General features: G+C 43.7%; 2 protein-coding genes and 1 pseudogene across 4 annotated transcripts in view; 1 reads left to right on the forward strand and 2 right to left on the reverse strand.

Annotated features, from left to right (window-relative positions):
- Positions 1-8,346: 8,346 nt before the first annotated feature.
- On the reverse strand, positions 8,347-58,342 carry LOC121434952 (sphingomyelin synthase-related protein 1). Of its 2 annotated transcripts, none has more exons than XM_041633945.1 (6): positions 58,166-58,342; positions 29,715-30,307; positions 26,431-26,526; positions 23,692-23,809; positions 13,457-13,607; positions 8,347-13,082 (listed from the first exon to the last, which is right to left on the reverse strand). In XM_041633945.1, the coding sequence occupies exons 1-6, from the start codon at positions 58,319-58,321 to the stop codon at positions 12,778-12,780; spliced, it is 1,419 nt and encodes a 472-aa protein (XP_041489879.1). In that variant the 5' UTR covers positions 58,322-58,342; the 3' UTR covers positions 8,347-12,777. The 2 variants fall into 2 exon arrangements, with proteins under 2 accessions (XP_041489879.1, XP_041489880.1); XM_041633946.1 differs by having other exon boundaries at positions 58,110-58,308.
- On the reverse strand, positions 14,362-17,515 carry LOC121434869 (annotated as a pseudogene).
- A 1,908-nt stretch (positions 58,343-60,250) lies between the features above and the next one.
- LOC121435101 (dual specificity protein phosphatase 13) overlaps positions 60,251-71,941 on the forward strand; it is a 15,238-nt gene continuing 3,547 nt past the window's right edge. The window contains exons 1-3 of one of the 2 annotated variants that reach the window (XM_041634180.1): positions 60,251-60,399; positions 61,158-61,375; positions 62,916-63,115. In XM_041634180.1, the coding sequence (XP_041490114.1) occupies positions 60,251-60,399; positions 61,158-61,375; positions 62,916-63,115 (567 nt within the window). Of the gene's footprint in view, positions 60,400-61,157; positions 61,376-62,915; positions 63,116-65,767; positions 65,863-69,077; positions 69,252-71,941 lie in introns of those variants that run through there. The other variant, XM_041634179.1, reaches the window with a different exon arrangement.

Genomic DNA, 71,941 nt, shown 5'->3' on the forward strand with positions numbered 1-71,941 from the left:
GTCAAGGGTGCTCTTCTCTTGCCACAGTTTGTTCTTCAGCCCCAGCTAACCAGAACCGTGCATTCTTCACAGAAACATTCCAGTAGTCTTACTTCCCCTTGAAACTTCCCCAGCCAGGTCTCCATCTTCTGCACTGCTCTCAGAAGTCTTCTTAATTTCTATTTTATATACATTGGTATTTTGCTTGCAAGTATGTCTGTGAGAATCAGACCACCTGGAACAGGAGTTACAGACAGCTGTGATCTGTCATGTGGCTACTGGGAATTGAACCTGGGTCCTCTGGCAGAGCTGCCAGTGCTCATAACTGCGGAGTCATCTCTCCAGCCCCTCTCTCAGCAGTCTTACCTTCCAGGCTCCCACAGAGCGGCCCACTGAACTTTAAACACACAATGGCTTTTCTAGCCCAAATTTCTGAAGCTCTTGCGTAACCCTCCTAAAAACATGGTCTGGTCTGTCACAGAAACACCCCACTACACTCACAGCAACTTGTCTTAGTCAGGGTTACTATTGCTGTGATGAAACATGATCAAAAAGCAAATTGGAGAGGAAAGGGTTTATTCAGCTTACTTTCCACATCTGCCACAGTTCATCATCAAAGAAAGGCAGGACAGGAAGTCAAGCAGGGCAGGAAGCTGGCTGGAGCCAGGAGGCAGAGGCCATGAAAGACGCTGCTTACTGACTTGCTCAATATGATGTGGCTTGTTCAGCCTGCTTCCTAATAGAGCCAGGACCACTAGCCCAGGGATGGCCCCTCCCACAAAGGGCTGGACCATCCCCCATCAATCACCAATTAAGAAAATTCCCTGAAGGCTTTCATACAGCCCATGGGAGGCTGAAGCCTTTGGAGGCATTTTCTCAACTGTGGTCTCCTCCTCTCAAAGGACTGTTTGCGTCCAGGTGACATGAAACCAACTCACACAGCAGGTTCTAGTCACAACAGAGCAGTGTAGCTGCTGCTCTCCAGGGCTGCTTACATGTCACTTCCTTTTGGCTACACCAGTAACAGGAGCATCTTCCAACCATCAACCCCTTTGCCTGTTTTCTATTTAAAATTGTGTATGGTGTATATTCATGTGAATGTACTCGTGTCCATGCTGGTACAAATGTGTGCAAATGTGTTTAAGAGGCCACTGGGTATCTTCAACTGGTTCTTGACTTTTTTGTTTTGCTTTTCAGGACAGGGTTTCTCTAAGAGCCTAGTGAGTTGTCTAAAAGTCACTCTGTAGACCAAGCTGGCCTCAAATTCAGAGATCTGTCTGACTCTGTCTCCCAAGTGCTGGGACTTAAAAGAGTGCACAACTACCACCTTTTTTTTTTTTAAGATTATATATATGGTACTCTGTCTGCATGTATGCCTGCAGGCCAGAAAAGGACACCAGATCTCATTTTAGATGGTTGTGAGCCACTGTGCGGTTGCTAGGAATTGAACCTCTGGAAGAGCAGCCAGAGCTCTTATCCTCAGAGCCATTTCCCCAGCCCGCAAGTTCTGCTGTTTTTAAAGATGGGGGGGGGGGGTCTCAGCCGGGCAGTGATGGCGCACACCTTTAATCCCAGCACTTGGGAGGCAGAGGCAGGCGGATCTCTGTGAGTTCAAGGTTAGTCTAGTCTACAAGAGCTAGTTCCAAAACAGGCCCCAAAGCTACAGAAAACAAAACAAGCAAAATAAAGCAAAAATCAGAAGAGGAAGAAGAGGAAGAAGAAGAGAAGAGGAAGAAGAAGAAGAAGAAGAAGAAGAAGAAGAAGAAGAAGAAGAAGAAGAAGAAGATGATGATGATGATGATGATGATGATAGGGTCTCTCGTTGACTGTGGAGGCCATCGAGTCAGCTAGGCTGGCTGCTTGCCTGTCTCTGCCTCCCCAGGGCTGGGGTTATGGAGTGCTGCTGTGGAGACATCTTTCCAGTCTCCGTGTTTTTTTGACTCTGCTTTCCGGAATTTTTGAAACAGGGCTTATTACATAGCCCAAGCTGATCTTAACCTCGTGATCCCTGCCTCCGGAGTGTAGGGATGACAGGTGTGCACCACCACGCCTGGCTTCTCTGGCCACCTAAAATGTCAATACTTCCAAAGCGAGATTACTAGGGCACACCTCTGTTGTAATAAGGGTGGCGGGGCTGCGTCCCCAGCACCCCAGCCGCCTGCTAGCTTATGCCCTGAAATAATTACACGGACACTGTATTCTTTTAAACACTGCTTGGCCCATTTCTATCTAGCCTCTTCTAGGCTCTCACATATTAATTTAGCCCATTTCTAATCATCTGTGTAGCACCGCTAGGTGCACTTACCAGGAAGATTCTAGCCTACGTCCATCCTGGGTTGGAGCTTCATCGCGTGTGCCCCAGAGAGCAGAGCTGTCGAGTCTGAGCTCACTTCCTCTTCCTCCCAGCATTCTGTTCTGTTTACTCCTCCCACCTATGTTTTAACCTATGAGGGCCAAGCAGTTTCTTTATTGCTTAACCAATGAAATCAACAGATTGATATATGACACTCCCACATCACACCTCAGCCAAGCAGGTTAGGTTCTTATAAACTTCCTGCAGTGAGAGACCAATGAGAAATAAAGAGGGCCCATTGTACAGGACTTACGTATGTGTGATCTTAAAGAGGGTTCTGGAAAGCAAGGAAGTATACTGTTCTAGATTGGATGTCATAAAGGTGGGGGCAATTGATTGATTTTTGTAGTGGCAAAGTAAGGAATATACAGTCATGTTTGCCATGATGCCTTACTGCCTCTGAGGCATGGCAGCCAAGTGAGGATGAGACGGCGGCCCCACCAGTCCTGGCCGCTGCTGCTATCTGTTGACTGTGTTCAGGAGAGACTTGCAGGACCAAGGACACTTATTAGTTGGTGGCATCAGCAATGCTTTTGTCTTTCATACACAGTTATGACTAGAAGGAAGATTTCTGAGGACAAGAACGTAGATTTTATCATTCAATCACCAGCTTTAAGGTACATTCAAGTATCTTCCATTCCTGAACCTACAGCTATGATGGAGTCAATCCTCCATCCAGGACAGATACGTTTGAATCCTTGGGATGTCCAACAGAAGATGGCAGGGTCAGTAACAGTGTTGGCAAATACAGGACTTTCAACATTATCGTTTGAAAACAGACCAAGCCAAGTCTATCTTTTCAGCTTTGCCTAGGACTAAACAAGGCTTGGCCTTTCCCAGATGGTTAGGGATAACAACTGGAAAAAACATTTTCTTTCTTTTTTCTTTCAAAAAGATTTATTTTATGTATATGACAGCTCTATTGACTTTATGCCAGAAAAGGACATCAGATCTCATTACAGATGGTTGTGAGCCACCATGTGGGTTGCTGGGAATTGAACTCAGGACCTCTGGAAGAGCTCTTAATGACATTAAGTGCTCTTAGTGACTGAGCCATCTCTTCAGCCCAGAAAAAAAACCATTTTTTAAAAAATATTTATTTATTGTATTTTCAGTGTTATGCCTGCATATATGCCTGCAGGCCAGAAGAGGGCACCAGATCTCATTACAGATGGTTGTGATCCACCATGTGGTTCCTGGGAATTGAACTCAGGACCTCTGGAAGAACAGTCAGTGCTCTTAACCACTGAGCCATCTCTCCAGCCCCTGGAAATAACATTTTCAATGACAACAGGTGGCTAAGTTAAAGATTATGCTAAAAATTACTGGTCGATGTTGGCACACTTCTTTAATCCCAGCACTGTGAGCTTGAGACAAACCAGGTCTACAACCTGAGTTCCAGAGTGGTTACACAGAGAAATCGAGTCTCAGAAATCCCTCCACCCCACAAAAAAGATTATGCTCTAAGTGGGAGAAACATTCCATGTTCGATTAAATAGTCTTTCTTTTCCTCATTTACATCTTAATGCTATTCTACCGAGGAAGAAATCTGAGGTGGTTCTTCGAAGAAATTATAGGCCTTTCCAGACAGAGGAATAGTTCTGGGCTGTCCTGAATTAGAGAGCCAGCCCATGCAGGCAGTTAGAGGCTTTCTCTTCTTCTTCTTTCAATGTTTATGGGTGTTTTCCCTGTATGCAGGTCTGTGCGTCATGCATATGCCTGGTGCCCACAGGAACCAGAGGCATCAGATCCCCTGGAACTGGGGTTACAGGGAGTTGTGAACTGGTGCTGGGTATTGAATCCATTCTTTCTTGGGCTAGGAGTATGATTTACTGCTTAAGTGTATGTATCCCAGGACACATAATATCTCTTTAGTTCTTCAAAACAAAGGAAAACAAACTTCAAAGTGGAAAAACACCCTGTGCGGTTTGCTGACATTACATCAGCAATAGTGTGGATTAACAGACAAGCTCATGCATTGTTAGTAAAAAAAAAAAAAAAAAATAGGCTGGGTTCTTTGTTTTGCTTGGTTTTGGGTTGGTTGTTTGCTCAAGACAAGGTTTGTGTCACAGCTCTGGTTGTCCTGGAACTCACAGAGATGTGAGTTCTCTGTCTGCATCGAGTGCTGGGATTATAGGCACGCACCACCACTGCCCAGTGAAAGAATAGATTGTTATAACCTATCTTGCTTTATTCTAAGTTACATAATTTTTTAAAAGATTTATTTATTATGTATATAATGTTCTGCCTGCATGCCAGAAGAGGGCATGCATCAGGCCTCATTACAGATGGCTGTGAGCCACCATGTGGTTGCTGGGAATTGAACTCAGGACCTCTGGAAGAACAGTCAGCGCTCTTAACCTGAGTCATCTATCCAGCTCCTATACTTCAATTTTTTTTTTTTTGAGACAGGATTTATGTAGTCCAGGCTGGCACGGAACTCCATATGTAGCCAAGGACTTCTGGACGAGATCCTGATCACTGTCTCCACTTCCTAAAAACTGGGATTACAGGTTTGATCCAGTAAGCTAGAAAGTACCTCTTTTAAAGATGGCTTGAAATATAAAATTTGCAAAACAAAGTTGGGCCTGGTAGCCATACTTCTTAATCCCAGCACTTTGTAAATAAAAAACAAATTTTCGTGAGTTCAAGGCCAGTCTGGTCTTCGCTGTTCCAGGACGGCCAACATTTCGCTGTGACACTGACACACACAAAAAAAAAACAAAACCAAAACACTGAAAGCCACTGACTCAACAACTTCCCTTTAGCAGCTGAGGATAGAGATAAACTGTACATATGCAAAGGAATACACCACTCTCTACCTGAGTTCCTGCTGGTTTTAAAATTTGTTGGGTTTTTTTTTTTTTTTTTTTTGAGACAGGGTTTCTCTGTAGCTCTGGAGCCTGTCCTGGAACTAGCTATTGCAGACTAGGCTGAACTCACAGAGATCTGCCTGTCTCTGCCCCCCGAGTGCTGGGATTAAAGGCATGTGCCACCACCGCCCGGTTAAAATTTGTTTTTAATACTAACACTAATTGAATATTAATTACAGTTTTGATCTCAACTCATTCCTCTAAGATTTCTAAGATAGAGCCTTGGGAGACAAGGTAAGCAGACCTCCAAGTTCAAAGTAAGCCTGGCCTACAGAGTGAGTTTCAGGACAGGCAGGGCTGTTACACAGAGAAATACCATCTCAAAAAAATTGAAAAATTATAATCAGAAACATCTGCACATCCTGAAGGCATCTAATTTGGAATAAATCCATGTATACTTAAAGCCCTTCCTAAAAGCATCTGTGTTAACTGCTGGTCTTGTTACAACAAAATGCCCATCCAAGTTCCTGCAGGAAGGGCTCAGTTACGGTTACAGGTCCAGTGGACACTGCCCATCATGAGAGGGAGGGCCAGGCAGTAATGTAAGGCCACTGGGCACATTGTGCCCAGTCAAGCAGCTGCAATAAGCACTGGGCACAGCTGACTTTCATGTTGTGATTTATTTAAAATGAACAACCTCCAAACAAGATAGTAAGAATCGCAGGCACCACTGTGGAAGTGGCAGTAAAGAACTCTTGCCTGGACAGCTGTGCTTATCAGATTTCTAAACCAGACATTTGTGTTAAAATGCTTCCCAATGCATCACTGCTATGGAAACACTCTCTAGTTGGGTCTCTGCCAGTCAAGCTCCATCAAGAACAGGTTCAAAGTTCATGCACTTTGCCCTCTCCTTAATGAAACCTGCTCAATCTGCATCTCCCAACCATTAGTTTAGATATTGTTTGCACAGTGTGGTCCAGGGCTCCTAAGGCTAGAATACAAGCAGATCAAAGCGTTCTTTATTCTGGATTAGACAAGGAGCACCCCGAGCTGGAAACACAGCGTGTAAATATGCTACTGTAGCTGAGGTCTCAGCACTGTCACTGGGTCCTGTCCAAAGTTACAGCTGGGGGACCTAACTGGGTTTCTTCCTAGTCACTTACTTTTTTCCTAGTATCTCCTCAAGGGCCAGCTACCATTCCCCTTCATGCTTGGGAGTCTGGCACTCCCGCGAATGACTTGGATCCAGGAAATCATAGGTTGTAGCAATTGGTAGCTACTTGTTTAGTGCCTTGACCCTCCTTACCAGGTCAAAGACTTCCTATAAGCTGTGCAGTCCCAGTTCCTTGAACTACCAAATAGTGGGGCGTCTAGAGCCTTCCTCTCCTATTGGATCTCCTGTGTACTTCTACCATCTTATTTCTCTTTTGTGGGTGCTAGGGGTTAAACTTGGGGCTTTTACCTCTCTCCTCTTGACTTACACCCCTGTCCTTATCCAAGGCTGTTTACAGAACTCCTTAGAGCTGTGCCTACAGTTTTGCTATCAGCAGTGGGTCCTCCTGGTGCCTCCATTGTAATCAGACACAAACTCTAACAGTTCCCTGACATAGACAAGTAAACCTGACTTTGAGCAACTCTTTAAAGATTACATTGTGTGTGTCAGGGAAGGAGCATTAATGCCAAGGTACTCTTGTGGAGGGCAGAGGACAACCTGCAGTTCTTGACTCTCTCCTCTTACCTTGTGGATCCTCCAGGCAGAACTCAGGTCACCAGGCTTGGTGGCAAGTGCCTTTACTCACCCACTCACCTTGTTTGCCTTGATTCTTTTGTCTTTCACCCCCAATAACAGTAGTTCTCAACCTTCCTAATGCTGTAACCCTTTAACACAGTTTCTCATGTTGTGGTGACCCCCCACCATAAAATTACTTTCGTTGCTACTTCATAACTGTAATTTTGCTACTGTTATAAATTGTAAAACAAATGTCTGATATGCAGGGTATCTGATATGTGACCCCTGTGAAAGGGTTGTTCGACTCCCAAAGGTGTCTTGGTACACAGGTTTAGAACCCTTGCTCTAAACCTTTGCTGAAGTCTTTGACTCGTCCTTCAAGGATTTAAGTTCTGCATACTCACTGAACCTGAACTTCCTAAGTGAGCGCATACTCACTTCCAAACTACCAGTAGATAGGGACAGCTTGCTGCTGCCTCAGTGATTCCCAAACATTTTCTTCCCCTCTGTCAAGTCCTTTTTACTGAGAAGTCTCAGTATGGCTCAGTGGGTAAAAGCACTAGTCACAAAAGCCTGAGGGAGGGCCTGAGTTTTATCCCTGTAACCCTTGTCAGAGGAAAAGTAGGAGAGAACCAATCCCACGAGTCATCCACCAGACTCCACACAGCATAAGGCAACAGGAAATGAACACACACACTAATAAACAGGTACTCTTCCCTTGGGAGTCCTTTCTTCTCTGCAGAGTTCCTTTTCGCTTTTAAAAACAAGATGCAGCCAGGCGGTGGTGGTGCATGCCTTTAATCCCAGTGCTTGGGAGGCAGAGACAGGCGGATCTCTGGGAGTTCGAGGCCAGCCAGGTCTAGTTCCAGGACAGGCTCCAAAGCTACAGAGAAACCCTGTCTCAAAAACAAAACAAAACAAAACAAAACAAACAAGATGCGTGCTGCTTTTCTGCCGTCTTCCAGCTGGAACAAAGACCCTATTTTGCCCACCTAACTTCTACCAGTAAGCGATGTCCCCAACTCTCGACTCCTTATTTTATAACAGGCAAATGATTCCCTGAGATAACTAAATGCCACACACGACATCCTACAGTTTTAAAGTTGCTATTCGGCCAGTGAGAAGACTCAGTAGGTAAACGCACAGGCCACCAAACCTGACAACCCGAGGCCCAACAGTGATCAGCTCCTCCAAGTTGTCTTCTGACCTCCACGTGTGTACTGCGTAGTGTACGTAAAATTTTTTTTCTTTTCAAGCTGCAGCACTGAAACACAGGGGTGGGGGAGGATGACAACTAAGATTCCATGGCACCTGACAGTGCTAGCACTTAGGGGGCTGATGCAGGCGAACGGCAAGGAAAGCCAGGAAGTGCACAGAAGCTGCAGACCAGAGCACACTACATAGCAAGATTCTGTCTGAAACAACAAAGACACACTATATTAACAGTGCAGGATATCTAAATAAGCTGCAAGTCAACTTTCAAACGTTTTATTTTTAGTGTTTTAAAACATTTTAATACAACAAAGATATAAAATAATATATTAGTTAAATCTGGATTTAATTTAGAATCAGATATTTACTTATATACAACACTGTGCTTCAAGGTATGGCTACCACAGGAACTTTCATATCTTCAAGTAACACTAGTTTTTCTGTGGAAAGGGAGACACGCCCAGCTTAGTCCACACAAACTGCTTCTTTACTGAGTTAGGTTCACCTCCTTTGTTCCATATCAGAAACTTTCATTATCCTAACAATTCACGAATTCTTCAATGAAAAATTATTAAAATTAAACATTTTAAAGATGTTAATAACAACAGGCTTTTTAGTTTTTCAGATAATCCAGTAGCTCAGATTAAAAGAGATGTGAAATAACAATGAAGAAAACAAGCAACTTCATAATATTCCTTCTCCTGTCGAAGCACAAAGCTTCCTTCTGCCGAGACAGGAGACACACACTAGAGGCCTTTGATTAACACAGTAGAACAACGTATCCTCAGAACAACCTAGTGTAGCTGGGGAATAGCTTAGAGTTCACAGGCATTTGTACTGACTGGACTGGATAACAACATTAGTTATGTGAACTGACAGGTGACCCAACAAGCCCTTCTACAACACTTCCAGCCGTTTACAGTTCTGTGAGGAGAGACAAACAGAATCTTCCCACCGGTCGGTTGGCTGAAGCTCTCTGAGCACTAATGGGATTCACCAATCCCCAGCCGCAGAGGTACAGGGTGGGGACGACCGAGGCCAAGCTCGGCTCCGAATAAACAGCAGCTGTCTAAACCGTGTAAAGTTGTCATTAAACTGACATGCTTTGGCGGCTTTCACACTGGATGAAGAAAAGCAAATAAACTATTCTTTTTTTTTTTTTTAAAGCAATGCTCAGGGGTCTTAGGGATGCCTGAATCTAATGGGACAACCCTGGAGCACCGAGGGCCCTGGATCTAGTGGGACAGCCCTGGAGCGCTGCTTTGCAGAGTGTAGGACTTGAACAGGTTGCATCTTCTCATGAAATCAGGGTTTGTTTTTGTTTTTTTTAATATTTATTTATTATTTATTATGTATACAATATTCTGTCTGTGTGTATGCCTGCAGGCCAGGAGAGGGCACCAGACCCCGTTACCGATGGTTGTGAGCCACCATGTGGTTGCTGGGAATTGAACTCAGGACCTTTGGAAGAGCAGGCAATGCTCTTAACCTCTGAGCCATCTCTCCAGCCCCGCAAATAAACTATTCTAAGGAGTGCTCTTGTCTCCAAGGGCTGAGAACCTTAGCGGGCTGACAGGTGCTTTCACTGCTTTGACTATGGGATCTCTTTCTACAAAAGACTATCAAATAATTAAGTGTATTAAATCAGGGAATTTAAGTCAAGAACACCATAAACATTCTTAAGGATTTTAGCTCTAGAATCTTTAAGTGATAAAACTGCTTTTTGCTAAATATGATCAATGCAGGTTTTTGTCATGAATTTGAACTTAATCCGAGCACGGGAGGTAAAGACAGGTGGATCCCTGAGTTTGAGGCTACCCTAATCTACAGACTGAATTCCAGGACAGCCCAGGCAATACAGAGAAGCCCTGCCTCAAAAACAAAAAATAACTTAAAAAATTAAAAAAAAAAGGGGGGTGGGGAAGACAAGTTTTGCACACGTTCCTAAAACAGGCTGCTTCCTCTCTGCTGTAAGAGGATCTGCTCCTCTCATCTCTGCCAGCTCTCGGCCCTAACGGGCAGGCAGGAGGGCCGTCACTCACAGTGCCGATGGTAAGCTCTTGGCAGTGGTTTTTCTAGTTTGTTAAATTGACTGATTCTAAGACGTAGCCTATTGCTTTCGATTTGGAAGATCATTAACATTTAGAACCAGCATGATTAAAAGTATTTTTGTCATAGCAAGTCTGGTCAGACAGGACTGGAGGACAGCCTATTGGGAAGTACAACCCAGACAAAAAAGGTTTCTGCCTCATTCCTTTCCTACCAGCTCCCTTTCAATAAGATGCCCTGCCTTGCCCCGTAAAACAGAGCTGAGGATGTAGATCAATAGCTAGCTGAGCCCTTGCCGGGCACACACAGCCCTAGGTTTAGCACCACAGGGAGGGCAACAACACTGTTTCTAGAACATAGGCAATCCATCAAGGTCTTCTTACAGTACACCTAGTTGGAATCCCCAAACTCAAAACCTTTCCTTCCTTCTGTACTAAGTTGTTAACGATGAAATGCTCGTACAACTGCAGAATCAACTACAAGATTCAAAGGCATGGAGCCTCTCCATCCAGCCACATCCTGCCCAGAATGTAAACATAAACTCTATTTTCTCTACAGTTAAGATTTCAACAAGAGAAAACGTGCAAAGACAAAAACTGAAAACTAACTGAGACCCGAAGATGATTACCTCATGTAAATGCTCTTATAATAGTTAACAGCTTACTATCTAGCCTACCTTTCCTCAAACATTGGGAGTGACCGTGAGGCCACTCACAAGGACACTGCGGGCTGCAATAGCGCAGCAAAGCTATCTGCATTTACTTTTGTATTTTGTTCTACAATAATCCATATGAGGAGAGAAGCCTGATGTTAAGACATTTACCATGAATATAGTTAACATTTTAAAATTCATGTTGACACGTGTTTCTGGAATAGTCTCCGAAAGCCAACCCTAGCTCCCCTAGCTAAGTTGGGTTTGACATGCTATGTCAGGGGATGGGGGTGAGAGGGTGGCAGTAATGGCCTCTGACCACAAGTCAAACCACTTAAACATGCACGGAAAACCTTTACCCCGTGATTATGTAATCTCTTTACATGAGATATTGGCATTTTTGACCCTGGCTTGTAACAGAATCAGCAATTTAAAACACTGTAAGATTCTGCAGTATAAGATTTAAAAACATAATCAAACTTGAGTCGCCTCACATCTTTTCTCAAGTCATAAACGAGTGCTCTCTCCAGCAGACCCGGAGCGTGGTTGTGCAGCGCGGGCTGAAACCTGCCTGCCTAATATCCCTTTCCTGCCTGATTCACCCAGGTAGCTTCAGAGAGGGTGGGACTATGACTCCAATTGCAATAATGAATATTTCATCCACACAGAGAAGAAACAGATGTCTGCTGTGATCTAACTGTGACCTCAGCATGCCAGCACCTCCTCAAAGTCCGTGTATTGAAATGGAATGTAAAAACCACACAATTAGTATCCCACTTGTTTACGTTGAAAGTCAATTTCCAATTCTACAACCAGGTTAAGGTCAAAGCTAAAGTGACAGATGGTATCAGAGGTAAAATTAATCACCGAAGGTAATTTTCTAATGCAAACAGAGCTAATTCGTTTTAGTTCTTGACTGCCAAATTAAAACTATAGAAAGAATGTATGTACACAATTATTTTTAAGATAAAAAGCAACAAGCTTTTAGTGTCCAAATATGTCTCAGACTGTTTACTTTCAACAGTCAAAACTGAGATATTTCAGGAAAATAAAACAAAAATCCCCACAGCGCTAACACTATGCCTACAACCTGCAGAATTTTTTCACTAGAAGAAAGACTTCTTTGCATGCACATTTACTTATTTACTGACATAAGAACTTCAACATCTGGTAAAACCCTCTTACTTGTCTCACTAAGTCACATCATTAAGAAAAGCATATACTGGGCTGTCATCTGCCCTGTAACACAAATTTACTCCAGACACTTACAGCACTAAAATGACCCCACTTTACTATTACGAAGGCGGCTGTTTCCCTCATGAGTCCTTCCTATTGTTCACACTGAAGCTTTAAAACAAAACAGGAACTGCACCTATGGTGAAAATGCTGACCCCACATTTGCATCGGTGGGAAGGCCAATGACACCTGACCAGCATGTCACCACCACACACGTGGCCCCTTGCATTCTCTTCTTGTTTCACACCAATTGCTGTGTTCAATACGCTTTTCTTAAAAATGGTTCAAAGGGCAAAACATGTTTACCAGTAAGACAATCACTTTCCAGACAGACACAGATTAGCTCAAGGAAGAAGTGAGACTGGTTCACCCACTAGGGGGAAAGAGCTTCAAAAAATATTTGACTTGAGTCCTACTGAAAATCAATAAAAATCCATCAACCAGCCCAAGCTGATGTGTTTGAGCTCAGTAAGCAAACACTCAGCATACACATCACCCACACACAGGGTCTTCCTGCAAAGAAGGAGGGGCAGGAAATCCCTCCTGGAGCTCTTTGTTTAAACAGCTAGGTGAGGAGTCTTGGTTGCTCTTTCTTGAGTTTTATAGTCACAGACTTGCTCAGAACGGGAAATCTGTCAACATATAAGCCAAAAATGCAACATATCCAGGAACAACCTGGGACAAAGCAAAGTTACTCATTTTCATTCCGTAACTACTGTATATTTAACAACAAACTCATTACAGAGATACGTCTTCATCCAATTAGTCTTTTCATTATTGCCGGTTTAGAAAAAGGCCAACAATATTCATTAGGTACTGTGCCATTAACATTGCATTCAAAGAAAGAAAACATAGGAAACCAAATTCTTGCTCTCCTACTCTGATGATACGCTCTGGTATTGGCCAGAGTATGGTAGTACAAAAAGAGTCTCGTTGTGATATAAAAGGCAATAAACACATCAATGGAATAATGTTCGTGGGCAGCCAAGATGAAGAAGATTCCAAAGAGGTTGAGAACCCAGGACAGAGTATGCAAGAAATTCCAGCTTCTTGGTGTATCTAGGAGAAGGACAGAAGGATCATTTAAAAACACATTTCTTCCAAAGCTTCTTGGTCACATGCTTCTCAGGGTAGGCTACAAGCTGTTGCTCCCCAATCTGCTATGTGCCCCCAGCCCTGTCTCATGTGGTTCAGGCTGCCCTGAACTGCTTGTGTAGCTGAGGATGAACTGGAACTTCTGGGACGACAGGCATGTGCCATCACATGTTTTTATGCGGTGCTGAGGATCATGCATGACAGACCAGCACTCCACCAAGTAACTGCCAACCCCAGCCCAACTGCCTATTTATTCTTCCTAGGACTTTACATCCTCCCCATTTCCTCCTTTGCAACCAGCTGTCTGATATGTACAGAAGCATTGAAGACATACTTACATTCCGTGACAAAAAAATTCAGCATGGTTAGAACAACTGTGTGGCCACTGAACATGTAATCTCCACAAGTGTGGACACCAGTCAGGGTCATACCAAAGCCGCTCCAAATGGCAAATGCCCGGTGTAGTTTCTCCCACACACTTCCATATATCTATAAAGAAATCTTTGAATTAGTTCTTCAAATGCTTAGAGAGGTTCCAAGATTCCCCAGATCCATTATGGGAAGGGAATTCGTGAGGAATGATTCATTCAGGCAAAGGCAAACCCAATTAATTCAAAGTGGGTCCAGAGTGACCAAAAGCTTTCCTAGCCTCAGAAAATGCTGCTAATTAAGTGAGATCACAGTAATTCGAGCTCCTTTCTAGTAGAGTCCTCGAGAGTGAAAACATCCAGCTGGGCATGCAACATATGCTGAAGGGGCTTGAGCACAGGCTGGTCTACATACTGAGTTTCAGGACAGCCAGGGGCATAGAGAGAGCACATCTCAAGACAACAAAAGCAAAAAGTGGAAAGTGAAAAGGTCAAAGTCAAGAATGATGTGACATGTCCATAACCCAACACTTCATAGTCAGAGGCAGGAGGATCAAGAGTCCAAGGCTATATTCTCAAAGACATAGGCCAGCCAAGGTTACAAGAATACCCCTAAATTTTATTTTAATTTATTTGCTTATTTTTATCCCACAATGCCTATGCTTAAATCTATATTAAAATCTTTATTTTATTTTTGGTTTTTCGAGACAGGGTTTCTTTGTGCTATTCCCAACAGTGAAAGAAAGGCTAACCCTCCAGCACTGTAGGAAAGGGATGTCTTAGATCACACCAAGTTTTGTGTTTAAGCACGAATAGAGTACAAGAAATTTTCTTCTGGCTGCCCAGCGCAGCCTGGCAGAAAAATGATCCAGTATTTACTTCTGCTTAGAGAAATAGTATTTGTTCTTTTGGACACCAGGCTCAAGGGTATCACTGCCAGGTTTCCAGCCAGCTGGGCACACTTCGCCATGTTTGTCAGTGAACTGGAAGGCCTGGACTAGTCTCAGAATCTCATCTACAGAGCAGCCAACAGGAAGATCATTTACAGTGATCTGTCGAAGGGTACCTTTATCATCAATAATAAAGAGGCCCCTGAAAGAGATACCTTCATCAGCCTTTAAGACTCCATAATCCTGAGCAATGGTGTGCTTGGGATCTGTTCATAGGTCCCAATCCTCCTTGTTTTTGGGTGTATTAATCCATGCCAGATGACAGAAGTGAGAATCCACAGAAGCTCCAATCACTTGGCAGTTCAGTTTCTTAAATTCTTCTGCCCTATCACTGAAAACAATGATCTCGGTAGGGTACATAAAAGTAAAATCAAGAGGGTGACAGAAGAATGTGTTCTATTTTCCTCATTTAGGCTGATATCTTGAATTGTCTGTCGATCTGGTATAACAGCTGCGGCTTTGAAGTTAGGGCTGAGTCACAGGTCTCAAGAGGAAGAAACAGTTACAGGAAGGAAAGAAGATGACCCTGTATATACATTTCTAATATTGTTTAAGGTATTGTACCTATGCAACTCATTTAACAATGTAATGCAAAGTTTTAGCCCTTGAAAGTTATTATTACTATTTAGGACAATAACAAATATTGGTCAGTAGTAGTCAATCACTTATTACAACTGAACTTGTAGTCATATTAGGTATGTTTTCAAGGTCAAACATATACTTTAGATAGACAGGTCATCTTCAAACACTTCAGAGATCTGCAGAATATGGCATTTAAGAAGTTTTAATAACACAGGTTCTTTTTTTATGATCACGAGTCATGTCTGCTCCTGGCAGCACAAATGTACCTCAGAAAAGATGATGGTCATCAAAAACTCCATAGGGCATTTGCTTTCTTTGTAGCAAAAGTAAGCCACTGGGCAAGAAAGTGTCCTTGCCTTGACTACTAGCAGTATGCTGTCTAAATTGGAAAAGCAGGACACAAAAAAAGGACTGCTGAATTTTGCCAAGACAAGGTAGGACAATCCTTCAAAAAATCATGCTTCATAGAAAAGTCTGTCAAATATTCTAGGCCTATAGGCCAAAGATGGATGCCCCAACATTACAGAGGAACCTTGGGTAACTGTCCAGGCAGCCAGCTGTTTCTGTCATTTCTCACATTTTTTTGGAAGTTGCTTGCTCGCACTTCCTGCTTTACTTGGCTAATGTTTTCTTCTTGGGTCTCTGAGGGACTAAACACACGACAGCTACAGTCTCCTTGTTTACTAGACTCAGAAAAGAAAATCACTAAGGAAATGTAAAGTGTGTAAGGTTGAGAGACATAAAAAGATAACTTTGGGTTGGTAATGCAAGTTAGAATGGAAAATTAGGTATAAAATTTGACTCAGTAGGATAGACAACAGAGTATTTTCTTTGAATTTGTCAGATGCAAATGGACTAGACATTGTTGATGTACTTAGTGCCTGTATATATATCGTTGGGTACTTATTATATATCGTTTTCTTACATTAGTTATAGCCTTATTTTATTTTTTATAATTTTTTATTTACAAAAAAGAGAAATGTGGTAATATTTTGTTTGTGCTTTAACAAATAAAGCTTGCCTGAAGATAAGAGTGTGGAGCTAGTCACACTAGTTAGCCATAGAGGCCAGGCAGTAGTGGCACACACCTTAATTCCAGCACTCAGGAGACAGAGTGGATCTCTTGAGTTCAAAGCCACCCTGGGCTACATGAGATTGAATCAGTCTAAAAGAGAAACAGAGCCTTTGACCCCAGCACTTGGGAGCACACGTCTTTAATCCCAGTACTAAGGAGGTGGAGACAGGAATGATACGGTTGGGTGGAGAGAGCAATATAAGGTGGGAGGAGACAGGAGTTCAAAGCATTCAGCCTGAGGACTTGTTGAGACAGGATACCCCATTTGGTCTGAGGATTTGTAGAGGTAAGGACTAGTGGCTGGCTGATCTGCTTCTCTGATCTTTCAGCTTTTACTCACTAATATCTGACTATTAAGACCCATTAGAAATCATGCCACAGAAAAACTGTCTGGATGACAAGATATGCAAATTAGCTTTGTGCTGCTAAATTTCAAAACCAATCTTGGTTTTATGATTTTAAACCATTAATTTATCAAAAATGAAATGCCCGTGGATCTCACTGTAACGGATTTGGCTCTGGTTATTATCCCCATAACACTCTACTCTGAGACTGCTATAAATAATGTAGGTCAATAATAATAATATAGGCCTATGGATCTCACTGTAAGGGATTTGACTCTGGTTATTATCCCCATAACACTCTACTTTTGAGACTGCTATAAGTAATGTAGGTCAATAGGCAGGCTGCATTATGCTTCAAAGCAATTAGCAGCATTTAGGGCAGATTTGGATGGAAATAGCCATACATAACTATAATAAAGAAAAGTCACCAGAAACAGAAAGAGGACTGTCCACAGTGGAGAGTGACGTCTAATTTCTTCTTGTAGCACAAGCTGCAGCTACGTGCACAAAGATCCAGCCTTCTCTTCAGTGGCTGTCCCCTGATAGTTCCCTTCAAGCACAGGAAATTCTTTTATCTGCATAACAAGCTTATGTTATGTTCCACCTTAAATATATTCCTTTGATATCTTTGGATCTGGCTGTTCAGAAAACTGCACTCAGTAAGGGCTTTAAAAATCCCTCCGTGTGGGCTGGAGAGATGGCTCAGCAGTTAAGAGCATTGCCTGCTCTTCCAAAGGTCCTAAGTTCAATTCCCAGCAACCACATGGTGGCTCACAACCATCTGTAATGAGGTCTGGAACCCTCTTCTGGCCCACAGGCATACACACAGACAGAATATTGTATACATAATAAATAAATATTAAAAAAAATCCCTCCGTGTATAAAAAGAAGCATCTATCTACATTAGCTAATTAAGCAAAAGATGCAAACACAAAAGCATTCTTTGAGATCTCCAGATCTGCCTTTAGCAGGAGGCAGAGACTGAGGGTCTGAATCCTCCAGCCTAGACAGAGATGACACATGTGTCCATGTGTTGTTACCTGAAAAATCTTGTCTGGATAATAAGGCTGCCATTCATGGCCAAGGAGGTCCTCTCCTGAACTTGCCACACCTCCAGAAGCCTCCTGTCTCTTATTCCTTTATATAATGAAAAACAAATTTCAACACTCTGGCAGATTCCCCTACTTTGTACATGGCTCTGGAGGTATTATCAAATTTGTATGCCTTTTCTTCTAGTAATCTATTGAGACTAAAACTGTCAAACTTTCAGAGGGAAAGCACACAACTTCATTACAGTTTGTTCCTAATCAATTAGTATACTTTCGGGGGAAAATGTTTTTGCCTTCACGTCAAACCACATATGGTATAATTTCAGGAGATTAGGTTCTTATATAAACGAAAAGTGAACAAAGTGGCATGCTGTAGGAATGAAAACCCAGCCTCCACCTCCAGTCAAATGCGGTATTGTCATCACTTCCAGAGACTGCTCACAACTGCTGTGACAGTTACATCACGCAACTCGGAACCATGCAGCTGTTCTAAAACAGCTAGAGGATCTTCTCGTTGAAGGTCAAGGACTCCTCAGCAGCACAAGGAGGCTCAAAGCAGGACAAAAGCTCGAATTGAGCATCTACCTCACTTCCTGTGGATGAGTCGCAAGCTTAACTCTGCTCAAAGGCATGTTAGACATGGCTCTACTCAGTTTATTTTCTCTCCCTTCAAAGCTAAAATGATGGTACAAAGAAAGCTAAGGATGAGAACTGAGATGCCATCTCAGTATCCCTTCCAGACCCACGGCCCGAAATTTGCAGTCCATTGGAGCCTCACTGACAGGTCACCCCATCATGAGATAACCCTCAAGCAAGACTAGTCACCTCATGGGAACTGGCTTTTTCCCTCAGGCAATAACAAGAACTGAGGTACCAACCAGACCACACTTAGACCAAGGAGGCCTTATTACGTGTACTTCTTGCTCTCACTCCAACTTCTCCTCTACTTAAACCTAAAGTTGTTATCAGTACTGATTTTGGAGGTCACTGGACTCCTCTGTCTGCTCCTCTTTCCCAAGTGGCCACAATGACTGAATCTCTCTGTCTTCTATCACTTAACTGGTACACTGGGATAGGTGACTCAGTTTAGTCTGCTGGGACTTAGGGAGAGGGCTCTGTGATTAAGAATATGTACTGTTCTTTCAAAGGACCCTAATCACTTCCCAGCACCCATGAATGATGGCTCCCAACTGCAGCTCCAAGAAATCCAACACCTCTGGTCTTTGTGGGATTCACTATGGCAGTGGTTCTCAACCTTCCTAATGATGCGACCTTTTAACAGTTCCTCATGTTGAGGTGACTCCAACCATAAAATTATTTTCATTGCCACCTCATAACCGTAATTTTGCTAGTTATAAACTGTAATGTAAATAATTGATATGCAGGATATCTGTTATGTGAGCACTATAAAAGGGTTGTTCAACCTGCAAAAGGGTCAAACAGATTATGCGCTACAGGTTGAAAATCAGTGCACTACGTGGTTCAGCTGTTCTCGAATTTGCCACACACAGCCTTCTGAGTGCTGGGATTATAGGTACGAACTGCCACGTCCAGTTACTGATGACTGTTTCAGTGCAGTTTTGCTCTGATAAGTAAAGGCCTGAGTGGGTCTAGCTAGAAGGTTCAGTGTGTAGAGGCACTCCTGGGCAGGCCCAATGACTGGAGTTCAATTTCTGGGTCTCACCAAGCAGCAGGAGAGAAGTGGCTCTCGAGAGCTGTCCTCTGAACCACACACTCATGCTGAGGCAGGTGTACGCCTGCACTTGCATATGTGCACACACACACTCTCTTTAATATTTTTTTCCTTTTGTTTTTTTGAGACAAAGTTTCTCTGTAGCTTTGGAGCCTGTCCTGGAACTCCCTCTGTAGATCAGGCTGGCCTCTAACCCAGATATCCACCTGCCTCTGCCTCCTGAGTGCTAGGATTAAAGGCATGCACCAACATCACCAGGCAACACCCCCTAAATTTAAAATATTTTTGATGAATATTTTTGAGTGATATCTGGAAACCAAAAGCAAACATGGATAATGTTCATTGCACTGCTTCAGAAAGAAAGGATACTTAAAAAGTACAAAGTTACCAAAGGCAATCTACAGATTCAATGCAACGCCCAGCAAAATTCTTCAAAGACCTCGAAAGAATGGTACCCAACTTCATATGGAAAAGCAAAAAACCCAGGATAGCCAAAATAATCATATACAATAAAAGAACTACTGGAGGCATCACAATCACTGACTTCAAACTCTACTACAGTACTGAAAACAGCCTGGTATTGGCATAAGAACAGACAGGAGGACCAATGGAACTGAATAGAAGACCCAGATCAGACAGAGGTCTGAGCTCCAAAATATTCAAAGAACTCAAGAAATTGGACACAAAAAGATCACATAATCCAATAAAAAAAATGGAGTAAGACCTAAACAGAGAACTCTCAACAGAGGAATCTAAAATGGCTGAAAGATAATGTTCGATATCCTTAGTCATCAGAGAAATGCAAATCAAAACAACTCTGAGGCCGGGCGGTGGTGGCGCACGCCTTTAATCCCAGCACTTGGGAGGCAGAGGCAGGCGGATCTCTGTGAGTTCGAGACCAGCCTGATCTACAAGAGCTAGTTCCAGGACAGGCTCCAAAACCACAGAGAAACCCTGTCTCGAAAAACCAAAATAAATAAATAAATAAATATATATTTATTTATATATATATATTTATTTATATATATAACTCTGAGATTCCATCTTACACCTGTAACGATGGCCAAGATAAAAAACACTGATGACAACTTATGCTGGAGAGGTTGTGGGGAAAAGGGAACACTTCTGCATTGCTGGTGGGAATGCAAGCTGGTACAGCCCCTTTGGATGTCAGTGTGGTGATTTCTCAGAAAATTAGGAAACAACCTTCCTCAAGACCCAGTAACACCACTTTTGGGTATATATCCAAAGGATGCTCAATCATGCCACAAGGACATGTGCTCAGCTATGTTCATAGCAGCTTTGTTTGTCATAGCCAGAACCTGGAAACAACCTAAATGCCCCTCGACCGAAGAACGGATAAGGAAAATGTGGTACATTTACACAATGGAATACTACACAGCAGAAAAAAAGGACATCTTGAATTTTGCAGGAAAATGGATGGAGCTAGAAAACATTATTTTGAGTGAGGTAACCCAGACACAGAAAGACAATTACCACATGGATTCACTCATAGGTGCTTTTTAAACATAAAGCAAAGAAAACCAGTCTACAAATCACAATCCAAGAGAACTTAGACAGCAATGAGGACACTAAGAGAGACTTACATAGATCTAATCCAGATGCAAAGTAGAAGAAAGTAGAAAAAGACAAGATCTTCTGAGTAAATTGGGAGCATGGATACCTTGGGGGAGGGTTGAAGTGGGGAGGGGGAGAGTCAGGGAGGGGAGCAGAGAAAAATGTAGAGCTCAATAAATATCAGTTTTTAAAAAAAAAGGTTACAAAGTTACTATGTGCTCTTTACAAAAAAAGTAACTAAGGAGACTGGGGAGATGGGTAAAGTGCTTCTATGCAAATGTGCCTTGAGTTCAGATCCCTAGAACCCATGCCAAGACAAAACCTAAAAGGCTAGTTGGATACAATGACCCATTGGTAATCCCAGTATGAAGAGGAGGAGACAAGAATTCCCCAGAGTCGCTGGATGTTAGCTGAACTGGTGCATGCTGAAATGCCTCAGTATATAAGGTGGAGATTGATCAAGAAAAGAACCTGACACTAACCTCAGGCCTTACCCAGACATACAAGATAAAGAATAATACAGCAGTAACTTAACCCTAAATTACAGATCCACCTTTGAAATTCATCCTTCAGTTGAAGGATGTCCATCAATGTCAACTTATTGGAGTAAATACAAACTCTACATAAAAATGATTTGTGCTGCTGGAGGTAGCCAACACTTCTAATCCTAGCAGTTGTGAGGCAGAGACAGAAGAATCTCTGTGAGTTCCAGGCCAGCCTGTGTTCTAGGCTATCCAGAGTTGCATAGAGAGATTCTGCCTCCAAGGGAGGGAGAAAAGAAAGAAGAAACTCCAAGCCAGATCTGTGCAAGTAGGCACAAATATTAACAGTTTTACTTATAGGTCGGGACAAAAAGGGTTCTATGTAAGCTTTTGCTTTTTTAACATACATTTATATATAATTTGATTTCTTACAAGAAACACGGTCAACTTTGTAATAAAAAGATGTTTTTCTGCCAGGTGGTGATGGCACATGCCTTTAATCCCTGTACTCCAGAGGAGAGGCCGGCAGATCTGTGAATTCGAGGCTAGCCTGGTCTACAGAGCAAGTTCCAGGACAGTCAGGGCTACACAGAGAACCCTGTTTCCAAAAAGAAAAAGGAAAAGGAAAAAAAACAGAGAAAAGAAATGTTTTTTCTATATTGAAAAACACAAAACTCCCCAACAGTTTGTAACCTTAATATTTGCTTTCAATCCTTCTCAGTGCTCAGCCTCACATGCCTAATGCCTGGAGAACTCAGCTGCCCTTCACGTAAGGGCAGCATTTTTAGCTCTTATCTCCTTTGGGTGCTTAATCTTCCTTCCCTAATTGGCCTGCCAGCTATTTCTACTACTGCAGTATAGGCAATGGCACCTAATTTTGTTTTACAAACATTGAAATAACAAAGGTGTTAATGCCCATTAAGTCCCCTGTCTGAAAAGTAGACTATTAATTTTTTTGCCTAAATCTAACTATTCACAATTTTGTGTACCAAGGACATATGATACCATCAAGTTTTGGTCTTGTTTCTTTTAAACGGATCTTTCTACATAGCCCTGAGTCCCACAGTCCTGGAGCTCAGCTTGAACACAGATCTGCCAGCCTCTGCCTCCCAAGTGCTGAGATTAAAGGTATGTGTAACTACGCCTAACTGAGATCCTCAACACTTAAAATTATTTTATTGATTTTTAAAAATTAACTAAGAGTGTATGTGGGGGTGGGTGGGTGGGTGATGATGGGAAAAGGGACTGAACCTCAGGACCCTGTGGACATTATACACTAACATTAACTAAGAGTGTATGTGGGGGTGGGTGGGTGATGATGGGAAAAGGGACTGAACCTCAGGACCCTGTGGACATTATATACTCACCCTGTGTATGTGGGGGTGATGATGGGAAAGGGACTGAACCTCAGGACCCTGTGGACATTATACACTCACCCTGTCACTGAGCTTAAATTCATTTTTCTATTTTTATTCTTCTTTTATTTTATTTCTGGTTCTTCAAGACAGGGTTTCACTGTCTAACAGCCCTAGCTGTCCTCAAATTCACTTTGTAGATCAGGCTGGTCAAAAGATCAGCCTGCCTCTGCCTCCCAAGTTCTGGGATTAAAGACGTGTGCCACCACTGCCCAGCTATAAACCTTTTTTGTTCCCTATCAGCATAATTTGTCTTCTATTTAACCAGAAATGGATACATCAACAATGTAATAAAACAGGAAATTATAAAGCACACACCAAAACCAAAGAGAAAAAAATATCAATATTTCATATATTCTAGACAGTTTACAGAGTACCAGGTTAGTTTCAACTGGAAAATGCTTAAAATGTTTAAAGAAAAGGAGTGATGGGGGCTGGAGGGATGGCTCAGTGCCTGCTCTTCCAGAGGTCCTGAGTTCAATTCCCAGCATCCACATGGTGGCTCACAACCTTCTGTAATGAGATCTGGTGCCCTCTAGTGGCATGCAGGTATACATGCAGGCAGAACACTATACATAATAAATAAATCTTAAAAATGAGAAAAGGAGCAATGGAAGCAATAAAGGACCAGAACACACCATATGAATATCTAAAGTGTATCAAGGGTGAATGTGATCCAAATGCATTGTGAATATGTATGACAGTCTGATAATGAAACCCATTATGGTACATAATTAATGCATACTAAAAAAATTATAAATAAGATGCTAAGTAAAGTGAGGAAGGGAAAATGTAGCAGAAAAATAGAGACAAAATATTGTTTTCCCATAACATGGAACTACTCTCCCTGATGGAATCACAGGGAGACAAGTCTAGCTGAAGGTCACTTAACCCAGCCATTTCTGTCAAGTTTACTACTGATACTGCAAATACATCAAAGCACATTCTAACATGAAAAGCACAGTCTTTGTCCTCCTGCACAATTGTGTCATTAATCCAAAACAACAATAAAGAAGATATAGAAGGTAGCAGGCTACCTTTCCAGTGCACTGCAGGTGCTGTCCTGGCACGGAGAGCGAGGTCACAAACATGGTAAAGCAGCGAAGCAAAAATACAGTGCCCATCAGACTACAGAGCCTTCGCAGAAGGATTGACCTGTGAACAGAGTGATCAGAGCAGAAATCAGAGAACAGTCCAAACTCTCCTAGAGAGAGTGCAAGGGGAAACCACCAGTCTTTATGAAGGACAGAAGTCTTACCCCCTCTTAGGAGTTCTGTATTAAAAGGAAAACCATAGAGACAAATGGGTCAGTGTTTGTGTGGGGCCAAGGCTGGGATTGGAATCAATAATGAAGAGACAGAAGTAATACTGGGGGCCTTGGGATTAATACTATTCAAAAAAGGTTTATTAAGGTTTATTTTATTACTTTTTAATTACGTGTAGGTATGTGTATGTGCCTGTGAGTGTGTGCAGGGATGTGGAGGTGTCCTTGGAGGCTAAATGTGTAGGATTCCCTGGAACTGGAGTTACCGGCTGATGGAGGAAGGTCATTGGTTAAAAAAATAAAGAAACTGCTTGGCTGGCCCTCATAGGTTAGAACACAGGTGGGTGGAGAAAACAGAACAGAATGCTGGGAGGAAGAGGAAGTGAGCTCAGACTCCACAGCTCTCCTCTCGGGAGCAGACGCCCAGAGAGACGCCATGCCCCGCTCCAGGGAAGATGCACGCAATGAAGCTCCGACCCAGAATGGACTTAGGCTAGAATCTTCCCGGTAAGCGCACCTAGGGGCGGTACACAGATGATTAGAAATGGGCTAAATTAATATGTGAGAATTAGCCTAAAAGAGGCTAGATAGAAATGGGTCAAGCAGTGATTAAATGAATACAGTTTGTGTGTTGTTATTTCGGGCATAAGCTAGCTGGGCAGGCGGGGTGCTGGGGACGCAGGCGGGGTGCTGGGGACGCAGCCCCGCCGCTCTTATTACTACAACCGGCAGCTGAGAGCCATTCAGTGTGGGCACTGGGAACTGAACTCCAGTGCTGTGAACAGCAGCAAGTGCTTTTTACCAGAGTCACCTGGCCCACCCCTTAAGTTGTTTATAGCAGAGTAAAGTTAATTACTCAAGAATCTACTTTTGCTCATTAACAGCACTAAAATGGTTGATAAGAGTGGCTATATGAAGTTATTCTAAGCTGTCCCTAACTTAAATTTAAGATATGAAAGTAATACTAAGTTTTATAAAGTATACCTAAAACAGAAACTTTGAATAAGCATAATTTGAGTAATCATAAACTGTGATATCATTTGTACCATTATTTCTGCAAATGCCCTAAATCTAAACATACTAAGTGTTTGGGGGACTTCTTCTCAAAAGCAGCTCTGAACACAAGGCAAGGAATGTTTTAATCTTTAGTGTACACATCTACATAGAGCTTGGGAAATCCCCCTTCAACAACCTTTCTGAGGACCCCATCAATGTCATACGATGAGGACATCTGAGAAGTATCTAAGTAAACACTGCCTCCAGGATTTGTGCACTTTAAGTAAACACCACTGTGTGGATTTACCCGGTCACTACTAAGCTTCACGGCACCTACCAAAGTTTCTTCTAAGGTTAAATTTGTTCTTATTTTCAAGAGTGGATATATTCGAATTCACAGGGTCTTGTGAGCCAAAGTTAACCACAAAGCAGTGATATAATGCTTTTAAACCATTTCATCCTAAAATAGGAGTACACACAAGACAGAATGAGAAATGTGGCAAAATGGCCTCAAAATGTGACAAAAATAGCAGTCCTCAACCTTTGTTTTCACCTTCAAAAAACTAAAATAACTAAGCTCAGGATGTATGTGGTGACCACAGAACTTCCTGGTGAGGAGAGGGCCCCAATTGCAAGACAACTCCCAGTCATTCCTCTCCAGGCTTCTAAAATCAATGGACAGCAGCTTAACCACAGAGTTTTATAATAATTTTCTTCATCACTAAGCCTGACTTTCTTTCCTATTTTTTTTGACATCAAGAGAGTCTCATTAAAGAAGCAGAAAAAGGTCTTCCTACTTTTGTGCCTTCTCGGCAGTGTTTATTTATTTACTTATTTATTTTTTGGTTTTTCAAAGTTTCTCTGTGTAAGAGCTCTGGCTGCCTGGAACTCACTCTTGTAGAACAGGCTGGCTTTGAACTCAGAGATCCGCCTGCCTCTGCCTCCCGAGTACTGGGATTAAAGGCGTGCACCACCACCACCCGACTGCTGTTTTTACTTGTGATTAAAGAAAGAAAAAAGTCTTCCTTTTGCATTTTGTGGTGAAAGCACTCTCCCCACTGAGCAACCTCACCATCTCAGATGTGCAGGACAGGCAAACAGCTGCTTCACGGGCTTCCCCCCTCCAATCAAACACCTAACCTAACACTGTCCTTGGAAGCTTTTCTATCTCTCTAAAGAAGTGGTATTTCTAGTTTGTTTTTGAAGAAGAAGAAAGGAGAAAGTTGAGAGGAAGAGAAGAAAGAGGAGGAACAGAAGGTAAGAGGAGTAGGAGAAGGCTAGACTAGCAAGGACTGGCCCAAGGCTGACTACCCTTTCCCCTATAAAAAACATTCACAATATTATTAAATAATATATTGGTCTTAGAACTTTCCTTAACCAAAGCCCCAATTTTCTTTTGTAAAAAGCTATGTCACACTGAGCAGAGGGAAATCTTCCAGAGCAATGCAGAGGGAAGAACCAGGCTTGACAACCCGAAATGAGTCAGACATTTACAGTCCTTAGAAATCGGGAATACCTGTGCTTGTGAAGAAGAAGAACCAGGATCCAAATGTAGCACAGAATCATGCCACACACTTCAGTCATGGAGAAGGCCCACGGGATCCTGGGAACACTGCAACAGAAAAATAGTTCTTTCTGGAACTGAAGACGAGCAGGTGCATCCCTTTTCATACAATGCTTCAAGCTCAGAACTGCTCTGTAGAACGTTACCTTTCTCAGGAGATATTTGAAAAGCCCGGGGGGGGGGGGGGTTAAAAATCAGCAGATGGATTTCCAAGTTTCAGACCAGCCCGGTCTACATAAAGAGTTCAAGGACATCTAGGGAAACAGTGAGACCCTGCTCCCAACAAGAAATATATCTACACATACAAAGGTAAATCCACTTCTTCCCAAAAGTAAACCTAAGTACTGAAGTTCTGCTCCCCAGTTTTACTCTATTTCATCCCACATTAAATCTTTTAGTAATACACACACACACACCTTTCTCTGTATGAGTCTCTCATTCACTATTAAGAACAGCTGTTTTAGCTTTTACTCAATGTAAGCTTATAGCCATACAAAAATTATGATGATACTCCTCCTGTAAAACTTCTAATTTTCTAGAGCTAATAAAAACCTCTTCTAGAAAAGTTTCCAGGTACTTACTCATGCTCCTTTCTCCCTCCCTCCCTCCCCCATTACTCCTCCTGTTATACTGGTATATAATGGCATTCTCCTTCCTCCCTCCCTCCCCCATTACTCCTCCTGTTATACTGGTATATAATGGCATTCTTGCTCCCTTCTGTTTTTATCTTTTCTCCTATTATCTTGCCCTTTCTTTGCCCTACCACAGCAACCAACACTGGCTGTTACAGCCTGAACTTTGTCATTACTAATATTTCTCTTCACACCCTCAATTTCAAGAATTCTATGCTTTAGGTATAATACATAAAAATATATGTAAGAACCCAAACACAAACATACCCCAGGTCATCCCTACCAGTACAACATCCTACAGTATTGCCCTGCGGTCAAGCCCTATGTCCACTTCTTTGCAATCTTTAATTGACCTTACAGCAAAGATCTGATTGTCTTCAATCCCCATGTCCTCCCATCATCACTATTTATTTGAAAAAAATCGTGATCCTTCTAAAAAGCTTACAAAAACAAGACTTAATACTCTTCACTTATATCTTTCAGTTATCTATTTTTAATATTTTTGCCATATTTGTTTCATTTCACACATTTTAGAGTCCTCCAAAGTAAGTTACAGATATATCTCCTCCCTAACTACACGTATCTCAGAGAGTAAGGCTGACCTTCAGACCGCTGCACCAAGAACTGCAGCACTAGTCGGCATCCCGTTTACTGCGCACCCACTCCAGCACCCACTCCACACGTTCTAATTCCCCTCAATGCTCTTTGCAACTAAATTTTCTTGATTAGAATCCAATTACCATGTACTGACCTTGGTGTATCCCTTCAATTTCCCTCACAATCCCCTGTTGTAACTACAACACTGACTTCTCTGGAGACTCCAGTGAGCTATTGTGTGAAATGCTCCTTTTTGTGTGTCTGACTATTTCCTCGTGATCAAACTTAGGTTAAAATTTCCTGTGGGGCAAGACTATTATCAAGGTGAAGTCTGTCTGCTTGCTGTGGTGCTGGATCTGACCTGTCAGGTCCCAGCACTATAAAGCACCGTTTCCTCTGCAATTAAGTAAAGTGAAAGATGAAGCTTCAATAACGCAAACAGGCTGCTGCTCAGCGGCTTTCCATCAAACGCATCTGAGCATCCACTAACAACTTTCCTGAATCAAATGCACACTGAAGGATGCAGATAGCTTCCCTTCACACCCACTATTTCTTTTTTTTTCTTTTTTTTTTTTAAATTTATTTATTATGCATACAATATTCTGTCTGTGTGCATGTCTGCAGGCCAGAAGAGGGCACCAGACCTCTTTACAGATGGTTGTGAGCCACCATGTGGTTGCTGGGAATTGAACTCAGGACCTTTGGAAGAACAGGCAATGCTCTTAACCACTGAGCCATCTCTCCAGCCCCACACCCACTATTTCTTGTCTGTTTCCTATAGTCATAGAATATTTTCTTCAATGTTTTAAAATCCATTACTACCACTCCTTTTTCTTTTTTTTAAATAAGCAGGAACAATAGTTTATTGGGTATACTGTAGGAGGTGAGCAGACTGAGTAGTAACCAGAATACTATTACCTATAACAGGCAGTGTCCCCTCAAGGTACTTACAGCTATAGCTTGGTGGAAGAGCACTGACCCAACATGGAATCGGTTCTGGGTTCAATCACCAGCAATGAAAAACAAGGAGGTATTGCTAATTTTTTAAAAAAAAAAAAATCACTTAAGCAAAACAGTTGTTACTCACTGTTCTTTTCTTGTTTTTTATAACCTTAGAATATTTATTTTTGGTTTTTCAAGATAGGGCTTCCCTTTGTAGCCCTGGCTGTCATGGAACTCGCTTTATAGACCAGGCTGGCCTTGAACTCAGAGATCTGCCTGCTTCTGCCTCACAAGCACTGGGATTAAAGACATGCAACACCACCAGCTCTTTTCTTAACATTTATTTTTATTTAATTTTTTAAAATTTAAATTGATGTTTTACCTGCATGCATGTCTGTGTGAGGGTGTTGGGTCCCCTAGAACTGTACTTATACACAGCTGTGAGCTGCCATGTGGGTGCTGGGAATCAAACCCAGGTCCTCGGGCTGGAGAGATGGCTCAGTGGTTAAGAGCATTGCCTGCTCTTCCAAAGGTTCTGAGTTCAATTCCCGGCAACCACATGGTGGCTCACAACCATCTGGAATGAGGTCTGGTGCCTTCTTCTGGCCTGCAGACATACACGCAGACAGAATATTGTATACATAATAAATAAATAAAATGTAAAAAAAAAAAAAAGATTAAAAAAAAAAACAGGTCCTCTGAAAGAACAGCCAGTGCGCTTAACTGCTGAGACCTCTCTTCAGCCCTCAACTATTTCTTTTTTATTTAATATATATTTGCTTAGTTTTATTCAGTGTGTAATAAAAACAAAATCAATCCCTGAATTATTTTGTACTACTGGAAAAAAAAAAGGCAGCTGAGTCCATTACAAACACCCCCCTAACATAATATCCTTTATAAACTGCCCAGAGTTTGAGCCCGTGGTCCACCTACTTCAGATCCCAGAGTACAAGTATGTGCCACCATGCTTGGCAGAGCATGTCCTTTGATGGCACCAGACAAGGCAATGCCAGCTACAATCACAACCCACATTGCTACTGCTGTGACTCTAGAAACAAAACCTACCTGTCTAAGAATATATCCGGGAGTGGTGGATAGGTCTGCATGTCAGGAACTCGCTCGTGAACAATAACCATAATGAAAGATGTAAACCCGAATACTATAAAAACGTACACACAACTCAGTATGGTCTTCCAGTACTCTGGGTCCAGTCTTCGAACAGAATGCTTGTTTTTGCCATTCATGTACTGGCACTGATCAGAGTTCAAGTCAGTGACGGGTCCATCGCAGTCGTGCGTGGGCTCTCCATTGCAGAGCCAGTCTGCGCTCTGAAGAGCACTGATGAACGGAGGCATGGGACTCATAGGGCTATCACTGTTGTATCCCATCTCCTCCAAAACATCAACATGGATTTTCTGCAGTTTTCTGACTGAGAGCATTAACCTTTTAATGTCTCCTAGGACTTTGATTTCCAGAGGAGGAGATCGAAGATCATATTCAGTCAGTGTGAGTAAAGTGATTCCATCAAGTCGGTGCTTATTGCATAAAATGTCCACATATTCAAAGAAACCTTCATCCTTCAGCCACACCGCTACATGCTTGGTAGTCCAGCGGCGAATGCAGAGTTGACTGGGGCCTGCCATTTCTTCCTCCACTGCCTGGCAAGAGAAAACAGGAAAACAAAACAAAAACTTTAATAAAATCTTTACAGTAGTCCAACATCTTCATTAAAGACCAAATGCAAACAAGCATATCAAAAACAATAAAGTACCTATACTGCCCTCACTGGCTTCAACAGCCAAAGAAACAAAAGTTATTCAGTAATTGTCAGAGACCAGCTTCAACAAAAATGCCACTTACCAAGGATTAGAAAGATAAGAGAACGGAGACATGAAAGAAAACAGAGACAGGATGGTACTGGGAGGGAGGGATTCCAGAGAGTGCTGAAAATCACCTGCTTCAATTTCCAACTGCTTAAAATACATGACCCCCAAAACTAGGAGTAAGATAAAAACTTTAACATGATACAAGGAAATGAACAGACCAGTTGAAGATTGCTGGGCAAGAGGAGCCACGCTCACACCCTAGACCAAAACATTCTGTAGGCAAATAAAAAAAAAAACAAACCTGTAGATAAAACCACGGGTTTATCACCTCCCTAAGGGAGTAGAACTTAGTTGGATCCTTAGACTTTTGTTTAAGGTCTAAATATTAGCCACACCTGTTGACAATAACCTGAGAGATCAGAACTCTCTGGTCTAAATCGAGGTGGGACCTTTGAGGTAGAAACACAATAAACTTGAAGGAACAGAAGTAAGTTTCAACTCTCTGACCTTTAGACAAGGTGAAAATAGGCTCACATTTTTGGGCCTCCACGAGTAACAAGTGACTTCAGACTAACATTCTAATCATTTTAAGAGGTTGATGGCAGATGTTTTGGTTTTATGAAGGGCAGTTGTTGACTCTGAACTCATACAGGACACGGCAAGTGATCTACCCTGAGCTATACCAGCAGTTTTAATACTTTAGAGAAAGGTGTTTTACAGGTGGAGTTTCCACAGCATTTCAACAATTACTTCAAAAGATTACCATGGAGAACAACGGAAAGAGGAAAATCTCATTTTAATATTTTTTTATAAAATGCAATCTATAAAAGACATATGGAAAAAATTAAATCTCTGAAATTGTCATGTTCATGGGAAAAATTTTCCCCACTTGAGGTGGAAAAGAATTGTTCCAGGAAATTTTAGATTTGTACATTTCAATAATTTAGCCAACAGATAAAAAGATTTTAAAATAGCTATGAATTTGAGCTAAGTTCCTTTGAGTTCTTGAAAGTCCCACTGCAGAACTGAAAAGGAACTTCTGGGAGATAGGGGTCAAAGTTTTAAAAGAGAACTGTCATTTCAATATACTCAAAAATATGAAGCAAAATTCAGATTATAATTATAAGTTATTCAGCTATAAATTCAGATTATAGTTATAAAAGGCTACTTAATGCACTGTTTTTAAAAGTACTGATAAGTTTTGCTACTTTGATCCTGCTCAGCTATTTATGTTCCTTTTCTTTGTGAAACCTGGGTCTACTTCAAGTTTATAAAGTGTATCAGATACATAGGAAGCAAAGGCCGATACAGAAAAAAGAAAACCAAAACTACTTCTCATGTGCCTACTTCTCTGACTTTTAAAGCCTGAGGGTTTTCTGAATTTCAAATAGCTCACTACATTCCCTTCTGAATAATGTTTAAAAACAGGAGTTATTTATTTTTTTTAAAGATTTATTATGTTCTGTCTACATGTATCCCTGCACACCAGAAGAGGGCACCAGATCTCATTACAGATGACTGCTGGGAACTGAACTCAGGACCTCTGGAAGAGAGGGCAGTGCTCTTAACCTCTGAGCCACCTCTCCAGCCCCCAGGAGTTATTTTTTAAAAAATCAACAATGATACAATCAATATCTAGCTTAAAAAAAAAGTTGTAGTAAAGTGTTCTGAGGAGATATAGGTTTCTTTTGTGAAAGTTCATTATACAATTTGCTTTAAAAAGCAAAACCAAACATTAGTACAAATGCATATCCTCCAGGACACAGGTCTCCAGAATGCATGAGACAGTCCATCTTTTTCACCTCCCGACCAGATGATGCTCAGATCTCCTGATTTAAGCGTTTATCTTGGCTTTACAGCATACATTGTAGACTAAGAACAACTTCTCAGCTTCTTTAGGTTAAGGAAAGCAAAAGGCAGGTGATGCTACACAGCCGTCCCTTCCCACACAAACACTTGTTAAAGACTTAATACCACTGAACAAAAACAGATATTTTAACCAATGAGCTCACCCATATCATCAAAAGTATTCATGAAATAAGAGACACCCTTGATGAAATTCACCCAAAGATGAAAATGTCCATCATTAAATATTGTCTTGATACCAAAAAAGCAACCCTCATTTTCAGAAAGCTTAAAGCTGTATTTCATTATCAATCCACATTTTTTCCAATCTTAAAAAATTAACAATGTATGCATCTACAAAGGGTTTGTATTTTAAGTCTGCTGCAGTTACATATAGCATATGTAAAATTCCCCTGAACTATGGTTTTGCCCTTTCTGCTACATCTGTATCTTCCTTTCTCCCAAGTATGCTCTGACTAAATCATCAAACTTGGATACCTAACAAGACATGCTATAAACTCAGCAGCAGTTACCAAGTAGCAAACCTCATCCACAAGTAAAATTCTCTGCTTTATCTGGATTCTTCTACTTTCCCTCCTCTCCCATGGCTCACCACCAGCGGGTTCCACGTCACTCCCATCCTCGCAGCATTATTCTTTGGTACAGTTTCATCTCATACTCTGAGCAAAATGATTCTCTTCTTTCACATTTCTCCCCCATATTAACTCACCAGTTCTTTCAACTTCAATCAAGCTAACTGGCTTTGATGCCCAAGCCTCAGCCACTAGAAAATACAAGTTAGAACACAGAAGTCTCCTGGACGCCTTTGAGCTTGTTGTGGGAAAGCCTTCAAAGCATGACACATTTCACCGCTCTACCTCATCAGGTCAGTGCATGTCCTTTAATTGTGTGCTACTACATAATAGTTACAGGGTCCCAGTAACCAGTACTTAGCCCCAACTGTGAGAACATGTAGTAAGAAGGAATATTAGAAATGATAGCAAGCTTCAGCATCCATTTAATAGTCATGTTGCACCACAGGAATTCCAGGGAACGAAAACTGAGCAAAGTATACGACGGACATTGGTTTTATACAAATCAATAAAAAAATTTTGGTCAGTAAATGTTCAAGGATGCTTTTCCACTTTAACTAATAATTGATTCACATCAATTATTACTATCAGTTATTAATAATAATTAATATTACTATCAATAGGACTGCTGCTTCTGGCCAAGTTATAAAAATAGAAAAAAATTTACCCTCTAATTTGAAGTAATCAAATAATAAATAAAAATACACGAAAAAGGGGCTGGAGAGATGGCTCAATGGTTTAAGAGCACTGCCTGCTCTTCCAGAGGTCCTGGGTTCAATTCCCAGCCACCACATGGTGACTCACAACCATCTGTAATGAGATCTGGTGCCCTCTTCTGACCTGCAGGCACACACATAGACAGAGCACTGTACACATAATTTTTTTTTTTAAATCTTAAAAAAAAAGACATGAAAAAGATTCAAAATGATGGCTATAAGCTGAATTCCAGAGAGACAGTAAGCAAATGAGGTAGCTCATATTACTTCAGCTTAATACCTTGAGAGCTTTTAGACCAGGAGAGGCGTAAGACAAGAAACCCAGGTGAGTTGAAGCCTGGAAGACAAGCTGAGCTGAGCTGATCAAAAAGCCTGTATTTGTGGGGCTGAATACCACAGAAACACTCAGACGGAGAACTGCAGAGATACACAGAGTCTCCCTTGAATACTCATCAGAACATGCATGTGTCAAAATAAAGAAACCATCCAAAAGCATTCCCAATATAAACAACCACAAAAGCCAATTCCAATCAGACTAACCAACAGTTCACAATTCATGGGGTTTCAGAAGAATACCACATCATCAGTGGGGCAAAATCAAATCTAAAACCACAGTTCTCAACTAAGGCTAACTCCCCTCACAATCCAGGGAAAGTCAGCAGTATGTGTATGAATGCTTCATTGTCACCACTAGGTGAGGGGGGTTACTAGCTTGTAGGAAGTAGACACCAAGGATGCTGGTAAAAATCCCATAAAGCTCTCAGCTGTGGTGGTACTCACCTGCAGCCTCAGCCCTCTGAAGGCCAAGCCAAGGCAAGTTCAAGGCCAGAGCGTACTATACAGAATTCATCAGGGACTCTGTGTGCTGTCTAATTTTATCTAACTTGACACAGGCTAGGGCCATCTGAGAGGAGAGAACTCCAGTTGAGAAAATGCTCCATAAGACTGAGCTGTAGGCAAGCATGTAGAGCGTTTTCTTAATCAGTGATTGATAGTGGAGGGCCCAGGCCATTGTGGGTGGAATCATCCCCGGGCTGGTCCTGGGTTCTATTAAGAAAACGGGCTGAGCAGCCATGATGAGCAAGCAAGCCAGGAAACAGCACTCTGCCCGGCATCATCTCCTGCCTCCAGGTCTTATCCTGTGATGACTTCCTTCAATGATGAATACTGATATAGAAATATAAGCCAATTAACACCCCTCCAAGTTGCTTTGGTCATGGTATGATGTTTCATCACAGTAGTGGTAACTGTAAGACACCCGCCCTCAAAAAAAAAAAATAAAACTGTCAGGAATGGTGACAGTATATGTTTTAATACTAGCACTCAGATGACAGAGGCAAGAGGGTCTCTGAGTTCAAGGCCAGCTTGATCTATACAGCAAGTTCCTGTTGTAGGAATTTAGTAGAGTCACTGTATCTGGGGTAGTACTAGGATAAAGAGCTTCCCTGTATCTAGGATTAAACACCGGAGAGAACAGCAGTTTTCTAGAAGTACTCTGACCTTCACGAATCTTAGCTGTTTATCTGAAGGGACATTGCAGCCTCCCCTGACTTTGCCTAAGGTTCTTGTACTAGCAGGTAAAACAACTGACACACAGGAAAGGACTAAAGTCCTGAGGGCATGTGACGCTTCCCTCCAGAGGGGCATAGATTAGACAGAACCTTGCTGTGAGGAAATACTTCAACCAAAAAACAACTTTGTGTAACAATCCATGAATATGCCTGGCTGTTCAGGGTTTAGATCTTCGGAGGCTGGACCTCCCTGCTGCCACACAGCCCTTAAAATTTCACCTCAGAATGACCTCTTTTTTTGACCAACCCATGCAACACAGAACATCCTGCCAAGTTCCAGACCAACTAGAGTTACACAGTTACATAGAGTGACCCTGTCTCAAAACAAACAAAAAGGATGAAAAACCAGCAGAAAAGTAGTGTACTGGAATCCTCTCTACAAACAAAAGAATTGTTTGGCTACCAAATGTCATTTTGCTGCTAATGAAAAAAGTTACCCTAGGCTACACATTTCTCTGATCTAGCCTCACAAATCTTAAATACATCTTGCAAGTTAAGGAATCTTTATAGGATATGTAAGACTAGAATCCAAAAGCAAGACATTATAATCCATGGGGGGAAAAAATCAATAGAAATTGATCAGAACTGACAGAGATAACAAAATTAGAAGGTAAAAGGAAATTTATAATTATGACAGCTGTATCATACATTTCAACATGCTACATAAAAATAGGTGTGCCGGGTATCTATTCTGCCCCTTTAGGAGACAAGCCATGCCCACCCCCACCCCCACCTGCTGAGGCAGGCAGATCTTCCTTCCTGCTTACAGCCTGACTCTCTTCCGTTTCTCTCTCTAAGAGGCAGCTTCTGTCTCTCCCCCTCTTTCTCCCTCTCTGTTCTTCTTCCCTTCCCCCTCCATAACCCACTAAATAAATATCCAACCTCACTCTGCATGGCATGCCTATCCATGTCTCTGTCTCTTTCCCACCCCTGCATGTTTCCCTGCCCAGGATCAGCCACCGCTCTGGGACCTGCAGCAGTCCCTGCCTGGGACTGGATGCTCTCAGGCCCCCCTACCCACTGCCTGCAGCCACATGGCCTGCTGCCTGCCACCGGGGATCCTGCAGCATTTTTATTAATCCATTACACTGGGAACATGCCTATCACCCAGCACTGAGGAGGTTGAAGTCAGGCATATCTAGAATTTGGGGCCAGTCTGACCTTCATGGTGAGTTCAGCAGAATCCCAGCTGTATCCACCCCCCCCCCCAACTAGATAAAGAGAAAACTAGGTAACTCCCTGAGAGAAGCTCAGGTCTCAGGTGTGTCCTACTTTCTTCCTGAGGCCATCCTCCTCCTTTCCCTTAAGCACCTTGTTTAGAATCTATGTGGGAAATCTTTTCATAAGCACCTGTAACTCTAGTTCCAGGAGACTCTGATATCCTCTTCTGGCTTCCATGGGCACCAGGCACACACATGGTGCACAGACATGATAGCAGAAATAACACCCATACACACCTTTACCTCCAGAGCCATCTTGCTACTTTATATAATTAACATCTATAAACCTTATTCAAATGTCTAACAAAGCCCCCAACTCATGTGCATCTTTCTGGAGTGTGTACACATGAGGTCAGGTGCTGATGCAGAGTTTCAGATTCCCGGGGGCTGGAACCACAGGCAGTTGTGAGCCTTGTGACATGGAATCTCGGCTTCTTTATAAGAGCATTATTGTAGCTGTAATCACTGAGTCAAGCATGGTGGTACAGGCCAGCACTCAGGACTCAGGAGGCAATTGCGATAAAAAAGGCACCTTTGGAAAACCTACTAGTATCTGATTCCATGAGGAAAGCCTTCTTCCTAATTGTGCATGCTTAGTATAGAGGAGGCCATGAAAACTCATCCCCAGTGCGTACATACATATAGAAAATTTAAAAACAATGTAAACCATCAGAAGGTTTCTAGAACTGGTTAGGCATGGTGGTGGATGCCTGTAATCCCAGCACACCTGATATTCAGAGGCAGGCAGATCTCCTTGAGTTCCACGCTAGCCTGACATACATAGCAAGTTTTGGGTTAGCCAGAGCTACATAGTGAGACCTTGTTTGAAAAAACAACAAAATCAAGAAGTTTCTACTATTACTGTCAAGTTAGCAAGACTGTTACATAAAAGTACAACATACACAACACACAGCTGGCTCAGCTGGTAGAGTGTTTGCTTGCCAGGCAACCATGAGCACTTGAACTGGCTCCCCAGTATCCATTTAAGAACCACTTGAAAAGGCTAGGGTAGGAGGATGTCGTGCTATTTTGTTTATAATCTAACATAAAGCTTGCCTGAAGATCACAGTGCAGAGCTAAACCACTAGTTAGCCATAGAGGCCAGGCAGTGGTGGCACACACCTTTAATCCCAGCACTAGGGAGGTGGAGGAGAGAGGAATATAAGGCAGGAGGAGACAGGAGCTCGGATGCAGTCTGCAGTCTGAGCACTGGTAGGGGTAAGAACTCTAGTGGCTGCCGCTCTGCTCTGACCCTTCAGCTTTTACCCCCTGATATCTGACTCCAGATTTTTATTATTAATATCAATAAGAATACGTGCTACACCAGGGCGGAAAAGGGACTATAGTAATTTGTCTATAATCCCAATGCTGGGGATCCCTAGAGCTCATTGGCCAGCCAGCCTACTCAAATCAGTAAGCTCCAAGTTCCCATATTCAGTAAGAGATCTCATCTCAAAAACAGATGCGTATATATGCATGCATGCATCTCTGTATTTGTGTGTGTGTATATATATAATACATACTCAAAGAGCATTTTGTTTTTGTTTTTGTTTTGTTTTTTGAGACAGGGTTTCTCTGCTGCGTTGGAACCTGTCCTGGAACTAGCTCTTGTAGACCAGACTGGTCTCGAACTAACAGAGTCTCTACCTCCTGAGTACTGGGATTAAAAGCATGCACCACCACCGCCCGACTTCAAAGAGCATTTTAAAACTATAAAAACTGCCAGGCGGTAATTTTTGAAGTTCATGTTGGTACTTAACTAGTAATCCTCAAATTGGAGATCACCCTGGTGTCCTACCAAGTGAGGCCTTAACTCAAACAACTCAGGGTAGTAGGGATCAGACCCCTGTTGTTAGGCCACTGAAATCTCTAATTATCAGGAACTAAACTAATCTGGTCAAAAAATAAATTTAAGAGAGCTGCTGTGCTCAGACTGTTTTAAATTGCATGACTAGTGTCCATAGGAAAGATAAAGTCCAATTTGTTTCGTGCTGTGCAGAACAGTCAGCTACTTTTGTTTATCTGTTATCTAGTGAAGTTTAATTCTGACCCATTGGTAGTCAAAGGCTGAGTGCAGAAGTGAACTGCTTGTGTCTCAATACTTCAGGGCTTTTGTTGTTGTTGTTGTTGTTGTTTGTGTTTTTTTCAAGACAGGGTTTCTCTGTGTAACAGTCCTAGTTGTCCTGAAACTACCTCTTGTAGACCAGACTGGCCTCGAACTTATAGAGATCCTCCAGCCTCTGCCTCCCAAGTGCTGGGATTAAAAGCGTGCACCACCACTGTGCAGCACTTCAGGGCTTTCTTAATTTCTCGTGACTTCAGAATGTACCTCTAGTTTTCATCTTAAAATGAAATGCTCCATTTATATGTACCAATTAACTTTTCAGAGCTGGGGATATATCTTGGGGGCAGTGCCTTGGTAAGCATACACTTTCGGGAAAGGAAAAGATACCAAGCTTTACATGCAATGCTTTTAAGTGTGGGTCAAGATGGGCATGGTGGTTCTGTCTGTGACCCCAGCACTGTAGGAAGCAAAGGCAGAAGGATCACAGCGAGTTTACATATCAAGAGCCAGGTCAGCCAGGACCATATTGTGAGGCTCAGTAGCAAAAGACAAAAAGTGAATCAAGATTTAATAATATAACTGAGTTAGTGTTTAGATAACATCTTGGATTCTTTGCTATGTTTTTCTGTTTATGGGGATCTGACCTATGGTGATGTGGAAATAGTAATAACATGGTGAACATAACAGTATGTAGTGAGTAGTGCAGTGTGCCATCACCGTGTCTCAACAGGACAGCACTCATGGTACGCAGAGGCTCTCCTTAAAGTTTATATATAAGAAATATAACTAGTAGTTTATAGGGTTTTTTTTGGGTTTTTTTTTTGTTTTTTTTTTTTTATTTTCGAGACAGGGTTTCTCTGTAGTTTTTGGAGCCTGTCCTGGAACTAGCTCTTGTAGACCAGGCTGGTCTCGAACTCACAAGGAGCCGCCTGCTTCTACCTCCCAAGTGCTGGGATTAAAGCTGTGCACAACCACCACCCGACTATAAGGCATTTATGTGTGGGTGCGTGCACCCATGTGTGTGGCCCCAGACAATGACACTGGTGTCCTGCTCTGTCACTTCCCATCTTACTCCTCTGAAACGCTTTCTCACTAAACCTGTTGCTAAGCCAGTGGCCAGCAAGCCCCAGTAAATCATCCCGTCCCCACTGCCAACAGTGTGGCTCTTTACATAGGTGATGAAGATCTGAACTCAGGTCCTCCACACTCGTGGAGCGAGCATCCCACCTGCAGAGTTATTTCCCCACACTCTAGCATGTTCTCTCTCTGTGTGAAATGAAAAAAAGTTAGAATAAACCTAATTTGAAGTCTGGTTTTTTTTTTAAAGATAATTTCACTTAATTCTAAACCGATGGCAGGGTTCTGTGAATACCTGTAAATATCATTGTTATCTAAATTATTCATAGAACTCAAAACAGATCACTGGTTTGAGACAGAATCTCCTTTAATTCATTAAATAGCCAAGGATGGCCTTGAATACCTGATCCTCCGTCACCCAAATGCTAGAACCATAGACATCCACCATTTTATGCAACATATACTTTTTTTGTTTTGATTTTTGTTGGAGACAAGGTTTCTCTGTGTTAGAGCCCTGGCTGTCCTGGAACTCACTGTGTACACCAGGCTGGCCTTAAACTCAAAGAGATCAGCCTGCTTCTACCTCCCTCGTGCTAGGATTAAAAGCATGCGGTAGCATGCTCTACTCAGATATATTTTTTAAAAACTTTTTTTGTAATTGTTGAGAAAGGTCACACCATATATAGTCCAGGGTTGTCTCTAATCTGTGATCCTCCTGTCTAACCATGCTAGGAGTACCACATTGGTCTTGAGTTCAACTTGTTTCTTATCATGTTCTTTTTTTTTTCTTTTGGTTTTTCGAGACAGGTTTCTCTGTAGTTTTTGGAGCCTGTCCTGGAACTAGCTCTTGTAGACCAGGCTGGTCTCGAACTCACAGAGATCCGCCTGCCTCTGCCTCCTGAGTGCTGGGATTAAAGGCGTGCGCCACCAGCCACCACCGCCAGCTTCTTATCACGTTCTTATACACATCCTTGATGAAATGAGAACAGCTTAGAATAAATACAACTTAAAAGCTGGTGTTCTTAATATCAGCAGAGCTACTCTTTAATCCCTGAGTCTTTAGAGTGTATCTTTTGTCTCTCTTTGGAGAAATGCCTATTTAAGATTGTGGTAGGCTGGGCAGTGGTATTTCACACCTTTCATCCCAGCACAGTAGGGAGAGGCAAGCAGATCTCTGAGTTTGAGGCCAGCCAGAAAATGAAAAAAAAAAAAAAAAAGCTGTTAATCTCTGAAAATCTACAAATCCTTGCTAATACTTAGCTGCTCTCTTTTCAGTCTGTCCTTTACCCCAGGGAAAGCAGCATGATGCAGGACAAGGAGCAGATTCCTTGTGCTGGTTCTTGGGCGTGTACTTCAGTGTGCTGGTGACAAACCAGCCATCTGGGCACCTCAACACCCTTATTTGTTAAATGGAGAGGGGAAGGGAAGGAACAGGAGAAGCCTGGCACAAACAACACTGCAGAGCAGGCAGTGAGCACATGGATCTCATTTCACAGAAATACCGTCTCCACTTCATCTTTGCCTATTTGCTCAGAAGGCTCTCTCTTCTCTGCAGGGACCTCTGTTTTATACTTTGTACTCTTTCATCTCCCAAATAACAGATTATAAAATAAATATTAAAATAGTGGTAACAGCAGTGGCAGCTACATTTATTAATTGGCAGACAGTATTCAGAGGCTATATGAGATTTTCTAACACTCCACAGTTTTACGAGACAGATTAACTTCATTTTATAGATGAGATAACGATCAGAAAAGTGTAATTCGAGGTTCCTACTTGAAATTGACAGGGCAAGAATTCAAATTCAAGAATAAACTTTTTTTCCCACATGCATTTTATGCAGTGAGTTAGGTGGGGTGAGGGCACACCATTTAATATCAAGAAACTATGCCATTAAATATAAATATTTCAGCATGCATATTACAATAATGACAACTTCCTCTGGGCATGGTGGCTGGCATATGGCTGTAAGCCAGCACTTGGGAGGTAGAAGCTGGAGACTATGAGTTTAAGACAAGCCTGTACTACTCAGCAAGACTCCACATGGGATTAAAAGAAGACAACCTCTTATAGCTGTATAATATCCATCATTGCACCTAAGAAATTTATTTTATATCTAGTTGTCTTTCCTATCTCTTTTCCTCTCAGGGTAGAGGTTAAGAGCTATGAATTACACTGGGTTATTACAGAATGATTCCTCTCTTTCTCTCTCTCTCTCTGAGGGGCAAGGGACAGACAGCATTTAGACTGGCACAATTCTATGGAATGACCTACATTTTGGATTTGCATAGTTGTCAACTGTGCTGTGTGGTCAGTGGTAGGTCACAAACACATGCCTTGGATGAGAAGGTGAGAAGGTAAAGATTTGTATGGAGTGTTTATAACATTTGGCTTTGAGACTGGAGAGGCATCTCAGTAGTTAAGAGCACTTGCTGTTCTTCCGAAGTTCTTCCAAGTTCAGTTCTCAGCATCCATACTGGGCAGCTCACAAATTCCTGTAACTATAGCTCCAGGTCATGTGAGACCTCTGGCTCCAGAGTCACTGCACACACGTGTATGCGTGCATGTACACACACATACAACTAATAAAACACATCTTTAACCCCCCCCCCCTTTGAGGCAGAGTCTCTCAAATAGCTCAGGATAACACTGTACTCCTGATCCTCCTGCATCTATCTCCTGAGAGGTGAGGTTATAGACATTAATGGCTTTATTTTAACCTTTACTTAACAGCAAGTAGTATAAATGAACCACTGTACAACCATAAAACATTCTCTACATAGAAGGACAACAAATTCAAACCAGAAGATTCAAATCAGACTGATCATTTAGCTTTAAAGAAGCCCAAATGGAGCCGGGTAGTGGTGGCACACGCCTTTAATCCCAGCACTTGGAAGGCAGAGGCAGGCCTCTGTGAGTTCGAGAGCAGCCTGGTCTACAAGAGCTAGTTCCAGGATAGGAACCAAAAAGCTACGGAGAAACCCTGTCTCAAAAAACCAAAAAAAAAAAAAAAAAAAAAAAAGCCCAAATGGTGAAATTGCTATCTTCAAAATGATAAGAGAAGGGTACTCAAAATAAGATGCAGGCAGATTTTAGATCATTTGTAATACAGAAAGGAAATGTTTTTCATGTGCTTGTACTGTATTATCAATACACACATAGCCTGAAGTGCTGTTTGTACTGTATTATAGATTCTTTTAAGAGGACTAGCCTTCACGTAACAAAGCTGGAAGACAGTCTTGAGCAAAAATGATAATGAGACTGTAAAGAATTCAAATATACAAAGTCATCCTTATCCCCAACCAGCTTATATACCACACTCATTATTTCTTAGTGAAACCAAAATTGCTGCCCCAGTACAGGTATCCACTGTCCTGTCATTCCTTCACAACTTTATCATTATTTGCCTAAAATGTATAAAAACATGTTGTTTTCAGGCTTCATCTTCTTTGCCAAGAACTCACACTCTACTGTCATTACTCACTCCTTGTATCAGTTGGAAAGAGGAAATGACATCAGTTTCATGTTGACGAAAGCGACAAAAGTGCGCACTGAGCCTTGGTGTCACCACATAATCCTGAGTTCAGAAGTCTGAAGAGCACTTATTTATCCAACCTTTTTAAAAACTCAGTGATAGGACAAGAACTGTGACCTCTCTTATCAAAGCTATTAGAAGAGGGCAGGAACCCAAAGCACGGCACATACAGTACGCCAGAGATGCCTCCAAGTGCTTTCCTCCCACGTTAAATAATTCTCACAGCAGTCACGTAAAGCAGACATTACTAATGTCTCCATCTGATAGATGAGACAACTGATATAAACGGGTCAGCAACTTACCCAAGACCAATTTAAGCCAGTAAATAAAACAAATAAAGATTTCCCTTCTATATACTATAAATATCTATTAGAATTGGTTAATAAAGAAGCTGCTTCCGCCTATGGCAGGAAAGACTATAGCTAGGCGGAAAACTATACTGAATACAGGGAGAAAGAAGGTGGTGTCAGGCAGACGCCATGTAGCTGCTGAAGGAAAAAGTCACCAAAACCTTACTGTTAAGTCACAGCCTTGTGGAAATACACAGATGAATAGAAATGGATTAATTTAAGATACAAGAGCTGGCTAGGAATACACCTGAGCCACTGGCCAAACCGTGTTGTAACTAATATAGTTTCTGTGTGATTATCCGGGTCTGGATGGCAGGGAAATGGAAAAGCAGTCTCCAATTACAAATATCAGTTAAAATGCATGTTCTTACCCACACATCGCTCAGCCTTGTCAACTGAGGGCTTCAGTCTTACTGTAAAACACAGCTCCAAATATTTTCTAGCTATCAGCACAATAAAGGCTGTAGTCACAGGTCTTGTACAACCCTGCACTTAGTAAGGGCCTGCTTCACACAGGCGCTAGAAACTAAGGCACAAGAGATGTAAATACCCTCACATGCCAAATTTATTCATCTATGAATTTTTGCTCTGCATACATTATGTAAAGTATTGTACTATCCAATGAGTCAGATTCCTAAACGAATCAAAATGATCCTGCCCTAAATTTCACAGTCTAGAAAGGGTTGTCAAAGGGCAATAAATAAATGTGAAAGGAATTCTTATAAAATTACCTAAGTTTTCAAAACAATACCAAGAAAGTGGTGACTTGTGTAATTTGTTAAAAAATTGGGAACAGCAAGGCAGTGGTGGCACACACCTTTAATCTCAGTACTTGTGAGGCAGAGACAGGAGGATCTCGATGAGTTTGAGGTCAGCCTGGTCTATAGAGTGAGTTCTAAGACTATAGAGAAACCCTGTCTTGAAAAACAAAACAAAACACACACACACACACACACACACACAAAACCCTGAAAACATAGGGAGTTGGGGAAAACCTAGGTTATTTCCAGTTGGTAAGATAAAAGTGGTCACTAGTGTCATTTGAACAGAGCCTGTGAAGACGGAGCAGTAAAAGGACACCACGGAAACTGTGTAAGCAAAGACAGTAAGGCAGGAAACAGTGTGGAGCCACTGACAACCAAAGAGCACAGAAGTGTGCTAGGATTAAACAGACAACCGCAGGAGGCATGGTGGTACACACTCGGGGGCAAAGGCAGGTGGATTCTGAGTCTGAGGTCAGCCAGATCTACAGAACGAGTTCCAGGCTAACCACGGCTGCATAGTGAGACTGTGTGTCAAAAACATGAAGCATATCAACTACAAACTGGAACCAATCATAGAAAATGCTATCAAATTAAGAACCATGAGAATCACAGGACATTTTAAGTAAGAAGATGACATAATCAGTGTGCTTTAGAAACAATAATTTTTGACAGGCATAGTGGTGCACACCTTTAAACCCCACAATTTAGAAGGCAGAGGCTGGGGGAAATCTCTGAATTCAAGGCCAGCTTGGTCTACAGAGTGAGTGAGATATCCAGGGCAACATGGGGCGGGGGCGGGGAGAAAGAGAGAGAGAACATTAGCTACTCCTCCAGAGAACCCAGGTTCAATTCCCAGATATATATGGCACCTCAGAAACCATCTGTAACTTGTTCCAGGAGATTCAACCCCCTCTTCTGGCCTCTCTGGGTACTGCACACATGGTTCAGGCAAGACACCCACACAAATAAAAATCACTATTTCTTAAAAAGAAAAAAAATTGTTAGAAGAGTGTAAAACACATCAGAAAGTTTGAGTTATGGTGAAGAATAGCTACACCTATACCTACCATATAAGCCAGCAATGAGACTCCTGAGAGCTCCAAAGAGATGAAAATTTGTGCCGACACAAACACCTACATACAAATGACAGCAGCACTACTTGTTGAAATGTCCAAGAATCCAAAAGAGCCTACAAAACGTCAACAGTTAAAACTGTGGTGCACTGGTACCATCAACTACAGCCTTGCAATAAAAACAAGTTATTGTATATTCAATACCTTGATGAGTCTCAAGTATGTACGAGTTGACGGAAAAAGCCAGTCTCAAAACCACACTGTGTGGTTCTACTTGTGCAACGCTTTCAACCTGACAAGATTATAGAAGAAGAATCGATTAGTGGTTGCCAGAGTTAGAGATAACAGCACAGAGAAGGATCTTTGTAATGAAGGAACAGTTCTTTATTTGGATTGGAACAATGTCTAAGAATCTATTCATTATAAAATGACAGTTTCCTGTTTCTGATAATGTCTTATAGTTATGTAATTTGTAACTACAGCAGGAAAATGAATGACAGTACATGGGTTCTCTGGCCCATCTGTGCTACTCCCTGTAAACCTTCATTTCAAAACAAAAAGTTTAAAAGTTCTTTTTTTAAAAACTATCCTAAATAATAAAAATTCCATGCCTTTTTTAGTTTTTTTTTTAAAAAAAAAAAAAAGTAAGAGGCGTTGATGGTAAGAGCTCTGTTCTTCCAGGACCTGAATCCAGTTCCCACCACCCACATTGGATGGCTCCAGCTGCAGGGGGAATCTGACACCTCTGCCTCCACAGGCACCTGTACTCATTTACATGTACCGATACACAGACACACATATAAATATGAAAAAAAACAAACAAACAAAAAGCCTATTAGCCTGGAGCTGGAGGCGCACAACTTTAGTCCTGTGGACAGAGTGGTGGATCTCGGTGAGTTCAAGGCTAGCCTAGTCTACAGAATGAGTTCCAGGACAGCCAGAGCTACACAAAGAAACTCTATGTCAAAAACCAAACCTAACAAACAAACAACAACAAAAACTATTAATAGCTAATTCTAGGGCGGGCTCTTAACTCTACATTTCCAAAGTTTGTTTTATATATCGAGCATGTAAGAAAAAATTTTTTAAAAATTAAAACATTATTTTTCAGTGAGGTATAATACACTTAAGTAGATAAGCAAAAAATCAATTAAACTACTAATTTGTATATGTTTACATATACTAACAAAAGATAAGAAATACTGAGCTAACCAGCAAAACCACAATATCCAAAAGCATGATGACTACATCAACTTCATTCCCATAACTCTAACTGTAACTCAAGAATGCCTTCACCGTTACCCCAGGAGGAACCAAGACTTTAAACAGATAGTTGTCTGAGGCTTTGAATACATCACTTTGTTAACCAGGAGCACAGAATCCTTACAATGTTAACTCTGCAGTGATCTAAAACATTTAGTGCGGGGCTGGAGAGATGGCTCAGAGGTTAAGAGCATTGCCTGCTCTTCCAAAGGTCCTGAGTTCAATTCCCAGCAATCACATGGTGGCTCACAACCATCTGTAATGAGGTCTGGTGCCCTCTTCTGGCCTGCAGGCATACACAGAGACAGAATATTGTATACATAATAAATGAATAAATATTTAAAAAAATAAATAAAACATTTAGTGTAACTGTTTAATGTATGGCTGAATAAACTAAAAGTAGGGAGTTAAATTTGATAGAGCTTATCACCAACAGAATCTGATATAAAACTCAGAACCACGGTTAAGAATGCTGCCTCTGCCAAGCGGTGGCACATGTCTTTAATCCCAGCATTTAGGAGACCGAAGCAGGAGCATCTCTGTAAATTTGAGGCCAGCCTGATCTATGTAGTAAGTTCCAGAACAGCCAAGGCTATACAGAGAAACTCTGTCTGAAAAAACAAAAACAAAACAAAACAAAACAAAACAAAACAAAATGCTGCCTCTGAGCTGGGTATACATGCAGACAGAACACTGTATATATAATAATAAATAAACATTTTTTTAAAAAATCTAAAAGTAAGCCCCGTGTGGTGATATAATCCAGCACTCTGCAGGGGAGGCAGAAGAACCAGGAAGTTTGTCATCCTTGTCTACAGACCAGCTCAGATTATCTGAAACCTTGTCTCAAAAAAAAAAAAAAAGTACCAAAAAATAAACAAACCAAAAACAACAATGCCCCCAGAAACCCCACTTTTAAGTAGCTAGCTCCTATAGTTGTATCTGTAACGCCTCCCCCCCCCCCCAACCTGGAGAGAGTTTAAGCCAGTCAGGGAACATCCTTAGAGGGACTGTGGAGCCCATCTCTTCCTCGCCCTGCTCTACCCTTTCCCGTCATAAGGTAAACAAGCTTTGCATGATATGCTTCCTCTATACATATTAAAAAGCAACAGGGCCAGAACCTCTGAATCCACAAGTCAAATAAATCATCTCTGTAGGTGCCGCCTCAGACATTTTGTTAAAGTAACAGAAACCTGACTGACACTCACTGGACATAATGCTAGTGTATCAAAGAAAGGCCTTCACACTCATGTTTATTACAGTAGCTAAGATACAAAATCAACCTAGCTGGCCACCAAACAGATAACCAGGTGAAGAGAATCACAAAGGAATATACTCCAGACAGAAACCAAACAGAAGTCAACGCCCTGGAGCTGGGGTTACAAGACTGCTTGAGATCAGGAAGTATGCGGCAGTCATAAGAGGGATTCGCTAATAAAAACACCTAGCTCTCAGACTTCATCAGACAAATGCTAATTCAGCTGTGGAGCGCTTAGCTACCATCTCCCTGCAAGGCTCAGGGACAACTGGGAAAGATGAGGTGTAAAGAAACAGAGGTTCTGGACAACCAGGGCAAAACTGTCGTCTGGATATGACAGACCCGCCATACTTAAGGACTCACAGAGCTGGGGTTCCCTTCACAAAACCCGTACAAAATCAGGTCAGTCAACATTCCAGCACAGAGTGGGGAGACCTCTAAAGCTCCCAACTCCAACTGAGGAGTTATTGACAGTTGGTGGCTTCTAGGGGAGTAAGTACCTTAGGCCAAAGCTCCAGGGAAGGTCCCCACCCAGGAGTATAGGGGTAGCACAAATTGAACTAGTAAACTGGTTATTTAAAAAACAAAACAAAACAAAAACAAGAAAAAAAAACAGCTGAGAGGGATTGCCGCCTTTAATCCCAGTACTCAGGAGGCAGAGGTAGGTGATCTTTGTGAGTTCGAGGTCAAGTTTACAGTCTACAAATCAAGTTCCAGGACAGACAGGGTTGTCACACAGAGGAACCCTGTCTTGGAAAAAGAAAAAGAAAAGAAGAAGAAAAAAAGACATGAGTTGGGAGGAAGTGGAGTGGTAGGGAGGTACGATGGGGAGAAATGGTGGGTGAATATGGTCAAAATATATCGTATGAAGAGATTAAATTCTCAAAGAATTAATGAAAGTGGTCTATTTTTAAAATAAATAAAAATTTCAACCACTTTCACTAAAATGGGTGGACTGGGGGATATTATGTTAAGTACATAAAGTCAGGTATAACGAAGCATGATTAATAAAAGCTCAGAGACTAATATTGGAGTTCAACCTGAATATTCAAAAAGCAAAGCAGCCAATCAATCACTGGCTCTTACCTCAACCTCAGTCTGAAATAGTGATTCTGCCTCCAAGAATCTCAGAATGAGACTGTGTCTGAGAGCTGTCTCCTCCCATTTTATAATCCTCTCTAGGGCTGAGATTAAAAGCGTGTACCACTGGGATTAAAGGCATGCACCGCCGGTTTCTATGGCAACTATTGTGGGTATTGGGATCTCAGAATGAGACTGTGTCTGAGAGCTGTCTCCTCCCATTTTATAATCCTCCCTAGGGCTGAGATTAAAGGCATGCACCACTGGGATTAAAGGCAAGCACCGCCGGTTTCCATAGCAACTATTGTGGGTATTGGGATTAAAGGTGTGTGGTGCCATTGCCTGGTCTTTAAAGCTGACCAGGGGGGCTGTTTTACCCTCAGCTCTTTAAGCAAGCTTTATTAAAATACAATTGAAATGCCACCACAGCATAAAGTCAGTATACTCTCTCCCTAATGTGTAATCAAAATGAAGGCAAGCTGATAGAGCATCGTGATGCTAGAGAAAGGCCGGCTAATATGTACAACAAAACAGACAGAAGCGATAATCCTGGGCCTGGGAAAGTAGCTCAGACGGAGAGTGCTTCTTGTTTGAGTCCCTGCATTCAATCTTTAGTTATTACAGCAGTAAAAGTGAGGAAGATATAAGTGATTTTATATAGACTGAGCAGTTATATCGCATGCACACACACATGCACGCAAATCAATTAATGAAAAGAGGCCGAGAATTTCAAAAAGATCAAGGAAGTGTATATGGGAGGTTTTGGAGGGAGGAAAGAGAAGGGAGAAATGTAATTATAATCTCAAAAGTAAAAAATAAAGGGGCTGGAGAGGTTAATAGCACTGGCTGCTCTTCCAGAGGTCCTGCCTTAAATTCCCAGCAACCACATGGTGGCTCACAGCCATCTATAGCGGGATCTGATGTCCTCTTCTACCACGCAGGCATACATGCAAGTAGAGCACTCATACGAAAAATACATCAAAATAAATAAATAACAAGTAAAAAGAATAAGGAGAAAAGCGAGGGAGGGAGGGAGGGAGGGAGGGAGGGAGGGAGGGAGAGAGGGAGGGAGGAACTCTAGTGTTTGGTTGCAGAATGGGATCATTACAGTTCACAATAACCTATATTTTATTAACAAATGGAAAAAAAGAGTTCCAAGCCTCCAAATGGAAATGTTAATCACCCTGATCTGATCATTTTATAAGGGTATTTTTTACCAGTTTTCACACTGGGAGCTGGGGAAATGGCCAGTGGGTAAAAGTACTTGTTGTGCAAGCATCAGGATCTGAATTCCAACACTCGCAAAAAAAGCCCACCATGACAGAGACTCATCCTCTGGCTTCATGAGCGCCCATGTACACACACCCCCAAACACACCACAAAAATTTAAAACAAAAAAAAAATCCTGCTTTTAAAAATACACTGTATCTCCTAAACATGACCAGTTTTGAGTTAAACAGGTCTTGAAAGTTTAAGGACACGGGGAACTGGAAAGATGGTTCAGCTGGTAAATGCTGGTCAGATAAGCATGAGGGAAGTTCAGAGCCGGATCACCTGCATAAAAGGCCAGCAGGGTGGGCTGGGAGGCAGAGACAGGAAATTCTTCAAGCTCACTGGCTAGCCACTGAGCTCAAAGTCTTAAAGAGGTGGAGTCGTGATCCAGACACAGAGCAAGCAAAATGTGACTGCCTCGCCTAAAAGGTACCGAGCCACGTGGCTAACATAGACAAGAATAATGGGGTAATATAGGTTATAAGAGTTAATAAGAAGCCTGAGCTAATGGGCCAATCAGTTTATAACTTAAAAAAAAAAAAACCTTGAAGAAGTGACTAAGGAAGACATCCAGTACCAACCTCAGACCTTCCCAAGCACATTTTCTCTCTCTACACAAGGGCAAAGAACTAACCTGCTGATCTGAGCATTATAAACTGTAGACATGTTGAATTACCACTCTGCACTTTGAAAACACATACGACTGAAGTATTTTTAAAAGAAAATTAAATAAAAATACAAATTTATGCAATATACAATTGGTTATTGTTAATATCTAAAAGGACAACTTGAGAAAAAACTGGGCAAGTTCTGAAAAACGACAGGCACCCCTGAAAGACCTGGATAAATCCAGACCTCCCCAGCAGGAAGAAAATAGCCAAAAGTCCAAGCAGGAAGAGAGGAATCAAGGATCTAGGATTAGCCGGTTCAGTGAATGTGTATTGGGAACGAGCTGATTATGACCTTGGGAGTGGTCCTGAGAGGCTGGAAGTTGCCCCCTTGTAATCTCCACTGATATTTTCGGAATTTTCTGTGACACACTCCTTGCCAATTCCGGATCACTGGGCTGTGGTTTCATTTCTTAAAAATTGGTTCTCGGCCGGGAGGCCGTGGCGCACGCCTTTAATCCCAGCACTCAGGAGGCAGAGGCAGGCGGATCTTTGTGAGTTCGAGACCAGCCTGGTCTACAAGAGCTAGTTCCAGGACAGGCTCCAAAACCACAGAGAAACCCTGTCTCGATAAACCAAAAAAAAAAAAAAAAAAAAAAAAATTGGTTCTCCCGGTCACTCGGGGTCGAACTCTTCCCCGTCTCATCTCATCAATTAAAGCGTGTGATTGCAGCAAGGGTGGTTTCTCGTGAGTTACTGGGGGGTCGTGTTATCCCGAGGCTTGAGTGAGAGTCTCCCCGCACCGGGGGTCTTTCACCCCTAAACAAAAGACACAAACCACCAGGCTTAATTATCTCAACACACAAAACCACACTTGGTTCTAATTTATCATTAGACAAGCTTTAATCAACTCTTGCTCTTAATCTGTTCAATTTATGCCTGTGTGAGTGTGCACACATTTCTTGCGTATGTACAAATTTCTCCAAAATAATGGGCTACAGCTATATAAAGCATTCACTTAGATTCAATGACAACCATACATTCAAATATCCCTAAATCAGTGATTTTTAACCTCTGAGTTGTGACCCCTTTAGGGTGGGGCAGTGTGTCAAATGATCCTTTCACAGGGGTCAATCTAAGACCATCAGAAAACAGATTATTCAACTATGATTCATAACAGTACAAAATTATAGCTACATAGTAACAAAAATAATTTTATGGGCCAGGTGGTGGTGGCAAACACCTTTAATCCCAGCACTCAGAAGGCAAAGGCAGGAGGATCTCTGAGTTTGAGTTCATCCTGATCTACAAGAGCTAGTTTCAGGACAGCTAAGGCTGTTACACAGAGAAACCCTGTCTCGAAAAAACATCAAATAAATAATAATAATAATAATAATAATAATAATAATAATAATATTTTATGATTGGGGTCACAACATGAGAACTATATTAAAGAGTCATAGCATTAGAAAGGTTGAGAACCACTGTCTTAAAAGAATTCACAACTGAAGAAACAAATGCAGAATATGGTGTTTTGGAAAATTACTGATTTGATAATCGGCACAAGTTTTAAATTTTTTATTGTTTCTAAGTGGTGTTGGAAAAAACAAAAACAAAAAAAGAAAAGAAAAAAGAAATCCATACCTCAAGGCTCAAGACATAACAATAAAGAGTAAAGAGTCTTAAAATTTATGAACAGGTACCAGGAGGTGGTGGCACACGCCTTTAATCCCAACAGATCTCTGTGAGTTGGAGGACAGCCTGGTCTGTAGAGCTAGTTCAGGACAGCTAGGGCTACACAGAGAAACCCTGTCTTGAATAAAAAAGAGACTGTGAACAGGAATAGGTTGTATGGCACAACATCCCTTTAATCCCAGTACTTGAGAGGGAGACTGTTTCAAAAGGGAGAGAGGAAAAGGGTTAGAGGGCTAGACCGAAGAAAATAAATTATAGGCAAGGCTAATACACTCCCAGGGATGGAAAAGTTCAGCTTTCCCGCAGGACGCTTGCATGGCTTGTAGAAGGCCTTAACCAGAACCCCTAGCACTAAAGAAAACGAAAAACATTTTAAAAGGAGAATGGCCATATAGTTTTTCTTTTCCTTTTTTACTTTTTCGTTTTTTGAGACATGGTTTCTCTATGTAATAGCTCTTGTTGTCCTGGAGCTCACTTTGTAGACTAGGCTGGCCTCAAGCTCACAGACTCTCCAGCTTCCGCCTCCTGGGTGTTGGGATTAGCACCAAACAGCTTTTCAATTCATATATCACTAGGCTACTGTTTGACTTTACATACATTTCTTGAGAAAGTATGCATAATTTACCCTGTCTTCTAGCTGTTGTCTTACAGTGTATACTTTTCTGGCACCCTGTGGGTTTTTTTTTTTTTTTTTAAATCCTTCTTGGTTGTGTACATACATGGTAGAGATATAGCTAAGACTAAAGAGCTGACATGGCTAGCTTTCTTTGAAACAACAAAATAATAAGAGTACTGTTCTCTTATAGGGTTGGGTACTCTTATAGACAATGTGTTGTTTTTTTCTTGTTTTGTTTTGTTGAGACAGGGTTTCTCTGTGTAACAGCCCTAGCTGTCCTGGAACTAGCTCTGTAGACCAGGTTGGCCTTGAACTCACAAAGACCCACCTGCCTCTGACTCCCTAGTGCTGGAGTGTGTGTCACCACCACCCGGCTACAGTGTATTATTCTTATAGGGACAGTGATGTCATTTGTAAGGTGATAATTTTTCAAATATTACTACCAGAATCTGAGAGTTCTGAATCTGACAAAGCAACTGCTTGTTAGAAATTTTACTTTTATTTCTGCTCTTTGAGTTGTTGCAAATTATTCGGGAAAAATTAATTCAGAGTATTTATTAACCAAAACAAATAAACAAAACCACTGTGGGCTGATGAGGTGGTTGTGGAGAAAGGTGCCAGCTGCCACATCTGATGACCCTGGGGACCCACATGGTGGAAGAAGAGAACTGACTCAAGTTCCTTTTGACCTCCACCAGGTGCTGTGGCTTAGTTGACATTGCCATAAATAGATAAATAAACAAACAAAGTTTCTTAAAAGCTACAGGCAGGCTAAAATAAGCCCAACTCCTATTTAATACAGTCTATGTGCTATGGATTCAGCAGACACAAATTATACCAATTTGCATATCCATAAACAAAACTCTAAGACTAGCTTACAAAAGCAAACAGCATATCATACTCTGGGATGTCTATCTAAACTTCAGGATTAGCAATTCTGTAACAGTCACTTCACTCTAAGCTTTGTTTTCTATTTCATTAGAAAAATCTAAAATTCTAAATAGCATTTTCTGTGAGCAAATAAAAATTTTTCTCTCTAAATTTAATGAAAGAGGCTAGAGAGTTGGCTCAGTGGTTAATGGTGCTTTTTGTTGTTGTAAAAGATCCGGGTTCGATTCCCAGCAACCACATGGAGGCTCACTGCCTCCTCAGGCAATAAGCACACATATGGTGCACAGATGCAGACACATGAAATAATAAAAACAAATCTAAAATAAAATAAATTTATTCAACGATAGTTTGTTTTTTCTTAGCAAACACAGGATGTTTCTTCTAAAACATATCATAGGAACTCTGCATTGCAAAACAGGTGCAGAGGTGCAGAAGCAATCCCTACTCTGCATACTCCAGTCTCTTGGTATGGCCTTTCTATGGTGCCTGCACACCACCTCTGACCAGCAGAAAGCAGAGAAATGTATCTGCTCCATTTTCTTGGCTGCAGTTCCGAGACACATTTATATTTGCTGTACTAAGCACGTACTTCATACTCCAGAGTTCTCGTGTGTATCAAAGGAGCACAAATCTCTTCTGGCTTCATCAGACCTTTAAATCAAAGCTTTCATTATTGAGTTGCACATAATTCTATCCACATACAGAATTGAGCTCAATGAGTAAAAATGTAACAGACAGTTTGTGGCCTAGGCTATGCCAAAAATGTTTACATAGCAATCAAAATTTAGTGGCAAATAAATTAGTTTGCCTAATTAGACCTGGCACTATGTCACAGAACACTAGTAAGTAAGTCTGTGAAACTAAGAAGTATAGGCAGGCTGGCAGTTTGACTTATTGACAGATAAAGTCTGTTATTTTTATTTTTTATACTGGCAACTGGACTCAGGATTTGAACAACTGGCAAAAACTCTTATCAACTGAACTACAACACACATTCTCTCTCTCTCTCTCGTGTTCCCTCCTTCCCTCCCTCCCTCCTCCTCCCTCTTCTTCTTCTTCTTCTTCTTCTTCTTCTTCCTCCTCCTCCTCCTCCTCTCTCTCTCTCTCTCTCTCACAACACACACACACACACACACACACACACACTTTTAAGAGAGGGATGAGACTGGTCATGACTCCTAATCCTCTTAGTTTGTCTTGAGTGCCGGGATTTCATGTATAAACCACCATGCCCAGATTAAAATCTTTATTGTTGTATGTTATATCACAAATCTAGTCACAGAATGTAACAGAAAACATTGAACCAAGACTTCATAATCTAGTACATACTATGAAAACGTACTAGTTAGCGCCGGGCGGTGGTGGCGCACGCCTTTAATCCCAGCACTTGGGAGGCAGAGGCAGGCAGATCTCTGTGAGTTCGAGGCCAGACTGGTCTACAAGACCTAGTTCCGGAACCAGCAACAAAGCTACAGAGAAACCCTGTCTCGAAAAACCAAAAAAAAAAAAAAAAGTACTAGTTAACCTTAAAAAAAACATAATTAGAAAATAGAAAAGACATCTTTAAGTTAATGGCCAGGCTAGCTACAATCAATACTAAATAGACATCAGGCTGGGAGGCAGAAATCTTAAAAGACTTTTAACAAGCTGGTTAATAGGGCTCTCCCCTCCAACTGCTTGGGGTTGAACCCAGAGCCTCCTGAATGCTAGGCAAATGCTCTGTCACTAAGTTACAGCTTAAACTGGGCGATGGTGGCGCACGCTTTTAATCCCAGCACTCGGGAGGCAGAGGCAGGCGGATCTCTGTGAGTTCGAGACCAGCCTGGTCTACAAGAGCTAGTTCCAGGACAGGCTCCAAAGCCACAGAGAAACCCTGTCTCGAAAAACCAAAAAAAAACTAAGTTACAGCTTAATGTGGCATTGACCTAAGACAAAATAATACCAGCATCCATTAGAACATCTGGATTTAACAGTCTGAGGAAAGTCATGACAATGTCTCAATCAGCCATAGCCAAGTTACAGTCAAGTACTGAAGACATGACAACAAAACCAACACATTTGCAGGCAACTGTGAAGCTCTGCAGAATGAGAATGCTACCAAAAGCATGTCTCTGACTGCACCTGCCAACTCAGCCACTGCAGTAGTGAAGGCTCCTCTGCCTTATAGTAGCTGCCATAAACTGACTTTCCTTTCCAACTATGTGATGGCGAGAAGTGACAGAGCAAAGTAAAAACACAGTCATCACTAGGCATGCTAACCTTTAATCCTGGGACCCATCCAACAGCTTCTCTCCTTCATGACAATGGTAGGATGCCTCAGCAAAGAATTCTTCTTCTTTTTGCTTGTTTTGTTTTTTTTCGAGACAGGGTTTCTCTGTGTAACCAACTGGCCTAGCTGCCTTAGAACTAACTTTTGTAGGCCAGGCTGGCCTCAAATTCAGAGAGCCACCTGCCTCTGCCTGTAATCCAAACACTCAGGAGGCTGACACGGGAGAATCATGAGTTAAAGGCTAGCCAGTATTACACACCGAGAATGCTTCCAAAAAAAGATCAGAGCTAACATGATGAAGGGTCCCAGTCTGCCAGGAAAAGCAGAAATATAAACAGTAACGTGCCATAAAATCCTTCATCCAAAGATCCTCTTTACTAAAGAAGTTTACCTTTTGACAGCCTCCAGAAAAGCAAAATTAAGAATTCACCTATTCTTTGAGAAAACTACTAATTCTACTGCGCATTCAATGGTATGATATACGGTCCATTTACATAAACAAACTTAAAAGCTTGTTGTGATCAATGAATGATCATCTCATGACGATTCAGCAGTAGATGCTTGTTGGAGTGGAAAATAATTAAAACTTGGTTTGAAAATGTCCAACAACTTATCAAAACCTACCTGATGAGCCACAAAAGTCAAACACAAGCCTCAGTTAAAAGTCCAAGTCTCCACAGAGCCACGTTACTGTTCTATTTCTACTAAGAGTGAACACAAATTTTGGGATCAATACTTTCCTGGCAGAATTACGACTTTGGTACTACGTCTTCTAGAAAAAGCACCTGTTCCTTCTGTCAGCTGCCAGCTATAACCTCCCTTTACTACCCTCTTTTTTTCTAGAGCACTATAGAAAAAAATATATCATTAATGCAAAAATCTGCAAAATAGAATACTGGCCCTGAAAAAGTTGTCAAAATTACCCCTCAAATTTTTTACAAGGGAACCCTAACCCTGGAGTTACCAATAGGAAGATCCTGTAGGTTCCTGGACTGTTGGCATATGTCCTCTTAACCCAGGAATCTCCTGGGACCGTATTTCCACCCTGTGGCAATCTGCGGGTCAACTCAAGCCGTACGCAAGTGTTAACAATTTTCACTTATTATCTGAAAATCCAAGAATCCAAAACCCTCTTGCAGGTTTAATCTTTAAAACTGGAAAGTAATGTATTAAATCCTTTCTTAAGATTTAAACTTGTCCGACATCTAAACCGTCTCAAGAAAGCACAAAGAAAAAGAATAAACCACTCGCGTCAGAAGAAATCTGAGTGACATCTCTATTTCCAGAAATCACTACCATCTTCTAACATCACTTCCTCTCCATTCGCCTCCCTTGTCCGTGGACGCGAATAGGTGATGCATACCCGCTCCTCAACAAGAGAGCCATATAGCCCACATCCACTACCCAGAGATCTTCGGCGCCTTGAACGCCACTTTCCTGTGAAAAAGTCATCCCCCAAGGGTTCATTTTTCTTCCTGGACTTTTTCTTTCTAACCTTTAGACCAAGAGACTTCCCATCCTACCCCTCCCTCTTTCCAGCCAACCCTAACTCCCGGCCCTTCAAAGCCACCATTCCCACCGGGTCAGGTGGCTGTCAGTCCCCACCCGGCTGCCTTGCCCTTGCGCCGGTTTCAGGCGGCCCGGGGCCAGTTCTTCCCATTCCTCACACCCACGGCAATAGCCCAGGGCGCCTCCTCCTCCGCGTCCGGGTTCCGGGGACCCCTCGCACGTCCCTCCTTCACCAGCGGGGCTGCAAGGCCCCTGAGCCTCGCCCCTCGTTGCCCGACTTCCTCCGGATTCCATTCCAGAGCGGCCTACCCCGGCGCCCCCAACCGTCTCCCCGCGGTCCCCAGCGTCCCCGGCTCTCACTCACCCTTGGCAGCAGGTGCCCCCCAATCTCCCCTCTCCTCAGCCTCGGAGCCCGCTCACCTCCGCGGTGGGAGTCGAGCTGTCCGGACCCAGCTCGGAGCTGGCGTCCGGGGTCCTCGGCGCGTCGGCGGAGCGCAGCGCCTCGAGCGGCAGACGCAGAGCCCGGGAAGGGGAGCCGGAGCGCAGGCTGGAGCCAGCTCGGCTACGCGCAGGCATCGCTCCGGCCCCGTCGGCGCCCCGCCGCCAGCAGCGGCCAGCCGAACCGGAACTGCTTCGGGGGGGCGGGGCGTATCGGAGAAGGGGCGAGGACAAAACCGGAAGGGAACCGGGAAACCCGAAGGGAGGCGAAAGCGCACGCGTCAGAGCCAACCATAGGCAGCCAAGGAGTCTTAATGAAGGTGGGAGAGTTCCAGTGGGGTTGCTGACTGGGGTAAGGGCCTAGTGGGAGCCGATTCTGAGTTCTTTGAAGGGGCTAGCTCCTCTTCATCCAGCCCCCACGTAACACTATTATTGCTCCTTTATTCTGACTGTGTCTATGCAATCTGACTGTAATCGCAATCATTGTTTCAACTATGCAAAGCAGATCTCTCACACACAGAAAGGTCAAGAAACACTGTAGCCTGACACAGCACAGTTAATATGTTTCCAAGCTGGTATTCCAACCCCCAGTTGTCATCAGAACCTGTGTTCTTTTCTGCCACTACTCTACCTAACAGAATGTCCCCTTCTAACCCAAGCCTAGGGCTGGCAGAAACCATGTCTAAAGCCATCTACAACTTGAATTTTAGGTCGTCTTTGGCTCTACTTCCTTGAACAATGCAGGACCAGCTTTGTTGTTTCTAAAGGGGTTGGGGGCAGGTTCTGAAGTGATAGAAGGGTAGACATGGGTGCCGCCTTGGTGTGGCCTTTCCCTTCAAACCAGACTCCAAGAGCAGGGCGGCCAGGAATCTGTTCAGTTCCCTCATACCCTTCAGGGCCTCCATGAAGCCACATGAGACGGCAAGACATCCATTGTAGGCAGAGGACTCTCCCATCCCCAAAATGTTTCTGATGGAGGTAGACATGTAGTTCAGTGGTTAGAGCACTTGCTGCCCTTGCAGGAGACCCAGATTCAATCCCCTGCCCCCACATGACACCTCACAACCTCCTAGAACTCTGATTCCAGAGGATTCAACACTGTCTTCTAGCCACAGCTGGCACTGAGTGCGTGTGACACACACACAGATGCAGGCACTCAAAACCGTGTTAAAACTTATTTTATGTCTCAGTGTTTGCCTGCATGTATGTCTGTGCTTCTAACCACTGAGCCATCTCTCCAGTACCAATAAAATATTTTTAATTGGACCGGGCAATGGTGGCACACGCCTTTAATCCCAGCACTCGGGAGGCAGAGGCAGGCGGATCTCTGTGAGTTCAAGACCAGCCTGGTCTACAGAGCTAGTTCCAGGACAGGCTCCAAAGCCACAGAGAAATCCTGTCTCGAAAAACCTAAAAAAAAAAAAAAAAAGAAAGAAAAAGAAATTAACTATCTTCGTTATAGAATCATCATTCAGATCTTTCATGTGCATTTTCTGGGCACACTTCAGATGCTTTCCTCCATGTCTCCCTAAGTTTTTCTAACCCCACAACTCAGACATTATCCCCGAGTTCCACTGCCGTAGGCTCCAATCCTGTGACATTGGGTCCCACAAAGTGTGTAGCCCACTTGGACCTGCAAAGCTCTTTTCTAACATTCATCACTGGGTGCTTTAACTCTGTCCTCAGAACCTAATAACCTATGCTAGGGCTCTAAACCTATGAATTAAACTATTTCAAAACAGCTACTGTATGCTAGACACAGTGAACCTTTTGCTTAACCCTTGAAACAACACACCTCCAGGGCAAGTGTATACTTAAGTTCACTGAAGAAACTGGTGGAGGTGGAGAAAGCTAGTGACTTGTTGGGGTCTAATTCCACGTTCTCAGAGACATTAAGAATGGGAGTTGACACAAGAGAAATAGGTCTTGTCCTCTTTGGAGGCCCCTGGGACTTGCTGAGTCACTTTGTCTCACCTGTTACTGCCAGTCTTTGGGAAGGAGACTTGACACCAGGGGGCAGAGAAGACGGAGCTGACAGCAGAGGCAGAGGGGAAGGCAGGCTGGCCCATGGCTGAAGCCTCCATCCCAAAGCCAGGGGAAGAAGTAGAAGCCACACCTTGCCCCAGTGTCCTGCAGCTCGAAGAGCTCCTGAGGGCGGGGAGAGCCTCTTGCAGCCGTGTGGACGAAGTTTGGCCCAACCTTTTCATAGGAGATGCGTGAGTGGCTGCTGGCAGGGTTGTAGGAGTAGGTCAAGAAGAAACAATCCTAGAACTCTTTACCAGCCGAGGTGGCCGAGAAGGAACAAGAACTAGTTACTTCTGGTCCACCCCAGGCCAGGAATTTCCTCCTGACTCCCTAAGCGCCCGGAGCTATTCAATGACCAGTTTCTAACAGCAGAGGGAGCTTGAGTGTTTTCAGTTTGTTTCTTGGGAAGGTCTGAGGGAGTTCCTGCCTAGGAGATCCCCTGGGTCTTCTTCAGGCACATCCTAGACAACTGGCCAGGCTGAGAAGCAATCACGTTTGGAATATGAAATGGAGTAGCCACAGATCATAGTTCTGGTCCCAGCTTGCGTCCTGTAGACACTGAGTGGGTGGAGCAGCCTGACCTAGGATGAATCAGGAAAGGTGTCACTTCTAAATATTTGTAGATTAGTAGCAGGTATGACGTGGTGACCAAGTGACTCTAGATCACGTACGTGAGTCAGAGGATTTGTGGCAAGAAGGGAGGGGCAGCCAGTTCTCTGGGGCTGAAGCAATCTCTTCCTGGCTTTGGTGGGAGCAAGCTGCCTAAGACAGCAAAAGGGATTTAAACATAACCCTGGCACCACCAGCTCTGCCAACAGAAAGTTCTGGGATGGAGAGTTGCAGGCCCAGCTCAGTGCAGATGAATTCTAGCTACCTTTCTACCCTTATACGCTCCCCAAATCGAGCCAGAGGCTCAGCCCACATCCAGTCTCCTTTCTGCCCTTCCCAGGGTGACAGCAAATAACCGCTTTGAGCTGTGGAAGTTGGGGATCACCCATGTGCTGAACGCCGCCCATGGGGGACTCTACTGTCAGGGAGGCCCTGACTTCTACGGCAGCAGTGTGAGCTACCTGGGGGTACCAGCACATGACCTCCCCGATTTCAATATCAGCACCTACTTCTCCTCAGCAGCTGACTTCATCCACCATGCCCTCAACACACCTGGGGGTACGTGATACGGACTACATATTTGATTCTGCTCACTTGTGGGGAGAATAGCCAGTTTCCCTCCATCCTCAGCATCCTCCCATCCCTGGTTTCTGCTTTGTTTGTTTCTCTTTTTTGTTGTTGTTTTAACAATCTTCTGCTCTATCCCTCAGCATCTTAGCTAATGACATTGCTTCACAGATGGGGAAAGTTAGCTGGGCAGCGGTGGTGCACATCTTTAATCCCAGCACTTGGGAGACAGAGGTACATCTCTGTGAGTTCAAGACCACTTTGGTCTACAGATTGTGTTCCAGGATAGCCAGGGCAACACAGAGAACCCATACCAAAAACAAACAAACAAACAAAAAACAGATCAGGTGGAGAAAGCCCAAATACCAAGGCATAATAAATTAGGAGCCGCCGCACAGCTGGAAGCTAGATCTCGCAGTCACCTGAACAGTTCTTACTCCACAACGGGCAGCCCTGGGAAAGCACCACATGGTACCCAGAGGTCTGCCCCAAACTACCTCCAAATGAACAAAACAAAGCACCCAGATACAACAGGCCTTGAAAGGCCTCGGAGCCCTTACTGTATATTCATCTGGGGAAAGAGCCATGGCCCTTGCTCTGTAACCCTGGACAAGTCAGTGTCCTCCGGGGATTCGTTTCCTCATTGTTCTGTGATGAGAGATTGGGTCAAGGTCACGTTACTTTGGAATAGCCAGAGCACTGTGACATCCTCTCTTTCTTCATCTGCCCATCCATCACCTAGTCGTTATTCACTCTGCGTCAGGGGAAGCACTGAATTCTAGGAAGCCAGACCTGCTCTTGTAGAACCTGCTAATCAAACTGTGATGTGCTCTGAGCGTTGCTGATGTGAGAGGGCAGATGGACCATGCGTCGGGGATTGGTCTCTGCGGCGGCTTCCCTAGGCACATGCAGACCGGACTAGCTGCTCAATGGCTCAAGTGCTGTGTTTAGAGTGGTGAGGAAAGCTGATAGGGAAGCCCTGTCTGAGTGTGACTTGATGGATGAGTAAGGGCTAGTCAGACCGAGATCAGAGGAAAGGTCAAAGGCCACGACAGCTCCAAGGCACCGAAAGTCTTCCTGTACTCATAGAGCTGAGGATCAAGGCAGGTTCAGAATGGAGAATGGCTAGTTCTCAGGGGCTTTTGTTTTGGTCTGTTTTTATTTTCGAGACCTCTGTGTTTTTCTAAGTAGCCCTAGCTGTCCTGAAACCAGTTCTGTGGAGCAGGCTGACTTTGAACTCAGAGATCTGCCTAGCCCTGCCTCCTGAGTACACCTCTGTGTGCCACCACCGCCTGGCCTCCAAGGCACCTGTAAGTCACGCTGAGGGTTTGGTCTGTAGTTCTACACAGGTGTTAGTCTACTCTTGAAAGATCAGGAAACTGTGGCTCAGAAAGGCTGAGACACTTGCACAGGGCCCCATAATGCACCCACGGCAGGTTTTGGGGAATGGAATTTGTGCTTGGGTAGCATCCCTTGGGTGGGCTGGCTGGTGGGAAGGAGTCAATCACCTGAAGTCTTTTTTTTTCTCCAGCTAAGGTGCTCGTGCACTGTGTGGTGGGTGTGAGCCGCTCTGCCACACTGGTCCTGGCTTACCTCATGCTGCATGAGCAGCTCTCCTTAAGGCAGGCAGTCCTTGCGGTAAGTCAGCACCGGTGGATCTTCCCCAACCGCGGCTTCCTCCGCCAGCTCCGCCAGTTGGACCAGCAACTGCGGGGTGCAGGCCAGAGCTAAGGAACCCGGTAAGGAAGGGCGAGGAGGCGAAGCTGAGTGTGGCTGGCAGTGAGAAATCAGCTGAGGACCTGGACGGGAAGCTGGTTGGCAGGGCCGCCTGCGGCTGGAGGTGTCCCGAGCTGCTAGGCCCCCTTGCCTGTCCAGGGCCTGCCAGGCCGTCCTCCCGCCTGAATTCTTTAGCTCTCCAGAGAACAGAGAAATGTGGAAGATGGCTTAGCGGGTAACAGCCCTTGCCACACAAGCATGAGGACCCGAGCCTGACTCTCCAGAACTCACACAAGGCGATAGGAGACAGACAAATGAACCCCGGAACTTAATGAACCTGGTATATGAAGGGAAAAACACATCAACAACAACAAAACAAGATACCCTGCTTCAAACAAGGTAGATGGCAAAGCATCAATGCCTGAAGTTGACCTCTGACCTCCACTTACACTGTGGTACTCAAATATTCAAACAAGTGTGCACACATGGCCAGAGGGCGAGAGAGTAAAAGAGAGAGATGAGGAAGGATGGTTAGGGTTAAGAAGCTCTATGTGCTGTAGGGAAGGCCTCCCTACATGCTTTTGAGGGCTACCCAGTCCCTCCTAAGAGCCTGTGAGACTTACCAAATTCCCAGCCAGCAGCAGAGCCAGTCCGGGCCCCTACACTTCCTCTGCAGTGACTGGTGTTAGTCACCAAGAAATGTGTCCCCCACGACGGCAGGTCCACTGCTGTGCCATCCCCTTTAGACAGGCACGAGAAATGCGACAGCAGCAGATTTTGCGGCATGCCTAGTCGCTCTACTTCCTTAGCCTGGAGTCTCAGACACCCTGGCCTCCAACCTCAACATCTTGCCCATCAGACAGCTGGTCTGGGGGAAGTTGGTTGAACAGAGCTACACCATTGCCCAATTTGTAGAAATGACATCTACAAAATCGCCTCTGTCATGAGAGCCTCCAGACAGTACAGCTGTGCCCAGCAACCCTGCAGCTGAGGCCTGTGCAGAGAGGCCATCTCTGTTCTCCTCATTTCTCCTGGCACCTCTAGCTACTTGGTCTTATACACAGAACTCAGGGTGAAGGAGGTTAGGTAGTAGCTCTGGCCCCTGTGCTGACACACCCCAGTCAGTATAGGCCTTGGTTTGCCCGCCTGTAACGTGAAGGTTCTCTCTTCTCCAGAGCCAGTCGTTATCCTCAGTCACAAGGCTCTGCCACTTTGCCACTCTGGCTCTGGCCCTGGCCCTGGCCCTATTGGCAGCCTTAGCCCAGGTGGATGCCCACAGGATGGAAAGGGCCCAGGGTGGTGCTCACCCTCAAACCTGCTGCTTCATCGGCTTCCTCCAGCGTTCTGCACACCCTTACAGCTGCCGGCTTCAGTCTTCATAGGTGGGAGTGGGCTGTCAGCCAAGCTCTGAGGTTCTGGAACAGGGGTCCCCAAGGTCCCTGGTGGGCCAAGGAGGATGATTCTCAATGTTTTCTCCAGCTCTCCAGCAGTGGTTGAGTCTTAGCTCCCAGGAGTTCTATGTATAAAAGGCTGAGGGAGTGTGTGTGGTAGGGCTGGGGATATTATGATATGGGTGTATGGCTAGGGCATCTGGATTAAAAGGAGAGGATTTAATCTCAAATGCAGTGGGCTATCACTAGGCATACCCCTGGCATCCCTATCTTTGAGAAAGGGAGAAGGCCGTGAAGGGAAGAGCTGCTCCCAGATAAAGGCTCTGAGCACATGAACCCGCTTGGTAGTCCCCTACATCTTTGTCTGGGTTACCTGCACTGCGTCTGCCAGACCTTAGTCCTGGGCTAGTTACCCCCAGATAGAGACTTCTAGGCCTATGTGCTGATGTTCGCCATGCCACCTGTGTGTGCCTTGAGTGTCATCTCTGTCCTCAGCATATACCTTTTCAGCTCTTCTGCCCTTGTTTGGGTAACCTTTGAAAGTCAAGGGAATTGGAGGGGGTGTCTGTCTGTCTCTTTTGGATAGTGCTGGAATGGAACTCGGGGCTTCAACCACTACTGTTCCACTAAACAAACACCTCCAAGCCCTGTAGGGAGTAGTTTTTTGTTTTGTTTTATGTGATTTTTTTTTAAAAAAACAGGATTTCCTAGAACTCACTATATAGACCAGGCTGTCCTTGAACTCACTATATAGACCAGGCTGTCCTTGAACTTACAGAAATTTGTCTGCTTCTATCTAGGTGGTGCTAGGATTAAAGGCGTGCACCACCACTCTCTGGCTCTAAAGGGAATTTTTTTGCTTTTTATTATTTTATTTTATTATTATTATTATTATTTTTTGGTTTTTCGAGACAGGGTTTCTCTGTGGCTTTGGAGCCTGTCCTGGAACTAGCTCTGTAGATCAGGCTGGTCTCGAACTCACAGAGATCCGCCTGCCTCTGCCTCCTGAGTGCTGGGATTAAAGGCGTGTGCCACCATCGCCCGGCTTCTAAAGGGAATTTGAAAGATGGTTTGCTTGATATTTCCTTCTCCCCGCCCTGCCACCTCGTGCCACACAGCACAGGCAACCCCTCTGAGCTTCTTGTGTGCCTAACATTAAGACTGAGGCCTGGGACTGACCATTCCCTGGGACCAGTGGATGAGTAGGGAGTGGCAAGGGGGGAAGCAGAAGGGAGAGGACAGCATGCTTTATAATTAAACTCCAATCAAAAAATAGAAACAGCATCAAGTGTGCAGAGACAGGCGACTGGAAGCCAGCAGTCCACGTTGTCCGCCAGAGACGATTACAGCCTGGGCAGGATCTCCTCACAGGTGGGTGCAATGGCCCTAACCCAGGGGCCCCTGGAAATGCTGGGTAGTGGTGCCCAGAGCACCTCTGCCTATGTTATGTGTGTTGGGCAACTGTGAGGATTGGGTTGGAGGTCCAAATGGGCCAGAGGCTCAGAACGTGGCCTCTCACCACTATGTGATCTTGGGCCTACTACTTTATTTCTCTGAGCCTCGGTTTTCTCATCAGAAAAGTGGGGAGATCCATACTGCCTGCTTCCTGAGAGTACTCTGTGGACTCGGGAAGATGTGACTTCTGGGCTCTGTCTGGTCTGTAATGTGTTTCCTTAAGAAGCACAGAGATCCAGGGGAAACCTCTGTCGACGGTAGCGACCTCGCCACACTACGGCTCTGCTGAGTCCTGAAAGAATGAGAGTGATTACAATAACAGAAATAACTTGATGCTCCATTCACAGGGCATCTCCCATGATGCACTGAGTCTAGGAGGCGTATATCGTTGATGATGTCATGGGCGTCTTCTTCCAGCAGCCCCCAGTGAAGATTCAGGCTCAGAGACTCTCCGGCCCATCTTCCTCCAGGGGTGCAGGGATGCATGCTGGGCAGAGACCACCACAGGCTCTCCCTTGGCATCTGCCTGCCATGGTCCCCAAGGTCCCTTTCCCAGACTCCTCAATATTCTCTAGTGAGAACTCCATCATCCCCACCTGGCCTGTGCTCCCCTCGGGGAGAGGGGAGGCAGAGAGAGGACAGCAGGGGAGACCAGGAGGAACGTGTCCTGGGGTCACAGCAAACAACAGCCCTGTCCCCAGGCGGCCTGAAGCTGTGGGCATACAGGGTGATATTCTAGAAGGCTGTGGGTCCTGGGAGAACCTGGAGGAAGGCAGCGGAGAACACGCAGAGATGAGCGATACTGAGGCCAACAGAAAACAAGTGTGTAGTCCTGTAAACAGCGGCAGTGTTTGCCCACAGAGGCAGCTGCTTGCTGAAGCTACGGGGAAGCAGAGGCCAGGTACCAACAGGGAGTAGCTAGCTCCCTGTTGTGAAGAGTGTGAAGGAACAGGCCTGTTCTTACAGGACGGACATTCAGCCATGTCTCATTTTGACATGGCCGAGATGTACAAGTCAGTGTCAAGTGGGGGCCTCCGTAAACTAAGAGGCAGCAAGAATCAAGGGAACTGAGTCCCCGGGCTGCCTTTGGGGGTGAGGGTAGGGGATAAATCTTAAGGGATGGGTCACTGACTGACAGATCCCTCAGTGGACCTGAGCGGTTAGCTGGGCTCCAGACACCTGAGCACAAGAAGTAAGGCCCTAAGTATGACTTGACAATGAGACCCTAAGTCCAAGAATAACCTTCCCTACAGATCTAGGTTAGACATGGAAGGCTACAAACTGCCTCTAAACCCCTGACATGGTTCCTGGGGCACAGTTGTGCTGCCTGGCAGTCACTGACCACCAGGGGGCAGCCTTACCTCATGCCAAATTTAGCAGGCCTGTGAGGGGCCTGTGGTTTTCCAAAATTCCTGTCTGTTTCCACTCAGAGCTGGAGCAGTCTACATGGTGGCTCCAGACCAGAGTGACTGTTGGACTCCTCTGGACTCCGGGGGTCCCCTCCAACCCAATGTCCCTTGGTCTGGCTTTACTTCATGTAGAATCACTCCTGTCTCTTACAGCCCACAAAATACCAGAGAATCCATAGAAGTCAGGCAACCCCACCAATCTTTCACATGAGAAGCTCGGGCCAAGACAGGAATGAAAACTTGCTTAGGTTACAGAATGTATCCTGGCCAAGTTTTAAGTCTGTTCTCTAGGTACCTCTTCAACTGGTCCCGCATCTTCAGGAGGGTTTTAGGGATGTATATCTTCAGTGCCAGAGACACCAGGGAGAAGGGGCACTGGTCAGTCCAAGCAGCCCAGGTTTGCTCTCCCCCACCCCCAGCCCCCATTGGCTCGAGTGCATGGACCTGGAATTCTAGCCGCTTCACAGCGTCTGTGTTCTGGACGGAATCTGCATTAGGACTGTTCCACTCACATACAGAATCCCGTCCCTGCACCCAATCCCCCATTCCTGGCCCCAGACCATGCCCTAGGTAGGTGGCAGGCCACTCAGCCTGCCCTGAGAGGTCACAGTGGGGGATGAGGGAGAAAGCCCGGTCCTCACTTCCTCCCAGCTCACCATCCACCCGCTGGGTGAGCTTGGCCAAGCCAGTGGCCTCCTGGGTGCCTGTTTCCTTTTCCCGTCTTGGCACTGCCTACCAGAAGGAAAAGATGCTTTACCCAGTCTGTACCTTCTCTAGTTACTCTTTGAGGGAACCAGGGGAAGTTGGCCAAGATAGGTCCCCCTTCCCTCTACGGCACCAGGCCCGGGTTCTGGTTCCTCTGACACCCCAGCTCTGCAGGGTCCCGGATGACCTGAGCCAGCTGACTCCAGACACAGCCCACCCCATCCGGGTGAGGCCTGCACAGCTGCACTGGCCCGAGTCACGGGGGTAAGAAGGAAAAGCCTGGGGCCTGTAGGCAGATGTGTAGCTGAGCCCTGACAGGCCCCCTACAGGAGACACATATGTTGGTGACCACCCCCTGGCAATTGGAAGGTTTGGGGAAGGAATTGAAGTCACTCGGAAGTGGTTATCAACCCCAGGGTTGTCATCAGCTGTTTGTCTTTGAATGTCACTCAATTGACACTCTGGGCACCAGTGTCCCTCCGTGGAAAACGAGGGACAGAGCACAAGTGAGGCATTCTGCGTATGAAAGGCCCCAGCTCACCAGTGCAAGCCTGTAGCTGGACTACTCTGACCCTGGACAATGCTCTGATCAAGCACCTGCAAGTGGGGGTTTGAGGCCCAGACCTAGGGACAGCAGGGGTGGGGGTTGAGCTGCCTGGGTTTGGAGGGACATCCCAGGTGCTTTCTGAGAGCCTCAACCAGCCGGGGTTTCCAGCAGCTTAAGGTATAAGCTCTGTACTGATTTGTCCTACAGAGGTCCCCAAGGCCAAAGTTTCTAACATCCACAGCCTCAGGAAAGGTCTACTTGGCGCCATGGCATTGACAAGGGAATTCTAGTTCTCCTTGTTCCCAGGGAACAGGTTCTAGGTTCTAGCCTCATTCAGCATAGCTGAAACTGGCCCCACAGCCTCCCAGGGGCTCCTGGTACTGCTTCACAGCCCCCCACCCCCCACACCGGCCACTGGATCCGTCCTTGGGGAGTCTGCTCCAGCAGCTGTCGTGGCCACTCTGTTCCAGGATGGACTCACTGCAGAAGCAGGACCTTCGGAGGCCAAAGATTCATGGGGCAGTCCAGGTGTCCTCCTACCAGCCACCCACTCTGGCCTCGCTGCAGCGATTGCTGTGGGTCCGTCGGAACGCCACACTGACCCACATCAATGAAGTCTGGCCCAACCTTTTCTTGGGAGATGCGTAAGTGAGCCCCATGGAGGAGCTGGGGGGGGGGCAGAAGGGTGAGAGGCAGTACAAACCTCCTCCAGTTGGCATCTCTGCTTCTCAGCATCAATTACATTTGTCTTTCCTCTTATGTTTATTATGGCAATAGAACACCAGTAAGAAAAAGATACAAAATACACAGTTTCATCTTTCAGAAACAAGGAGTTACTTATGCAAGTTCCCTTTCTCGTGGATAGCCACACTTTAATTGACAATTTTTTTGACAAGGTATCAAGTACCCCAAGTTGGCTTGAACTCCCTATATACCTGAGGACACCTCAGCTTTTGACCCTCTAGCCTCTACCTCCAAAGTACTGGGATTGCAAGGGTACATCAGCACGACTGTTTTATGCTAGAGATCAAACCCAGGGTGTATGCTAGGCAAATCGTTGCATGTGCGAAGTAAGCACTCCACAAATTAAGCTATGTGCCTAGCCTGTCTAAAATAATTATCATCATTGATACGAAATCTCACTAGTAGCCCTGTGTGTCCCAGAACTCACTAGAAGAACAGGCTGGCCTCACACTAATAAAGATCCTCCTGCCTCTGCCTTTTAAATGTTGGGATTCAGTCACATGCTACCTTGCCAGTCTCATTGGTTTTTTGTTTGTTTGTTTGTTTTGTTGTTGTTGTTGTTGTTGTTTTTGGTTTTTTCGAGATAGGGTTAGGGTTTCTCTGTGGTTTTGGAGCCTGTCCTGGAACTAGCTCTTGTAGACCAGGCTGGTCTCGAACTCACAGAGATCCGCCTGCCTCTGCTTCCCGAGTGCTGGGATTAAAGGCGTGCGCCACCACCGCCCGGCTGTTGTTGTTGTTTTTGAGACAGGGTTTCTCTTTAGCTTTGGAGCCTGTCCTTGAACTAGCTCTTGTAGACCAGGTTAGCCTTGAACTCACAGAGATCCTCCCGCCTCTGCCTCCCCGAGTGCTGGGATTAAAGGTGTGTGCCACCACTGCCCTGCTCCCATTTTTTGTTTTTGTTTGAGATAGGGTCTCACTATAACCTTGGCTAACCTGGAATTGTCTAGGTAGACTGTGCTAGTCTTGAACTTACAAGGCATGTGCCACTGCGCCCCACCGAATCCCCTCCCCTTTTTCTCGTTCCCACTAGTCTGGTTCTGGTGTCATATGTATGTAATGCATAAGTGATTTTCTGTAGCTATGTAAAACTTAGGACCCACAGTTGAGCAAATACATAGGATGCTCTCTGGGTCTGTGTGTTTTATTTCACTTAATACAACTTCCATTTACACCCATCTCAAAAGCACTCTTTATTTTTCTTTCAAGCTTTACCCCCTAAACAATATAGATGTGCCTTTTGTCTGCCTTCCCCCTCCCACCCCCGAGATAGGGTTTCTCTGTAGCTTTGGAGTTTGTCCTGGAACTAGCTCTTGTAGACCAGGCTAGTTTCAAACTCACAGAGATCTGCCTGCTTCTTCCTCGCAAGCGTTGGGATTAAAGGCGTGCGCCAACACCACCCAGCTCCTTTTGTCTGCCTTCTAAAATTGAAATGATTCTTGAATTGTTTTTTGTCTTGTGGGGCTAAAGAAATCGCTCAGCAGTTAAGAGCACTTACTGTTCTTGCAGAAGATCTGAGTTTGGTTCCCAGCGCCCATGTGGCAGATGACAACTCCAGATTCAGGGGATCTGATGCCCTCTTCTGACTTCCACAGGCACCTGCATGCACCTGGTGCACATAAACTCACAGGAGCACACACATGCATAGAAATTTAAAAGGAACTTTTTGTGTGTATGCACATGTATATCTGTATGTATTCATGTGTGAATACATTTGCATACTTGCTACAGTGCATCTGTGGAGGTCAGAGAACACATTTTCCGTCTGTTGTCCATTGTTGTACATGCCTGGCTAGCCAGCCCATGAGCTTCTGGGACTTTTCTGTCTCTTCCATCCATCTCATCATAGGAGCCATGGTATATTACAGACCCACACTACTGCATTTGGATTTTATGTAGGTGCTTGGGATTTGAACTTCAGGTCCTCATACCTGTGTGACAAACAGCCCATAGTGTGTGTGTTCATGGACAGCATCATATGTTTAAAATTGTGTGACACAATGTTATTCTGTATGTAGCTATTATTATATAATAGTCCACTGTATGACTAGACCATAAATTCTTCATTTGTGCTGACCCCACTTTAAACTACTATAGTGATCCAAGAGCTGTTTAGTAAAGGTGTTCTGGAAAAACACGAGTTTCCCAAGGTTTCTACAAGAGAGAAAAAGAGGCAGACAGACAGAGAGAGAGAAGAAAAACTTGTTTTTCCCTAAGAGTTTTCTTAACTCTGAAGTGGACTGGAGAGCTGACTCAACAGGTGAGAGCACTGGCTGCTTTCCAGAGGTCCCAAGTTCAGTTCCCAGCACCCACAGGGCAGCTCACAACTGTTGTCCCATGGGATCCGATGCTCTCTTCTGATGTGCAGATGGACATGCAGAAAAGACCTGCAAAAACACACAAATACATCTTTAGGATTAATTAAAGCATGGATTAATATTCCTCTTTCCACAGAGATAAAAATCCTTGTAGAATTTTAACAAATATGTGCTTTTTCACAGTTCTATTTTGGGTAAAAATGCCATCGCTTTCAATACTGTTTTGAGATGAGCTTTCTACATGACACCTACTACATAGTTAAAAATTCTTAGAG

Source organism: Microtus oregoni, unplaced genomic scaffold (genome assembly GCF_018167655.1).
Source record: "Microtus oregoni isolate MIOR12 unplaced genomic scaffold, Mior012 000045F_ref0000178, whole genome shotgun sequence".
Lineage (NCBI taxonomy): Eukaryota > Metazoa > Chordata > Mammalia > Rodentia > Cricetidae > Microtus > Microtus oregoni.

Coding starts and splice junctions, on each gene's coding strand:
- LOC121434952 (XM_041633945.1), bottom strand. CDS start 58,321: ATGCCTGCGCGTAGCCGAGCTGGCTCCAGCCTGCGCTCCGGCTCCCCT. Junction 26,527..29,714: donor CCGGATATATTCTTAGACAG/GTAGGTTTTGTT, acceptor TTTCTGTTGCAG/TGTTCCCAGGATCCCGTGGG. Junction 13,083..13,456: donor GAATTTTTTTGTCACGGAAT/GTAAGTATGTCT, acceptor TCCTTCTCCTAG/ATACACCAAGAAGCTGGAAT.